The sequence below is a fragment of the Symphodus melops genome (assembly GCF_947650265.1).
Source record: "Symphodus melops genome assembly, chromosome: 8".
NCBI classification, from domain to species: domain Eukaryota; kingdom Metazoa; phylum Chordata; class Actinopteri; order Labriformes; family Labridae; genus Symphodus; species Symphodus melops.
In genome coordinates, this window is record NC_136698.1 from 4673148 (window position 1) to 4736762 (window position 63615).

The following is a 63615-nucleotide window of genomic DNA, read 5'->3' on the forward strand; positions in this document are numbered from 1 at the left end:
TGTTACTTCATTATTATTTATGTTGCACATCCTTTTATAGATTGATTTTCGTTTCTGGTGATTTGCACCACGTCTGGCTTCACATGATGTGTTCTGTTCTGTTCTGTTCTGTTCTGTTCTGTTCTGTCGTGTCTGCACATTGAGACAAAGACGGAGCGGGGCTTCAGTATTTTCTGTTGATTGTCACATTGCTCTTTATATAAGAATCAGTTGTCAGTCTTTCGTTTCATAAAGACTAATGACTCAAATATCCACGTGAAATGCTTTTGTACAAACGTATCACAGTTCAAGGCTCACTTAGTCACCAGTCATATTCTCAATAGAATATCTGTCTTTGCCTCCGTCACACTAAGCGGGTACAAGTTATCTAAAGTGTTGTTGACCAATGAAAAAAGTGCAAAGTAACAAACAAAGCAAACAAACCACATTATGGCTCCTACAGAATAAGGAACTGGAGTATACATCAGTTGCAAAAGGAACTGACATGTTATGACACCTCACAAAAAAGGTCAAATGACAACGAAAAACACTTAGAGAAACAGCCTCGACAAATGAGACAAAAAAACTGAACATGTCGTTAACTTTGTGACGTTGTGAAATAGTGAATGTGTGAGTGGATGTTGCTACCACAACTACTTCATAAGTTTAAACAAATGATAATGATTTGGAAACAAAATAGGTCTGTGAATAAAGTATTTGACTTATCTTAGTTATTTAACTGCTGTATTGTGACTTATTTACAAGTACAATGGGAAAAGACCTATCACAAGATAGAAGGCGGGACATGACGCTGGAATGAGTTTGGCTAGATCATTCACTACGACAAAGCTGTTAAATTGGTCGAAAACTTAGTAAAAACCCCTGACTGCTGGATGATTCATCAGTTTTATTATACAAAGAGAAAATATGAAACCTGCAAAATCTACTTTGATTTAAAGGGGAATCTAAAGTTGCAGTAAGCAACTTTAGATTTGTGCTGATTTTTTCTACCCCCACTCACTCTGCTTTCTTTTAACAGTCAAACAAGTCACTAGTTTACAAAGCCTGGGAGGGGACGTGGAGATTTATAGTGTTTGTTACGCATGTGGGCTTTCTTGTTTGAAACATCCACCCGAACCCACACCCCTCCCAAAAATGACTTTGTCACATGCATATCCACATCATCACACTATATTTAGCTGCACCACACCAGTAGTGCGTCTTAAAATGTTAAAAGAGAAATAAAGTGCATGTCAAGATGAGCTAAATTTGAATACATTTGAATTTTACATTTCATGGATCACATTGCGATGAAAGCATTTAGCCTTTTCTTTCTTCTTCTAAGATCCATAAAATGTTATTTTGCATGAGCACAGTTATGGTGCATCTCCAGGCTACAGGAGAAGTAATCACGGCACCAACAAATCAATCAATCTCAGCCGTTGTGTCAGAGATGCCATAAGCAATGTTTCCCTGTCAGAGAGGTCATTAGTGAGAAGTGAGAATTATCTTTGATAGAAAAATTTCTCCAAAAAGTGGAAATGTTTTTGGGCTACACGAACGGATGCATTTCTATCGTAAAAACAAAACAAAAGAAAAACTGTTCTCACACTAGCTATAGGCCGAGATTCTTTCTCGGCAACAATATTGTACGCAACACAACCTCACTTATCCGTTCTCATTCTTTGGTCTATAAATAAGACGTCTCTCTGCACATGCCATTCTGTGGAAGTGCAACGATGTGCGAGTGACTAACTGTGAATGAAGCAGTTGATCTAATTTTGGATTGTAGCCCTGGAGAGGATGAAAAGGATCGAACCTGAAGAAGAGCTGGAGGAGGAGGGAGGGAGCGGTTTGAAGCAGTTTTGAATATAATCCAGGTTCTAAAGAGTCAAAAGATAAAAAAGCACGGATTATCACAAAAAAGCCCCTGTGACAATTAGTTAATGAATTCAATAATAATAAATTCAATCAAGTGAACATAATAACAAGTTCTTACTCCAGTCTTAAATAGAACAATTTACTTAGAGTAAATAAATTACAGCTTGATTGCACAAAACAGGACTTTTGATTGTATTTTTAAGTTCTGTTTTTTATTCTCTTCGATAACATTAGGAAGTATTGGACAATAAAACACGTTTCTTGACCTAATACATGTCATGACATTTCTCTGTTGGAACATAACTGCTGGTGTTGACATTGAATAGGTCATCTAAAGTTGAACAGGTTACACTGTTTCCAAGGTAATAAATAATCTTTTGATTTTATAATTACTAATATGTGCCAATATAGCAGGGAAGAATAAGGTCCCATAAGGTGACCTTTGCATAAAAGTGATGACTGTAATAAAATGTGATCAGCAGATACAGAGGGATCATTTGGTGAGCTTTGGTGAGAGTTGCATGACTTTATGGGTTAAACCACTTCTTCCTCTTTGAAAACGCAATGAGCATCCAGCCCATCGTTGAGGTCTCACAATCCCACTGTGGCTTTTATTCTTTCCAGCTGTCAAAGCCCCCTGTCATGTGCTATGGTTCGACTCCCCGCGGGGAACCCACGGCGACGCAGAGCTCGATCCGCCGGCTCTCTGTCCCCTCCCCTCGGCGTCCCCTGACGACGCGCGCGGCCACACCTGCATTAAACGGGGGAAGTCCGTCCGGTGGAGAGGCAGAGAGGAAAGGAGGGCTGACCGAGGAGCACGGAGCACCTTCAGCTGCTCTTATCGCGTTTTACTCAATGCAGAGTGGACACCCCGATGAGGAAAAGGTGAAGGCACGAAGGAAAAGCATGCAATCATCGGTGGGACTGAGACTTTGTAACCGTGGACACAGGATGAGAATGAGGATTAATATCGAAGTAGAGCGGAGCGATTCGGAAGAGGAGAGACAGAGTATGATCAGCTGAGGGCACAGGTAAGATCAGGCTTCCAATAAAACAAACATGAATCCAGGAAGCAGCAGCCCAATTACAACTTTTTTATTTATTAAAAAAAAAAACATCCCACAGCTTTTTCACTTATTGATTTCCCGTCTCTCCTTTTTGCATTTTTAACTTAAATGTATAATTTATTCTATTTAAAAGGTTTTCCTTATTCTAAGACTATGACTGAAAACTCAAATTCAGCAGCAACACCTCGAATTCAGGCAGCAAATGTTTCATAATTGATAAACATAGGATATACTGTGAATGTTAACATTGAAACTGGTCTCTGATGTTCAATATAAAAAAAGGAACGTTTTTAAAAAAAAAAGCTATTTCATGTTATTATTGAAATAAATTTTTCTGAAAGTAAAAGCACATGTATTTTAGAAACACCTCAGCAATTCTTCAGGCATCTTAAGTTTTGGGACTTTATGGAGAACCACGCAACAATAGAACCAACAAAATACAATTTGTAAACAAATCACTCACTTTGAAACTAAATCTGTGAATAATCATTTAAGTAAGTAATAGGCATAATACTGTCAACAGTTAGTTTCTGGGACTTGTCTAAAATGTAACATTTGTATATTTTTGGACTTTCCGGAAAGAATGATTTAACTGTTTGGAAACAAGGAAGTCAAACATTGTTATTGTATCACACTCTAACCTTTGCACCAGCTGTTAGCTGATACTGAGTGTGCTCACATCAACTTTGAATCATCAGCTGTACTCGTGTGGTTGGCACATACTTAGAGGTCAGCTTTGCTGCATTATGGAAAATTCATAAACCCCACAGAGAGATGGTGTTGTCAATACTGTATTTAAGTTATTGTAATGTGAACAGATCAATACATTGTTCAGGCATGGCCCTCCGTGTCACTTTTGCTCTTATACATCTGTCGTAACTAATCTAAAGTTGAAAGACGCATCACGACAGGGAATTTAAGAAAAGGTTGAATGCTGCTCCTCTCACTGAACATAATGTATTTTAAGACAAGGGTTAACTCTTAAAAACAAGTCAGGCTGAAAACAACATGTGATAGCCCTCATCGGAAAAGAGCCTGAAGTCAGGACAGAGCGCCGGATGAAAGAACAACAAAGTGAGTCGGTGACTGTGTCCGTGGATGACCGAGCAAAGTGGAGGAGTCATATGAGAGCTCTGTGTAGGTGAGGTGTGTGTTCGTGGCTGTGTATAGGTGTGTGTGTGTGACATGGATGTCAGACAAAGAGGGGAGTAGAGAGTAGGCCAGAATCTTAAATATCCCCGAGAGGCGTTTTGTTTCACAGTCAGCAGAAACACAGAGTCAGCCATGAACCGTGTCGTCAATAGCAGCTGTATGGAATGTGTTCACCTCTGTCCCTGGGCATAAAACGTGTCCTTCAATGAGCATGATCAATAGAGTTCAACACATTCAGTATTCGTCTGGTGTTGTAGCCTGTTTCAAACTTTAAAGTGTGCTGTTCTAAATGTTTCGAGTTTGAAATCCACGCTAGCAGCTCAGTGATGGCAGATCTCTGCTAAATGCTAAATTGGGCTGGCATGGTAACGATAAGCCGCAGAATAATGTTCTCCATGCTATTTTTTAAATTTGTTTTAGCTTTTACACAGGGCTATGAAATTAAGAAAATGTTTAACTTCTAGAACCTGCAGTTCCTTGGATGGATTCAAAAGGGTGTCCATCCCCATTCAATCCAACATTTAAAGGCCCAACATTAGAGCAGACTTTAGCATATTTATGACCTTTAATTCCAATTCTAATCTACTTATGGCAGCTGCATGGGGATCACATTTTCATGTCCAACCTCTCCTCCTGTTAGTTCTGGATCCACAAAACCAACATGGCATTAAACAAAATTATAAAAACTCAAGCTTGAAGTCACAATGACTTCATTAAGATTTCTGTTTTTAAATCACAAAAAGCCTGGGAACACATTTTGCAGGTTTTAATCTCTGGAGATAATAAATGTCTGGGAAAAATGTCACGCGATGCCTGTGGCTAAAAAATACCCAGAGACTGCTGGTTTAAACGGCCTATTGGGTGTAAGCCCTCCCTTTCTTATACACTAAAGATGAGAAAATTATTTTTATTCTCTCTAACAATACAACGTGTTAAACTTTGGTGAAACCTAGAGTACAAACCAAATCTTGTAGTAAGAAGAAAACCTTGGAATATGTTATATAATATCTAACTAAATCTTATATAAGTGTGCTGCTTCTTTACGGCCAAGTGTAACTGGTAAAGTTCATATCTTTTGTAGATGTGACGTCATACTTCTTTGATGGGCGGTTCATTTGTGCTAAATTCATTCATTCAACAAACCATCAACTTTGGACCAAGGACACAATTGTTGTGTTACAAACCGAATAGTAACTAACTTTTTCCTAAAGCATCTATTACCTAAAGAATTTGACGTTGATAAGTAAAATACTTATTTTCACAGGTTAAAAGGTAAGTGACAGCCGCAGCGTATAGAGATGTCAACTCCAGCAGCTAACAAATACAGACAGCCCGACAACAAGCCAGCCATCTCATTCATTATGATCATTATCTCCAGACAGCAAGTATCAAATTAGAATGTGCTGAATATCACCTCTGAACCCACCAGAGAAAAGGGGGAGGGTGAAAAAAACAAAGGCTGAAGAAAAAAGACAGAAAGGTAGGCGCTTTCCCATCGTCAGCAGGAGTGAAGTAAAAGGGGACCAGCATATTAATTGGTGATTTGATTAGCGTTTTAATATTGCAGCTGTGCACAACGGAGGTTAACAAACTGCTGCTCAGACGTTTTATTTATGGTTCTCCTTCTGTAGCTCAACAGTCATTCTGCCATGTCCTTCAATTTGGTATTGTGTAATGTAGACTATTTGACAGAAGCAGAAATATGTCATCAGTTAAGGAGCCGAAAGAGGCCCACATCCTGTACAAAACTGAACTAAACTGAGCTGTATCTGTGTCTCCAGCAGAAGTACCAACACGTTCTTGTGTATTGCGTTCATCCTGCTTTGTTAATGGTGTTCAACTGTAGATTGTTTGCCTGCACAATTAGGGGGTTCAGACACCCGAGTCTCACTAAGGATACAGCGTAAATGACACACCTTGAAAAAAAAGTGCAGCACACTGTGCATATGTGCTTGCATGCATTACACCACAGGCACTGTGAGTCAGGCTGCATTACTTGGAGCCAGAAGGGAATCAGTGGCAAAGACAACTTTCCCCTTCCACCCTATGCACGCATCTCTCTCGCCGACACGAAAATGCCCAAGCAGACAGCCGACCGAAGAGATACCAAGTTTGGCAGATAAAGCAGCACTGGTGGTGAGACAGTGGAGAAGAGTGAGGCAGAACAAAGTGAGGGAGCCGTGGAAGGCTGAGGTGATAAGGAAGAAGATGAGAACAGATGGGGATGTGTGTGTTTGGATGTGGATAAGGTGTCAAAGGGGCAGGTCTTGGCTGCTCTTGGTGGTCGGGATGATGCTGAGCCATGAGCTGAGAAATGAGCTCATTCAGAAAAGGTGGAATTAAACCATCCAAGAGGAGCCAGAGAGTAAGAGGGGAAATTGAATCTGGAGAAAATGCAGAATTTTCCCCCTTTTTAAGTAGCATCTTAGCATGCTGGCAGCTCCCAATTAACACCAAATTGAACTGTCAAGATTATTTATTTAAAACCACAAAGGTTTTAAATAAATGTATTTAATAAATATTAAGAACTGGAATCAACAAAGTACGAAGGACATATTCTCGAGGGGACCATGGTATCTGGGAAAACAATTTGTGCCAATCCAACAGATGGATGTCAAGAATTTGACATGCTGCTGCTGCTGCTAAACATGAAGTCATGTGATCGCCAGTATTTTATGGATTCTTTCACTCAGTATTATGAATCCCCAAACAAAGTTGAAGAGCAATTAATCCAAAACTTGGAGAGGTTTACTACCAAATGGAAACAATGGACAGACGGATTGATAAATGATCTCTGAGCTTTCACACTGTAGACCAGATATGACAATAATGTTCCCCTAATAGTGCCACTTCAACAAAAGTCAGAGATCAGGGCCATGAGGATACATCATCTCTGTACCACGAATATGTAAGGAAAAATGTTGCCAGTCCACAGTGTATGTGTCAAGAAAATGTCAAAGACAAGTGGCTAACTTCTGTCCAGAAACAGAGGGATCAGTGAAGTCTAAGGATTCCTCCTCTGGGGACTATGAATATTTCATAACATTTAATCAAATACTTGAGATAATGCTCGATGAAAATTATTGAGCGACTGGCTGAAAAACCTGAAGTTAGTTATGTTCCAGATGATTCTCAGGGTGACAATGTATGTCACCCTTAATGATGACGATAACGGAAAGGTCAGGGAAACATCGGTGTCTTCAGAATTCATGGGGACCATGGAGCTCTGTAAAATAATGTTGCTCATGAAACAATTAGCTGTTGAGATATTTGATTAGATAAGTCAAACTTTGCTTTGTTTGTCTCAAAAAAAGTCATATGGATTCATTATCTGGGCTACATGTATGTCCAACATTTTCATGGCAATCATAATCATTTAAATATGAAAACTCAAATTCAAAGATCAGTCTCTCGAAATTAAGTGCCTGTGATTTGAACAAAGAGGTGAAGTTGCTGTTGAAGGGACATAAACTGTAAGTCATTGCCAGAATAGGTGAGGATTAAAAAGGTGAAGCCTCAGGCTGAGTTTACATTAAAGGATGTGCAGCTGGTGTAAAGGTCCTTCTTTCTCTTTCTGTCTTAGGTTTTCCCTTGTGATCCCTGACAGAGCGAGGACAGTGACACTGACTCAGCCTTTGTCTCCTCAATGTTTCCGGACAGAGTTAGGCGCCCTGGGTGCTGCTGCTGTCCATTGTGACTGCAGAGGAGAAAAAAAAAAAAAAAAAAGATCCAGCTTGTCTGCATAAAGACCTATTCAGCATCCTTTCTCTTTGCAAGCAATACTGTATACCCCGAGAACAGCAGTGAAGTCTCAGCACTATCTTTAGCCCCAAGCTTCATTCTCAGAGCCCTCCTCCCTATCCCACTCTCCCAGACCCAGCTTCAGCCGAAGCCCTCTGCCCCATTCGGAGTCCCAGATGACAGCTCGGAAACATCCGTTACCCTCCCACTCTACACGAGCCTTCTTTCCTCTCCCTCCAGCCCCCGCGGCGCTTGGCACTGATGCCCATCACATAGACAGATGGAGCCAACCCTGACCCCTCTCCTTGCCCGTGGGGACGCCAACAGAATCAACGCCTGACTAGAGGAGAGGGGGTGAGTGTGTGTTGGGACAGGAAGGAGAGTATTGCTTTGTCACCACAGCAACTCAACGCCCTGTCTCCTGTGGACTCTCCTTCAGGCCAACCCAAGACTCTCAGCTGAAAACGCAACACAGCAGAAAATATCGGCAGAAGGAAAAACATTTTCCTCCATACATTTGTTGCTGAGATTATTTCTGTTGTTTGTGCCGTGAGAAGACAGGACCACTGTGAAAGCTCTGAATATAGGAAACAACATTTGAGAGGAACTGGGAAGCACTAGGTGACAGCTCTAGATTTTCTGAAGGAAGGCCCACTCCCACGTTTTCTTAAAGCTTTCCCAAACACAAAAAAAAATGTCTTTCTGAGCTTCAGGCTCCCTAAAGCCTCTGGCCTTTACAGCAGGAAAGTTGCAATCCTCTGGCAAAAATATTGCTAGTTTTACTTGCAAAGGCTTTTTTTTTATTGTGCTTTCTGAGCCTCAACAACAAAAAAGAAATACTACATGACTCTGGTCTGATCTTCGTTGGATGTGCTTGCCTTTTTCAAGCTACAAGGCGTTATCTGACATCTACTTTGTATTCAAGACATTTGCAGCTTCATTCACCTGACTGTTTCCACCTGAAATTTTTACGAAAAACTGATTTGGGCTGCTACAATTCCACTGGATGTTGTTGATGTCTTCCAACCCACTGAGCTGACCTGCATTCTGATTAGCCTTTAAAGCCAGACAACCAATTTTAAAGGGACCGGGAAATCAACAATAAAATGAGACACTAATGGCCCGGTGAAATGAATTCAGCCGGCTGACATAACAGAGGGGGGAATTCCAGGGTCCCAAAGCTTCCCAGGTAATTGGAGCGCAGTATACTGTTTTTTACTCCAAAGCAGAGCTCCTGTGGTGACCTTGCTGGCTGACAACTCAGAGGGAGGTAGCTACAGAACTAGAGAGTAGGAAAGAGAGGGAATGATACAGTATGCCCAAGGTTTTCCAATTATCTTCGGGATTTTTCATCATTACTCTCAGTGCATTATCATAACAGAGGACTGTTAGCATCACATCGTATTCAGTCATCTTAGCTTCGGCTGCCGGGCTAGGCGTCCACGACACACTCATTATTCCCCTAACTTAAATGACATCCTCTGAAAGAGTGTCCATTTTAAGTAAATTGTTTTAATGATCTCTAGTGCAGCTTACTGTAGCCTCTTTGAGATACTGCAGATGGTGAAATATGCTGATATAGTGTTTGATAGGTAAGATACAGTCAGGTTGGCTGTGAGATCCCTTTGATTTGCTTGGTTCTGTATTGTCAATCTAAAACTCTCTAATTGGGCGAAACGAAGGAATGAAGCAGATCAACAATAATGCTCTTTTCCCAGTTATTCACAGTCACAGCTGTGTTGTGAATATTCGTCATTAGACTTAACAAACAGGAGTTGTTTAATGTAAAGGTCTCGAGGGTGGAAATGCAATCACTGTCAGACTTTGTATCACTTGCAACATGTTTGACTTTGCTGTGACTGCATGGTGATTTACAGCACTACAATGAGCAGAGGCATCAGCTCGGTATCCTTTGAAACTAACACAGCTTGACATATAACCTGACTTTACTCAAAACTTGGAGGGTTTTCAGTGATGTACTGTAATGGTAGTTATTAGTTAGTCACAATTCAGCTGTCAGTACTGGAGGTAACACATACAGTATATTGTTGATGTTTTGACTTCATTTTCAAATCCATCCATTATCTAAATGGCCTATTCCGTTCAGGTTCATGGGGGTCTGGAGCTAATCCCAGCTCTGATTGGGCAAGAGGCAGGATACAAGCTGAACTGGTTGACACTCAATCACAGGGTTAAAACAAAAATATTCACACTCAAACCTACGGGCAAAATAGGGTCACCAATAAACGAACCTAAGTTAATGAGCATGTCTTTGGACGGAGGGAGGAAGCCGGAGAACCCGGAGGAAACCCACTAATGGGGCACTTTCTTGCTGTGAGGCAAAAGAGTTATCCACTGCACCACCGTACAGCCCACATGGTCAGAGCCTTTATAAAGCTTACGGTAAATAGATGTGTTGCTGGGACTAAGAGGCAACCTACTGTGTTTAAAAACTGAACCAATGTGGAAGTGCAAAAATCCACAGTTCTGAGTGTCCAATTGAGGCTGGCTGCAAGAGCCTTGGCAGTCACATAGACACTCATTCTACAATGCTTATTTACACCATAAATTAACATTAATAAATTAGCCTGGGTCAAAATCTTTCTTTTTTTTTTTTTTTTTTTTTTACTGATAGCCCATGTCGTAAAAGGCCCACACGGAAAGTGCTTACATTTATTTTACATTTTAGTGAGTTTTTTATAATATGTGCCTGGGCTGCTCTGACTGAAAGTTAGGTGTTGTAACTGTTTGTTTGCAACAAGGTTGTTGAAGGTTAGTATAAGTCAGAATTTCCAATGTGGTGGCAGCCATCCATGGGTCTGCTTCAGTAACCATGAGGGATGTCACTGAGACTATGTCCATGTTTTAGACTAAGAGTACACTCATACTAGGCAAGCCTGCTTGACTCCCAAAGTGTAGTTCGTTTTTCTAGTGTGAATGCACCTTGCTCAAGCAGGGTGCACTTCCTTGAACCTGGCACAGTTAGAGGAGATGGGCTTCGACCCAAAATGGCTGCTATTGTTAATTCTGCATCTAAGAAACTAAACTCTATTCCGGTTGACCTGTGCATTGTGGAGAAAACCAAAGTGATGTGAGTTGAGTAAATAGTTTGTGCCTCTGTACCTGTTTTTCACTTCTTCTTCTTTTTTTTTTTTTTTACTTCAGAGAAGGCCAGTGGAGAGTGAAGCAGCAAGTCAATGCTTTTGTAAAGATATTTACGAGGCCAATATGACACGGCTGATATGACAGAGTCTAGAGGTCGTATAAGTGATAAAGGGGGAAAGGCAGACACAGTCCAGTGGTTCTGTGCACTGTACATGTCTACGGGGATAACAGAGTGAGATATGCTTGCATCGTTAAGGGTTTCGATTTCATCTTAAGCTCTTTGTTGCGTGCCATCGCCTCCCGCTTTATCATCTACTTATGAAACAGAAGATAATCTCTCTTACAGTTGTACTGTATGAAGGGGGAGTGATCCTTTCAAAACCTTATGATGAGAAAGAGACGAATAGTGTTTGGAGCACCACCTTTACCTTTACACCTTTGGCGTCGCCACTTCACACACACACACAAAAAACCCCACACACTCACACCCACTTCAATTACTGTGCTATTTCGGTAGTGCTACCTGTCAATGACACACTGAGCTCAAACCAGCTGGGATTAATTAGTGCCTCGACAAACACACACGCCCACACACACACGTACGAATGCACCTTCCACTCGTCTTCGTGTGAAATATACACAAGCACATCACAAGAGAATAAACACACGTGCGCTTTTCATGCCATTCATAAGCAAGGGTTCAAGTCTCTGAAACACACACTTAAAGACAGACAATCATCCATCAGTCATAGGATGTGAAGAGCCTCCAGAACGGCGTGTTGCCAATAAACACCCCTCCTACTCTGCTGTAATTACCTCACCCTTGATTTCGCACCTTGTTTATGCACCTCATATCTCTCTGTGTCATGGCGTTACGGCTCCGCATTAGCACAAGGCAATACCTGTCCACACTAATAAGAAATGTGATCTTGCATTTAGTTTATAGTTTCTTATCTAAACTGGCAGAATAAACGAGGCAGAATACATCAGCAGCAGTTTCTGAAAGTGCCACAGTTAAAAAAAAAAGTAGTCTGAATTAGAGATCATATTTTGTTTGTTCAGTTTGATGAAATGTATTCCTTTATTATTCACAGCAGTGTTTGTGTTAGCAAAATCCACAGCCGGTAAAGACAAGCTGTAACTCCTTGTCGGCTTCTGTTGAGGTTCATGAGCTCATGCCTCGCACTGCTGACTTTGATAGAAATAAAGCCGCTGACAGGTTTTTAAAAGACAAGCTGTCAACAGCCATAACCTTGAGGATGTTTGTTTGTTTGTGTGTGTGTGTGTGTGTGTGCATGCATTGTATATGTTAACATGATTGGGTTATGGGGGTGTGATGAGGTTACAAATACAGTCGAGATTGAGAATATGCTGAGGTAAGGTAAAACTGAAAGAAAGGAGGAGGGGGAATTGAAGCAAATGTCAAAGTATGGAATAAAAATTGACAGGTATAATGATCCTTTTACATATATTTATATATTTAGTTTAACTATGTGGTTTGGACAATGCATAAAATAGGGAGAAATGAAGATATATTAGATCGAAGGCACTGGAGAGTTCAAAGATCTGTTGAGTGAGCAGGTGTGGGTGTGTGAGGGCGGTTCAGATGCCGAATATTTACATTTTTGCAAAGCTGTCTCTGTGTGTGTATATAAGGGCATTGTTTATAGGAGCAGCCGCTAATGCTTGTTTTATTCAAACACCTTGGTAGTGGCAAGTCATTATCATAGAGATAATGAGAGATAAAAAAAAAAAAAGGTTGCCGGGTCAGCAGTCAGTTTTTCATACTGTCAAAACAGCAAATATGCAGGTTTAGAGAAGGTGTGCGAGTGCAACTTTGATGTGATGGATTTTTGTCGACCATACCAACTATCACTGTTTGTAGATGCTAAAAAGATGCACTCACACCAGTTACTCCACCTAAGTGATGCCAAGGTGCTCTGAAAAACTTCATAGCAGCGAGTTAGCACAAATAGCGCAGACAAAGGCTTGTACAACAAACGGACTCTACGGCCCCGTGTCCACCTTTAGCGTTTTTCCCAGGAAGGAAAGTGCTGGCTGTGCGCTCTGAAGTATTTGCATGAAGCGTTTGTGAAGAAGAAAAGTGTTGCACGTCTGTCCTGTCTCCATGGCAACAGTCTGTTAACAAAGGCCGATGTATGACACTGCTCCGTGACTTTTTAACGTGTTTGTTAATTGTTTTACAATTGAGATTGCTTTTTTTTTACCCGATCAGACGTGGAGTAAAGAGGATGTGGGTACAGGACACGATCCGTAGATTGCAAACCTACAGGGAACATCATACATTTTGAAAAGAGCGCCCGTGATGTTGATAGCGCCTTTCTGAAAAGTTGAAAGATTTTCAGCAGATTTTCAGATTCAGATTTGAAACGCTCAGAGCGGCTGCACTAAAAACGGCTGAGCGCTCGGAAGAGAAGATGCTGGAAGCTGCACTTTTTGATGAGAAGCAAATTTGAAACAATTAAAAAATGACGCTGGCATTAAAAAAATGCAAGGTGGACATGTGGCCTAAGTCATGGGGCATTTTTTAAACAGTGACTAAATTAATAGAAAGTCCAAATGCTAGTATTCATGTACTGTAAAAGCTCTCTCTGTGTAACTTGAACTCAGCTGCAGAGCTCATTCAAAGTGGCTATTTAAGTTACCATATGTTGCCCGTGTACAATGCTCAAAGACACAAATCTACAACTATTGGGAAGGTCTTCAGTATCAGTTCTTATTGCAACAAAACAAAGGGAGTTTTATGTGTAAAATGGAGTGTGTTGAGTTATCACTGTTCAAAGTTAGGGAAACTTTAGGAGGGTTTTTGGTTTCAATGAGAGCATCAGGCTTTAGGCTGCTGTTTGTGATTTCAGAGACTCCCCCTGACACTCCACCCACAAGAAATCCCAAAAAACTCCCCTCTCCAACATCGCCTTAAACCACAAACTAACTCTGTTGTCATTCCCCTGCTCTTACATTATTTGTTTGTTATTTTGGTATCAATGTTTTGTTTCATTTTTATTCTTGTTAGGTGTCTTTGAGTACTTGGGTAAAAGTCTAGTGTATTATTATGAACATCATAAAAAATGTGGAAAAAATGCCCACAACATGGAAACCTTCCTGCATTTATAAAGAGGAAATTGAGCAGGGACAGGTAGGACTAGAATAACTCCAGCTAATAGTGTAGGCTGTGTTGTTCTGGGATTAGTCATTGTTAACAGGAAGCCTGCATCTATTTCTGTGCTGTTTTTTATTCTTAGAAGCATACTATGTATGTGTATTATACAGTTACCTGAGACAAAGCACTCTAAAAGAATAACAAATTCATTTAGCACAACAGCTAGCTAGCTTGATTGCTACTGAAGCTAATCTCCCTTCTGCATGTTGTGTGTCTGATTCAGCATTCGTTCTTTGTGGCATTTTAATAAGTCTATCATTTCATACATTGGTATAAGTTTTTTTTTAATTGGTGGGGAGCACTGAGCTAAACAACTGTTTTATTTTTTCTATGAAAATATATTCACCAATACTGGCAAAGACAGCACCCACCTTTGAACAAACAATAACCCAGCAGAACGAAAGAGCAGAGTCAAACATCGCAAAAAAAACCGTCTTTAACCTCAACATATTTGTTCTCTTCCAGGTGAGTTCAACCAACCTGCAGAACGAGGCCGGAGTTCAGTGGAGGGCTGGGTTGTTTGATTTGAATGTCAACTCTTGAACTCGAGTGTAATCGTTTACACAGGACCAGGATACCTGTGGGCGGATAAAACTACAATATATTGAGCTAAATTAATTGATTACGTAAATTGACAGTTTAAATTGATATCTATATATACACGTTATGAAGTTACATTTTAACACTTGAGGACATTGTGCCTGGAAAAACTTTTTCAATTTTCTTCTGATCTTGACAACTTTGGAAACTGTTGGTGAAAGACACAAGGATTGAAGGGATTATCAGTTGGATTCTGCCTTCTGTGGTGGTGGCGTCCTTATTTAGCAGAGTGGGAGTGGCATCAGGATGCCTGAACTGGACAACTTTTCCCCCCTGAGGGATCCCAGAGGCTCTGAGCTGGGCCTAAACGGTCCTGCAGACCCACTTCGGATTCAGCACAGCATCCTGGAGGAGCAGGTGGAGCTGTGGTGGTTCAGAGATCCTGGGAAGTCTCTGCTCTGCTACTGTGTGGCCGTACTTCTAATCCTAGGCTGCGGACTGGGCGGGGTTGGCCTTCTCTCCACCACCACCAGCGTCTCAAGTGAATGGCGGCTGGGGGCAGGCACAGCCCTCTGTCTGCTCGCTCTTGGAGTCCTGCTCAAGCAACTGCTGAGTTCGGCCGTGCAAGACATGAATTGCATACGAAGCAGGCAGCGAATCGACATGCTAAAGAGTGGAGGTTTGTCGGACCTTCTTGTGGTTTTGATTACTGGGCTGTCATTGCTGATCTGTGGTGGGGTTCTACTACATCTGGCCCTGGCTAACCACATGCCGAAACCTGGCCAAGCGCTTAATGACATGTACATCTCCGGAGTGGTTTTGCTAGCAGGAGGAGGAGCTGCCGTTGCAGGTGTTGGAATATACTCTGTCGTCGTCATTCTACTTGAAAGGACAAGGCACGGGCGAAGGTTGGTGGACCGGGTTTTGAATGTCTTCACCGTTTCTGGACACATGGACCGTCAGGCTCGCAGAGAGACAACCTCCAGTCTAGCTAATCTCATATAGACTATGAAAAAAGTGTCGTTCTTCTCCTTGTAATCATGACAGAACATTTTCCTCGTCTCAATTTCACCAGGCTTTCAAAACATGACAAGAAATCTGATTAAAACAAGATTCATCACTTTAATGCTTGGGCCAATCAAACTATGTTTGCGGCAAAATGGGTTGAATTTTAATCTGCTTTGTGACGATATGAGTTATAAGAAATCAAATCACAGTCACTAAGCAAAGATAAAAACTGAACACTGAAAAAGACAGCTCTGCTCACGGCACCTCAAATCTTACCAATTCTAATTGTTTCCTCAACACATCAAAAGATACAACATTTTAATGTGTTATTTATTAGCTTCAATCAGCATTTTGTTTTCTGTTCTGTAAAATTTACTCCACTCACAAAGGACAAATGCCAACATTTTGGTGCCTGGGGTACTTTGGCAGGGACAGTGTGTGCTTGGGCGCCAAAAAAGACGCATGAAAGTAGTAAATAAACTGTTGATACAAGTCAGTAAGCAGAGAGGACTCTGTGAAATGAAAAGCACAGAAGAGATGTTTGTTCACAACTGAAATTAAATCTGTTTGTGGCTGTGTTATGGGATATTTAAAGGGGATTAAATTGAACATGTGGAGTAAATGAGCACAGCTATGTACTACTACGATTTACATTATTTTCTCCACATTTAAACTATGTGAAATGCTTAGAGAGCTAAAGCTTTTTCAATGCACAGTGTTATTTGGGTCAAACTGGATAGCAGCACATTTGACATGATTAACTAGTTTTAAAAATGTATTCTGTCACACTGCTTTGAACCAAACTTCTGATCACAACCTGCCTGATTATTGTAAGATAACATTTATAAGAGCATCAACGGGAAGGCTTACACATAATAGAAATACAGAGAGAATTATACAAAGGAAAGAAACATGTTTGAGCTATGTGAGAGACTTTTTGAACAAGAAAAAAACTACACTAATTGGATTAACTTTTATATGATCTGATTTCTTTCCTTAATTCAATAGTAATCTGTCATATTGCTTGACTGTGGGGTTCGTGACAGACCATCTCTTTAATGTAGGCCTACCTGTGGCCGCCTGCAACATAATCCAAGACAACATGATTGTTGGATATCACAGCACTTTATGATGTCAAATTACGTTGGACTTTTTTTGTGTGTCAACACAGTATTGTCTTAACTGTTTATCTTGCAGCACTTATCGATATTTTTGATATTAACTTTGAGTCATATTTCTGTAAAATGGATTGTCATGGAATCATCAATCACCAATCTTTTCAGCTTTGTATGGGTCAATGTTTTTATAATATGGTTATTCTATATTCTCATCAGTAACTGTTGGCAACATTTTCAGAGAGCTCAAGAATGGCCGCCTACTTTTTCTGTGGATGTTATGGAAGTATTTTCCCCCTTCAAACCCTCCACTGAACTTTCAGAAAATCCTTATGTCAACATTTTTAATCCTGGAACCACCGAGCAACCCAAACACCTGTGACTAAAAACATTTTGATTTGGAGCCAAAATGTTATTGGAAAATAGTAAAAAAAAAAAAAAAAAAAAAAGGTAAAAACACTGTGTAGACTATTTTTTTCCTGGGACTGATGGAACTACAAGTCCCACAATCCCTTGCGAGGCCGAAAAACCAATAGCTTAGCACACATCTTTCCAAACGTACCGTAGTCTTCTTTCTCCAATTTTATTTACTGTGGTGTTTGTAAAACATTTTCATTGTAACAGCAGGCTCCACCAATCTGAGATGTCTCTCTGGCACTCTTGGATTGTGAGCAGTGAAGCTATTTTTTTCCCTCGAGATCGCAAATAAACTATGTTTTGTTTTTTTTTTGTTAAGATTTCACTCAATCTCTAGTTTTGAGGTAAGTCTACCTTGGATGGTTATGACATTATGGCTAATATTCAAATCCACACAGAGAAATGAATGGGAATTTTACTTCCGGAACAACAGAGCTCCCTAGTGCTGATAAATCTTCCCTTCCCACCATCCTACCAGAGCGAGTAAAAGGAAAAGTGGCTGATGGACTCAGTGTTTGCTACCTAAAGATTCAAATATCTTTCTCAGAAAATAAGCAGCGACTTGATAAGAGTTACGCTAAACACTCTCGAGCTACCCGGAGGCGTTGATGAACATGCAGACAACATTGTTGTCTCAAAAGCAGATCATCAAAATTAAAAAATGAAAGTGTAAACTTCAAAGGCAAAGATTAGTAAAGGCAAAGAGTTACTTGTTTTAAACCAGAGCTGGTGAAGTGTTAATTTGAACAAGCTAGCCACTAAGCTAAAAAATGTTTTAAAAAAGCTAGCTAATAGCCTAGCAGTTTACCGACTACACTAGCAGGTTTAAAAACAAGGTTATGTGTCTTTATTAAATTCATGATATCTATAAGCTGTTAAGGCCTGCAAAAGACTGCAAAAGCAAACTGTCTGGGAAAGTTCTCTGGATGCTATGTTTGCTAACAAAGTTGCCATTGATAAGGTGATGTTATGGTGGTAATGCAGCATCACGAGATTGATTTCCCACAAGTGTCTAAAAATTGAAGCACTGCAGCAAGCAAGCTAACAAAAGAGCAAATGTGTGTTACTATCTTGCCACGAGTTTAGATGGTGAATATCTGTTGAGTTTTAAAATGTGAAATGCAGTAGGTACCGGGATTTGTTTTTGCAATAGTTTTTTAATCTAAAGGCAGGTAACATGGTAATAGATTGTCTGTAAAAGATAAAGGATAAAGTTATATTAAAGTAAAATCTTTTATTTACAATATGTTTTGATCCTTTGAGCACTTTGGTGACAGGAAAAAGGGCAGACAATTTGTGTATTCCTCTGATTTATCTAAGGATCAAGTTCAGGAATCTCAGTACACTGACATTAACCTGAAGGGTGATGCTGCAGCTGGGGGAGAAAATGTAGTCTCAGCACTTTCGAATTACTAGATGTGTTATTATCAGATAACAATCATTGTCATTTCTGGTAATGCACAGAAGGAGAAAAAGTGTTTGAATTGGAAAAAAAAAAAAAACCCTCAGTGAAATTAAATCCCTTGCATCAACATGAACAGTTATAGAATTTCAACGTGCTTGCAAAAGTTTGGACTGGATTGTCAATATGCTTTATCATCTTCCACTAAATAGGAAGAGGGGAGAAGCTGTATGCTGAGAACGCTGCATTATTATCGAGTCTCATTTGTTCCCTGTGCAAAAAAGGGTCGTTTCTGTAGGAATAAACACTATTAAGAAAAAACGGCACAGTGGCAAATGAAGGCCATTTGTTTTTTTAAAAGCCTTTGAGAGTCATTCCTCACACCGCCTGGCAGAAAAACCTCACAAAGTGTCCCGCATTGTGTCCCGTTTGTGTGTGTGTGTGTGTGTGTGTGAGCTAGTCACACCTCTTTATCTGTCTGCACATACGCATTGCCTATATTGCCTTGGGACAAAAGAGTCACACAGTTAAACATTGTTGGAGTGATGACGGACAGCAAACAGAAGGCACAATGCACAAGGCAGTGGCCTGCAGGGCCTGGCGTAGACTAGCACCACTCACTCTCTCGCACACACACATGCACACACAAAAATAAATCAAGTTATCCTTACTTGTATAAATCAGTTTTTTTGACCCGCAATATAAAGTCGCAAAGGCAGTTTGTGTATCCATGCATGACAGCAGGAGGAGGTGAGCAGAGTGAGGAGGAAGGCAGGTCTGATACTGAGCAGAAAGAGGTCTGTGTGGGAGGGCAGGATTCAGAGCGTTTTTCTTCGGCCAAGACAGAAAAGACAGAAAAGGACTTCAACCAGACAAAATGTGTTCAGCTGCATCATACTCTAAATGTACAAACATTTCTCAACAGTTTGTCCCAGCAGTGTATTTTGAGTAACTGAAGAGTGATATAATATCTCTCTCGATTAAAGTTTTATTTTGATCGATTTTCAAATGCAATTTCAAGTGCAACATCTAAGTTTGGTTTGACTGCTTTAACCGGCTGAAAGCATAGTTCCCATAAAAATGGACTGTATAGAAAACATTTTAATGTATGTATTTAACTGAGACTGGATTGTACTAGTATGAACTTGTGACTTACCTTTAGCTCTAACCGGTTTCTTTTGACTTTTAGAAACATCAGAATCACAAAAATATTGTCACACTTGATCTTAAATAGGTTGTAAAGAAACTAAAAGTTCTTTCCTCTGTGTTTAATCTGACTATAATGGGAAGTTAAAAGTCTTTCAATCAAGATTCAGGGAAAAAACTCAACATTTTGTCACACTCATGAGGTAATCACTTCAGGTCTTTAGTCAGTCACTTTAGTCTAATGTGTTCCATGAGGAGTAATCGTTCCATTCCTCTCCAAAGGCTAAAAGCTGATTAAACCAGCTGCTGGCCGAACTATCAAATTTAGCGTACCAACATCAGAACATTCACAACACAAGACACAAGACATAAACAAATTAAGCCCTTTTGATGGCGGATTTGCAAAGGAACGACACGCATACTGCCACCTGCTGTATCGGAATATATATGTACGCAAGTGTAGTCGGACACAGAGCGATTATTAATGTGAACGCAGTTCAGCGAGTGAGAGGGGAGCAATAGTACTCAGGCTCTGTACGGAACAGTCGTGCCTAACGTGAAAATGGCCACACACTGGTTTGCAGCTCTTCAACTTTCAGTTTGACTATTTTAACCTGCGTGTGATAAAAACTGTTAAATGTTGTGACTCAGGAGAGCTCAAAGCATTTCTGTTACTCACTAGCTCAGGATGTTGATAAGACATTTCCTCATTTACCATCATCATCATCATCATGCTGGTGATACTGTTTCGTGAAACCAAGATACAAAATGTTCCAACAAATATTTGTAAAAAAACAAAAACGAAGTGTTCAAAAAACAAGATACAAAAAAGTATTTATTTCGAAATATATCCCTTTGCTTCCTATTGACAAACAGTAGTTGATAAATTAAAGACAACACATTTTCACACACGTATTCACAATCCCCATGTGTGGTGTGTCTGAAAATTGTCCCCACACCAGTCATAATGGAAGGATTGTAAAAGAAGGTTTTTGCAGAGATCCAATAAAGCGACACATGACTCCTCTCTGCTGTTGGCAGTCAGCTGTGCTGAAGTGGTGCAGTGCACAACACAACCACAAACCGCTTTGAAGACCTATAGAGGCCTGGACAGGTTGACGCATCATGGAGAAAAAAAAAAAAATCAACATCTTGTCAATATTCCCAGATTCTGCAGTGAAATCCCTTCAAGTTATTTTACCTTTGTGATGCCTAAACAGCCCTTCCTCTATCCCCAGGTTTGTCCTTCACGCTCTGCCTACAGGCCAGTCAGTAGTAAAGTATAAACAGCTGATAAAAATATGACAAATATCCTGCACAGTGCTCATTCCTTCAGAGCTTCAGGCAGATTTTAAGCAAAAGGACGAGGTTCAGGCCCCACTGGAGAGCGTCGACGGCATTATGTTACAGTGCAGACGCTTCTGACAATATTGTGCCTTATTAATCATTGATGTGGTCGCTGGTGTTAGTTTCAGGGCACTGGGGATTCAATTCACAGTGCTGAGGGTGATGATACATGGCAATTCTTTTTTTTCTTTAAGGCAATAAACATAATGTAGAGTTTCCAATAAAAAAAAGCATATGCCTTTGAGAGGGGTTAAGATTAACAGCATTAGTAAAAGGGGCCGTATGAGTATTAAAAAGTGGAGAGCAGATGAAGCATTAAGACCCAACAATACAGAGAAAAAGATGCTAACAGACGAGCGGCTATTTGGTGTAGCTGAAACAGAAGAAGAAATAGTCCCACATCTGCAAAATCGTCGCCCTCCGTGACTTCAAATATCACAATTACCCCTCACCTGTCTGCGTATTGGCACCACATACAGTAAGCTGTTGGTTTACACAGTAGAGCTACATTTATAAAAAACCCTTAAACATATTGCTGCAAACTTTACTCTTTGTTTCCTTTTACGTCTTTTCTCCTGTGTTGGCTCCAAATCCACCCCGAGGGACATCATATTAACAGAGGAGAAGTGAAAACTTGCCAGGACTAGACCGCGTCACAGAGTCATCAGTTAATAATTCACTCATTAAAATGTTTAGTCGGACTCCTGAGGAAGCCTTGAGAAGCACAAAAAAAAAGAAGAAAATCACAGGTCAGGTCACAAGTGGTGCAACAGTCTTTCATGTCTGAGTTGAAAATGTCTTAGGAAAGAAAAATGTCTTATTTGTGTTTGTGTGATGATGGGAGGGGGGGGAAGTGAGGTGTCCTCCTGCACTTGTCCTCTGCTGTCCACTGCAGCCAGAGAGCCGGGGATGCAGAGGAGAGGAGAGGAAGACAGACACAGAGAGAGAAAATATCCATTCGTCTAGCAGCGTCTGTGCCCTTTAGTTTGTCCGGAGCTGGTAATCTGCCAAGAAACGAAACAGCAGAGCATTAACACAGCTTTCTTCCCCTCGTCGGCCCTTCACAGCACATCACTGCCAATATAAGCCCTCTTAAATCCCTCAACAAGATTTGCACCAATATGAGCGATAGTAGCATTCTACTGAATCCAATTACAATATTCAATACATCCCTGATACAAATACTCTATTTTCTACAGTTTATGACTCATTAGAGTCAAATAAAAATAATCTGTTTTCAAAATGTGTCTCTTATTACATCATTCTTAAGATTTCACTACATGGCCAAAGCCACCCCGTCTAGAGTCCTAGGCCTTGTCCTATTGGTCACGACTGTTACTATGGTTTCAGGTGGACTCATTAAGTTACAGGTAAAGCAAAAGTCAATGCTACAGCTTACTACTGCCTGGTCGATGTTTGTCATTGACGGGAGTAACCTCAGTTAAAAAAAACCTGAGTTGTGAAGATTATCTTGAAGATGTTCTATTAAATGAAGTGTTTTTCTTTGACTATGCTTGCGGTCGAATGAAGAAAACTTTTGAATAGTCTGTTTTTTTGGGGTTTTTTTTAAAATAAAGGCATTATCTCCTCCTCCACTCTCTGATGTACCAACAAGTGCTTAGTGATGAGTGTCGCCAAAGACTCTGCAACCTGAATCTGATCTTTAAATCTCATTGGATAAAGCAGCTCTCTGTAAAGGGGACAGATTATCACCTTTTCCCCTTTTCAAACTAAATGAAACATCCGTGCTGTGGTCTGGTTCAAATATAACATGCATCAAGCACCAGAGGAGGTTTGTGACTCTGTAGAAACCAGCTCTCACAGAACGCTCTGTTTTGGTGTGTGTGTCTCTTTAAATGCAATGACCCCCCCCCCCTCACTGAGTTTTCCCAGTACACATCGCTTCCTCGCTGGCGAGAATAAAAATGGCAGATCTGCACAAAAAGGTTGCTCTAAGCTGGAGGTGGAGGTATCGGGGGGGGGGGGGGGGGGGGGGTGTTATTTTTTTTTGTTGCCAGAATCCCACTGTGACATCACAAGGACGGCAAATTTCAAGCAGGGCATTTTTCTCTGTGTAGTTAAGACTTCCACAAACAAAAGCACTGGATGGATTCACATTTTGTGGGTCGATCGACACTCATGTTACCCAAATAGATGTTCAAAAACACTGTCAAAGTGGGTTTTAAAAAAAAAAATGTTTCCCCTTTAAAGAATATATTAAACTCTTTTAAACAAGTGCATATTGAAAGAGAAAGAAACATGTTTGATGTTTCGACGAAAGCAAACTTCGTCAAATACAATCACTGCCAAAAGCGCAGGTGCCATCAAAGACAACGATACAGGTTATCTATACTTAAACCTCTGACACAGCTGACTGCAAATGTAAGACAGAAAGTAGCCTCACTCAAGTGTTTGTAGTGCAGCTTAACCACTTCTTCTCAAAAAACTAATTCAAGGTTGATGTACACACTGTACACAAGGAGAGGGCTCGATAACTCTATTTCATTCCATCAACTCCGCTCAACCTGAGGTATGACGCTGGCAGATCCGTTTCTGACTGTCTGATATTTGTCCAGTCCGCACCTGATGCTATACAGGACAGTTTCTGAATTCTTGTTCATCGCTCATGAATAACCGAACGGTCCGTCTACAGTATCAGAGTACTGTTTAATCAGAGCGAGTGTGTCTGACTGAAATGTGAGCATCAGTGTCTCCTCTCTCTCCCCATGTTGCTGATCGTTACAATAAGAGAAAGGTGATCATGTTCTCTTCAGTCCCCTTAGCTTCATCTTCATACACTGCCCCGGCTCTCTCTCTCTCTCTCTTTTCTTGCTGATATCACAGTGAGGCGATAGTAACCTTGGCATTCCCTGAGTGCCACCCTGGGAGAGGCCCGGCACTTTGAGGCATCACTCAACCTCCGCCGCCCCCGACTCCTTCCTGACACGTCCAGGTAATGGATATGATGGATGTTTCAGAGTCAGGTTCATTCCTCGGGCGCGTTGCAGTTACAAAACTTAAAGATTTCTGGCAGCGGTCCAGTGGAGATACCTGACTTCAATCTCCTTATCATTTCCATTTGTCCCCCATTGAATCTAGTGTGCTGCGGGAGACGGATTTCATTGCACTCTCATCAATACACTGTCGCTTTTACATGCAATGATGTGTGATCAGTCTTCAAATCAAGCCTGTGTTTAAGTCACAGATGCATTTCTTCTTTTATTTCCACATAATCTAATGTTTACTCGGAGATTAGAGAGGTTGATAAAAGTACTTAGCTCACAAACACTCAAACATCCCTCTGTGCTCGTCTCTTTTGCTTTGACAGACGTGATCCAGGACGGTTCACTCCCAGAGAAGTATCTAAAATATCCTAAACAAAGGGACTCCATTCCTTTCACTTTACAGTTCTCCTGTTCACATTTGAAAAAGTAAGACACAGAGGCTAACAGGCTAGTAAAGTTTCCACCCTTGGCATCCCGCGGGGTGTCATTGGAATCCGGTGAGGATGTAAGTCATGGTGATAGAGCCAAGTAATGGATATGACGGATGTTATACAGCTGGGTTCACTCCTAGGGCACAGGCTGAATGGTGTTTGAGAAAGACTGATCCTCACGCTGCCCTCCCACAGAAAACATCACATTTAACCTCATGCTAACCTCCGCTTTGCTAACCGGCTTGGACTTGGGACGAAAAAAAGAAGCAAAAAATCCTGTGAAATGTTGGCATTGTATGTTCATCAGTAATTTATTCACATGGTTTATGATGTGCTTAGTCATAGCATACTTTAAATGAGCTTTTCTCTGAGGTAAACGCCACATTCGGAGCAAATCACACACGCACCGTCCTGATCACGGATGGTGAATTTCTATGGGTTGATACTATTATCAACAACATTTGTCATTATTGATACCACATTAACCATACTTTACTATTATTCTGTGGGAAGATAAATTAGCAAAACGTACAAATAAGGAAATAGAGTGTTTATAATTTAAACATGCTTTGAACAATCACGGCATCAGTAGTTTTAATGACGTATTATAGATAGATTAGCGCTCCTGTTACGGACTTAAAGAAGTCATATTTCTATCTCTTAGTTCTTTTTTAGACTTCTGGGTAAAAAATAATTTCTGCTCCACTTTTATCTTTTCCAAGTGTCTCGCCAAAACCTAAAAATACATGAGAGGTTACATTTGAAAACATCATGATGTTTCACTTACCTCTGACATTCAACTGAACTGAACGTGAACATATCATGATGTAATTTATGTCACCTTGTTTAGCTGGCTAATTGGCTTTTTTTCTCCTGCTGACTTCAACATGGGATTATTACTTTTATACTAACAGGGCTTGTTACAAAGTGTGAGCACACTCACCACTTCTGATTTGAAAGAGGAGGAGGAGGAGGAGGAGGAGGAAGAGAAAAAGGAGGAGGAAGAGGAGGAGGAGGAAGAGGAGGATTAGTGTCCTGCAGCAGCAGGGGCCAATCAATGCTTTCTGCTTGCAGCAGCTGCAGCTCAAGGTGTTGCATGTTGTTTTTTTTCTCACAATGCTGATGTGCTCGGTCAGGAAGGTTGTGTTCCTCCCTTACAAGAAATGATTTTGCATCATATGTAGCATTCCTCTTCCTCCTTGAACGAAGCCAAACTTAAAAACTCTTTACGCACTGGAAAGCAACAGACCAACAGAATTCTTCTTCATGTGCTTTAATACCTGTTGGCTGGCAATTCAACTAAATTCAAAAACTCTATTGGAGAAGTGACGTATGTTTGTGCAGCAGTGATTTTAATGATATGACTCGACTAGAGATATGACATTACATCACAGGAGCAACAACACTCAAGATAGCAGTGTCGATAAACTTGTCTGAATACTTTTGGGGTTTTGAAAAATGCGGAATTGGATCCATAAAAGAAACCGGGTTTCAATCCCCATACCTTGTCATGAGTAGACTGAGAAGGTGAGTGTTGGGAATACCTGAGACAAAGCCTTAGTTTTAAAAGATTCACACCAGGCTTCAGACTTTCAGCTGTCTTACAAACAAAAACAAATAAATTCTAAAAGAAGTCAAGTATTTGAAAAGTGCGACACAGAACAGTGTGTGTTTATAGATGTTCAGGTTTGTTCTCACCTCCACTTTGCGTGATGTAGCGCACCCACGGTAACGCCTGGTAGCCACTCTTCTCTATGATCTTCAGGTAGCGCACCTTCAGGACACACACGGGTCGAATAAGGCGTTTACACTCACTCTTTAGTTTAGTACGGGCAGCCTGCTTTTTGCACATTTAAATAATTTTTTCTTAAGCTAAATAAAAATGTGGAAGGATAAGTTTGGTTAGTTTAATTTAGAACCCGACTGATTAATCAGCCAGCTGATAATATCTGCCGATATTGGCATATCCAGTGACTATAGATATTGGCACATTTTTAACACAGATATGCACCAATATTTCTAAATTTAGTCTTGCAAGATTTCACCAGCAGAGGGCGCTATTTGGATTACAAGCATCGTTCCCCAGAATGCCAAATTTGACAAATCTATATCTACAGATCTTCGAAAGACATCAGTCTCAAACTTTTCTCTCTCGAATGTCGGCCCCAAAAATCCCACATTGGTCGGGCTCTAGGTTAAATGAATACATGCCTTTAATAAAGTAGATATATTTTCTCAGCAGTTTCATAGTGTGTAAAACAACAGTAAAAAGAGAAGTCAGGACTGAAGAGAAACTTTTCTAAAATACGTTCATAAAGGGTTTTACCTGAATCCCAGACACAGTGAAATATGGGATCTCAAAGTTCACAGTGATTGGTCTCTTCCCCTCCAGCTCTTCACTCTCCACACTGGGCAAACCGAAGTGAGCCCGCATCATGTACTCCTTCCCACCCTACACAAAAAAAAAAAACAGAGCAGAGAAAGAAGGGCACAAAGCTTTTACTGCAGCTGGTGAAAACATCACACTCAAAAAGGACGCTGTTCTGAAAATCCGCTCGGATAAAAAAACGTATTACAGTTTGATGAGTTCTGCCTCCAGATGTCTGACTCCAATTAACACGAGGATGTTTGTCCGAAAACAAAACAAACTTTATATTCATGACCATTTGAGGAAACTCCAGAGTCATGTTAAGGTCAATCAGATATCGATTTTATGAGCTGTAGCTTCAGGGTAAATGTCTATAAACAGAAGAAGCAGGTTAATCATTTTTCACACAGAACTTGTGTAATACGTCACATGAGCACCGAGTCTGCTAGTCCGTACTTTGGTTTAACTTCCTGCAAATCAGTTACCATTTTGTCTCCAAGGATTGAAAACTCTGGTTTTAAATCATTGTATGTGTACAACACGTTGACCAAAGCATCTTATGTTGGAAAACGGCAAAACTGAAATGACACTGCATGCAGTCAGTAAAAACAATAACATAGATATGGGATCGAACATATTTTAACGATGTAGGTATCTGTTGTTCTCTTTGTAACTAGAAATGCTCACAGACACACATACTGACATAATATCATGGTTTTAAGGCTGTTGTATTCTTTTGTTTTTCTTCTAAAGCCAGAGTTTGGAAAGTGGGCGCAGAGGGACTCCCCCGACTCTCACGTCTTGTTACTCTGAAGGTCGCAGGATGAAATTGGGAATTACCTGTATCAAGGTACCTGCTGTAATGATGACAAACTTCCAGAGCATTTCACAAACTCAAATCTTGGAAATAAAGTCGAACTATTTTTCTTCCCTCATCATACAGCTGAGTTAGTTTTGCTCTGCTTGCCTGCAGCTAATGACCAAGTGTTGGATATCTTGTATAATATTCTCATTCCCTTTAAATGAGAAGTGTGTGAAAAATGTGCATAATTATGTGTCTAAAATAGCTGAAAGCAAATGACCTACTTTAGAAAACCTTTATGAGCAGGACGGTAATGTTTATGTTGTTTTTTTTTAAAAGAAATCCACTGAGCTGAAAACTTTTTCAGCTTTTTATCAGCTTTTTTTTTCATCATAACCAACCATGCTTGTTTCCAAAACTCCAATCAAACATTTCGAGTTGAGAAGGGTGTCTTGTGAGAATACGGGTCCAAAGGTCGACAATGATGGAGAAGAATGTGAGGCGGAGTCACGCTCCAGCTGGATAACAAAATACGTCATCGGAAAGAGCAACTCTTAACCCTTCCTGACAGATGGTGTAATAATTACTGAGGGGACCTCTGAAGCTGACAGATAAAAAGGAAACCAACGCTGAATTAATTCTCTGAGAGTTTTTAGTTCTCTGGCAGCAGTCTGATGTGCAAACTGTAAAAGGAACAGCAGGAAAAGGAGAGTCGAAAACTGCATCTACTGTATGTCAAAATACAAACTGCTTTTTTGAGGTACTTGTCAATATGCTGCAGAATTTTACAATTCCTAATTTTGGCCCCCCTAATTGAAAATGTGCCTTGTGACATCACAAGACAAAGATGTCACTTATCCAAGCCCATTGGCTCGTTGTAGCAAGCGCAAGCACCCCTCGGATTGACTGTAGCATTCCCAATATGGTAAAAGGGGCGGGACATATCCAAGAACAAAGCCGAACGACTGACCAATTACGGAAAAGCAGATCAGCCGACCAATCAGATCTGACTTCGTACACATGGAGAGCCTTTTTTTTTTTGTCTTTGTGGAGGATTCTGGGTGTTAGAAATACAGGCAGATGAGAATGGAGGTTGCTTCTCGGCCTTCGCCGGTTTCTCAGTGTAAAGTCTACACTAAAGCTGCTCTGCCTTTAAAATGATCAAAGTGAGACAGGACAGTACTGTTCTGCAGAGACAACGTGTGTCCCATGTATGTTTGGTGGTAGAGAGTGATGTTTTTGCCACACTTACAGGGAAAGACTTGATGTTCCACTGCACCACGTTCTTCTCCGGGACCCACTTTGTGCTGCCTGTGCTCGTCTTGAACTTGGGCGAGTCTGCGTCACTGGGCACTGGAACAAGGATGGACACGTTGTTGGCGGTGGAGCGGCTTTTAAACTGACTTTTAGCCTGTGGACAGTGACAGAGGATGGGGTTTAAATGTCAGAGGAGAAGAGATCCAAAATTAAAACCATGATGGACTCTCGTGATGACGCAGACTGCAGCTTGTTATTTTGAGTCTATACAGCCATCACGAACAGATGGTAATCTGTAATCCACCTGAGAGGTATGTAGCATAAATATCAAATCAGCTCCAGTGAGAGACTAGATGAGCAGAAAGGACACTGTAGCCTCTGTGTGTGTGTGTGTGTGTGTGTGTGTGTGTGTGTGTGTGTGTGTGTGTGTGTTTTTATGTCATCATTACCTTCACCTTGATCTCCACACGGCTGTGAGAGAACTTCTCGATCACGCTCTCGATCCATATGAGTGGCTTCACCTGTCAGAGAGAGAGAGAGAGAGAGAGAGAGAGAGAGAGAGAGAGAGAGAGAGAGAGAGAGAGAGAGAGACAAGGTCAGAGGGGCGAAAAGCATAGAGCCAAACTAAAACACCACGACACCCTTCAACGGAGCAGACAGGGGGGAGAGAGAGAGAGAGAGAGGTTGTGTTTGCACAAGGGAGACAATAAGTGTGAAGAAGGCTGATCACGGTTCACACAGGTTTCAGACACCGAGTGTGTGTGTGTGTGTAAGGTTCACTGAGCAGCATGTGCGACATGTGTTGGACAGGCAGATATTTATTTCTGGTCTTTACAACGTGTCGGTTTATAAGGTTGTGATCATTTTCACACACAGGTGGAGCGTCAAGTTTTTGGAAAGAGTCGGTGAGAGTTGGGTTGTTTGCACAGCGTTCGTGTTCAGAAGTAACACGTCATGTGATACTGAGGAGAAGAATGAAACCGGTTGTGATGATCTGTTTACAAGTCACGCTGTGAGACACGTAGTCAGTGTGTTATCGGTGCTGCTGGCCCGTAGGTGTTTTGTGTGTGCGTGTGCGTGTGTCTCTCTCAGATAGATAGATACTTTATTGATCCTGAGGGAAATTCAAGGCATCCAGTAGCAGTATACAGACAGGCAGGACACAAGACATTAGCTACAATACACACCCGCTGTGTAAACATAACTACAGGTTAAACCTGTGCAGTTAGCATTAGACTTAAACTTATATAGTATAATGTACATAACCTGTGAAGGAGAGAAAAACACGTGTTAAAAGAGACCGCTCACCGTGGTGTTGAGGCGGTAGGACATCAGCTCGCTCTCGCCATCAGGGGGGATGAAAGAGATGGTGCGGTCGTTCTCAAAGCGTGACAGACGGACACACTGATGAAACTTCACATCCTCCAGCTCCACAGTCTTACTCTTCTCTCCTGACACACACACACACACACACACACACACACACACACACACACACACACACACACACACACACACACACACACACACACACACACACACACACACACACACACACACACACACACACACACACACACACACACACACACACACGTAGAGATACACAGAAAAGATTGAGAGCCTCTCACGCAGCCTTGGGAAAAATCAAGGTCAAGGTAATGATGACTGGCAAACAATTACTCAGTTATCAAACACACACACACTAGCGCACGTACACACACTTACACACACACTGTACATGCGGTGTGCTAAAAAATCCATCTGGCCGCTTGTTGCCCCTCACCTAATCGTTATTTTGCTGCCACACACACACCATGCAATCTTCTCTCCCACTGACACTTATTCAACTATATCCACACCTGACACACACACACACACACACACACACACACACACACACGCGTAAATAAATCTTGAGGTTTCAGCCAGAAAAAAAAAAAAAAACCTGTCTGACAAAGACACATCTGTTACTGAAATCACGAGGTCCTGTATTAATTACTCGGCTGGGGAAAAAAAAACAACAGCACTTGGTTTGTTGTCAAACACTCTGGTGTCAGAGGATTTCACAAACTGATCAGACTCTTTGTTCTGGTCTTATTTCTTATGAAGTACACCTTCAACGACATCTTTGTACTTTCTTACTACATGATTAGTAAGTAGACAGCTAAGGTGCACACACAGGTTTGATGTTAAAGGAGGTGAGTAAAACCTGTCGGACACAGATCATCTCATGAGACATTATTAATCCATAGTTCATAAAAAAGCAACTATGCAGCTAACGCAGGCAGAATAAAACGGCCTAATTCACACTCTTGACATCGGCCATTATTATTATTATTAAAGGTGTATATCCCATGATCTGTTTAACTGAGGTGGCCAGCATCGTAAGGAGTTGATTTAGGCAAAAAACAACAACATTTTTTTCAAAAAATGACTGAGGCAATTATTTTAACATGATGTGTTACTAGATTAAATTACCAGCTCTACCTTTAAGGAATTAAGAATCCTCCATAAAATCCTTCAAACAGAACAGTTTTATGAAGCAATCCTCTTCATAAAGTCAAAACTTTAATAGGTTACATACAGCATCGTCTTCTACTGGAACAGAAGGACAACAACTCCTGAGATCTAACTCAATAATATCTTCTGATTTTATTTTGACTGAACAACGATCAGTGACAAAAATATATCTTAAACACTGTCAACGCAGCGCTCAACAACATAACTAACCTACTAATTATCCCCTCCAACCCTGCGGCTCTCTGGACAAAAACAAGAGACTGTCGCATGAATCCTTCTGTTGTACAGAAATTGGACTTTTACAGTCAATTGTGTGTGGAGGCATAGTGCAGCAGCACTCTTGTTAAGTTGCCATCTACAGTCTAAGAGCTGGAGCCGCTCTGGTGGTGTGAGCCGTGTTCTCCTCCTGCGTGCTGGATGGAGGATACTCAGAGGTGTTAAACTGCTGTAACGACTCTGGGCCTGTGGGTCTCCGACTAAATCCCCCGCTCAACCTGCAGCTGCATCGCCCACTCTGAATGCAACCCTGGACCTGTGCTCAGACCTGTCAGGATGGATGCGTGTATTTGTGTGTGTGTGTGTGAGTGTGTGTGAGTGCGTGTATGCCACTTCCTCGGTCATTGTTCTCTCTCTTGAGTGTGTGTACGTGTACAGATTTATGCATGTTTTCTTGCAACCTGCTCGTTGTGCTATTGACTTTGCTTTTGTGTGTGTGCTTGCTCGTGTGCATGTTTGCTTGTGTGCGTGTGTGACATTTCCTCGTTTGGTGTGGGACTGACTGAAATCCTACTGAAAAACAATCCTTCTGTACAAGCAAAGCAGGGAAGCCCTAAACAACTTTTTTTGGTCTCTCTGAGCCACTCATTCTCAAGTATTGTTCCGTGTGTGTGTGTGTGTGTGTGTGTGTGTCTGCAACACAGATACACACACGAACACACTCACCCTTCCACACACGATGTTGCATGTGGTAGCGGAAGAAGGAGAAGATGACAAAGAAAGGTCATATGAGACTTTGTCATTGCTCAGAGGTCTGAAAAGGAGACGGATGTGTGTGTGTGTGTGTGTGTGTGTGTGTGTGTGTGTAGTCAGAAGGCGATTGAAGATGCAGCAGCGTCGATGTGGTTCACCTTTAAAGGCTGCTCTCACCTGTTTCTGTGCTTTAATACAGAGCAGCAGGATCTAATCTGTGTTCAGTCTGCTGCACAGTATGAAGAGGCAACACAAAGAAAAGCTTTTATAATCACATTTCATAAATGTGAAGATGTCACCTCGGGCACTTTTTCTTATATGTTACAGATTTATAGAAAATACAAATTAAGTACTTTCCCTTTAAATGTTGAGAACCTCTAAAAACAACTTAATGACTAGAAGAATCTAAACATTCACAACATTCAAACTAGAAAGAAACAAAGAAGCACCTGGGATTCAAGTTTAAGGACACGTAGAGACTCTGAAGATATCTGAATATTTTTGATCTGTCTGAACGATGCTTTAAAATGATTTTAAAAACTGGCAAGATAAAGCACCAGATTTGAGTTTGAATACACACCTGTTTGATCCTACTTGTATTCAATGAAGTGTCCATTCTTGACTTCTGCCAGCAGAGGGCAGTGTTAAATGATTTATTGGCTCGGCGCATGTTTGCTGCATCCTGCTGTGATAAGACGAGCACATCAGGCGAACGTGTTAAACCTCAAATGAGTGCAAAACGAAATGTAAAAAAAAAAAAGTGTAACTGCTGAGGATGAACATGCAAAACCTATTTTAATATGTGTATAAACATTCAGTGTGTGTGCGTGTGTTTGTGTTGCTGTTTGTGTCCGTGTGTTTGATCGTCGTTTCTGATCATTTTCAGGGAGGATATGTTATTTTCCCAGACTGCATCACACAGCAGGGGGGCTGTGGGCTGCATATACAGGATATCCACAGAGCCTCACCTTTCATCTGCAGGGCTGTAGCCTGGGGGGAGGATTAACTCAGAGGCAGAGAGGCGAGACAGTGATGGGGTCTTTTCCCTTCAAGTGAGGAGAAGTAAGGAGGGAGAGATATGGAGGCGAAAAAAAAAGACAGGGGAGTGGGAGGAGGGGGGAAAGGAATAGACAAGGCAGTGGGAGACATTAATAGAAAAATTGAGAAAGTAGGAGGAGAGGGAGAGGAAGGATGAAAGCAAAGCTGAGGGTGGGATTTGTGGAAGGGAGACCGAGAGTGGAGGTGAAGGTGGAAGTGTGAATCTGAGTTCAACCAGAAGAATATTTAGAACATATTTTTGGCATTTACACATTATCCTATTCGATTCTTACAGATGTGTTTTTCTAAAATTATCCAAAATATTTCCATTCAAAATAATAAGCAAGCAATAACAGACAGGTCGAAGCTCTGTCAACAGCTTCCAAGCGCTCTTTAAAAAGTCATATCTGGCAGCTCCAGATGAGGAAAGTCTTACAAATACTCCTCTCACATGTCACTTCTGCCCCACTGAGCGGAGAGACAGACAATGAGCTGAACTTATGACCCCTGCCTGATGCTGTACAGGCACGCCGCTTCACTTCAACGACCATATTTTACATTTTAAAGAAGGCTGCAGAACCAGGAAGGGAATCCAAAACAGTAAGTGCATAGAAGGATTGTAGAAGTATTGACAGTAAATAGAGATCAGGATGTGATGGAAAAAGAAAAACACGCCTCCTAACACGGTGAAGGAGAACTAACGCAGTCTAACATTTATGGTACTTTCACGTAAACACAAAAAACTCAGGATCATCAGGATGAGCTGCATGTGAATACACTTCACATTCTAACTAAAAGAGAAAAAGATAAATCATCCTTATTCCTTTACTTTAAAGCAACCGTGAATGTCAACATAGGATCAATATATTCCAAAGGAAGTATTTTAAGATGTTGTTACTCCACACATTGATTCATAAAGCTGACGTCTCCACCTCCTCGCCAGCGTCCGTCCTCATGAACACATAACTCACTGAGACCGTGTGACTGGGACTTACTGCCTGTGATCTCAAACAGCACTTTGTCATTGAGGCCCAGTCTGAGTTCAGGCATCCCCGACAGGACCACCTTGAGCTTGATGCTGCCGACTATCTCGCTCCGCAGGACGCTGCCGTTTGCATTCACCTGCAGACAGACGGAGACATGACACACACGCACTGCGGTCATAATCACAGGATGAAAGTCAAACTTCAAATGAATTCATGTTTCTTGTTCTCACAGTAAGGACAATGAAAAATAACTTTTCAGTGTTGATCAGGAGTCCATCCAGACGTGTACAATTACTTAGCGCCTTAAAGAATGTTCTGTATTGTGTTCACACCAAAGTATCTCATGATCTGTGAAAGCAGCCTTACAATCAAATCTGTGTGGAAGTAAAGAAGCTTGCAAATGAAAATGGGCACTGAATGGAGCATGGATCGAGTTCCTGTCAGACTCAAAGTGATAAAGACTGCTCCATAAACTGTCAATAGAAAACAACTGTGTCTCATAAAGCACCGAGCAGGTACAAAAAGACAAGACTGAGCCACTCTCAGCATGCAGTGAGAAAAATGTGAGTAAAGAGTCGATGACTGAGAGCATGCAGACAAAAAAAAAAAAGAGGAAATAACAACTGTAGCTCTTACTCAGCTTTTTATCAGCATAGATTTGATCTTCAACAGTTTCACTGTGACTCGTAAAGATGTCCATGATGTGTTTTTTTCAAGGGCAAAAAACCCCAGAGAAAGATTGATTCTCTTTCTTTTAGTTGAAAACAAACAGCATGTTCGCGTCTTCTTATCTGCTCCTCTTTCTAAAGTTGCAGGAGATCTGGAGATCTGTCTGCGTTCATCATTTCAAGCAAACGCAAACCTTTCAAAGGGATTTACCAAACATCCTCCTCATCCTCACTTTTAGCTGTGGTTGTGATGTTTACACTGAGCGTGGTATCAACCTCCATCCCCCGTCTCTCTCTGACTCTTCGTTGCTACTTTGAACTTCCTGCTAAATACAATCTTGTAAGCTGACAAAGCAAAGGGTTTTCTCACCAGCAGGTTGACTGACTCAATGACGTCCATGAAGACTTCGTTCTTCCTGTACCTGATGCCCTCCGATCTCCAGGACACGGCATTGGTGACAGTAGCAGGAGGTCGAGGAGCCCCGACTTCTAATTTATGACCCTGCTGGGTTATGTATCTGAACAAGAGAAAGAGAGAGAGGAATTAAAAAACGTCTGTGATTTCAGCTTGTTGAGAGGAAGAGCTGGACACAACAATCATTTATCAGGGTGGTTATGAGATTCACATTTTGGAGAAATGTCTCAACAACCAGCTGGAGTGTCTCTCCGAGTGATATGAAGAAATCCAAAGAGAAAATGTCAACAAACACTTTTGTTTATTTTTTTGCAACATGGACTCTCTTGAGGAATGTTGTTGTTTTTTATGTTTTGAAATTAATCACTCCTCATGACTTCACAAAAATGAGCTTTTCAAGTGAGCCTCCATGACAGCAGCCTGCTGTTCATACTGGATGAAGATTATTCATGGATGTAATTGGAAATGGAAATTTACATAAACCCATTGTGAGTGCAGCCACAGATAACATTGTGACTGACGGGTGGTTGTTCATATGATAACACAGCATTAAGGATTACAGGCCTAAGTAAAACTGCATCAAGTGTCCTGAAGAGTCATTAGGAGAAAGCAGGAGATGATTGAACAGCTTCAAAAGATTTCAACATTCACAGGTTAGTTCATTGTGGAAAATCCCTCCATTGATCCCCGATCCATTATGATCCCTGATCCATTATGATCCCTGATCCATTTCTTGAACCCTCGTCCATCTATTAATCAGTGATCCATCCACTGGCCCCTCCTTCTCGGCAAACCTGTATGCTTGTTACTTCACTTGAGAGCTGGAGAGCCATTGTGTTACACTGATGCACACGCCCCGTCCTGGGAGACATGAAGACTTGTCAGGAGAATAGAGGAGAGCCCAGATAAACATCATGTGACCAAGCCTGTGTTTAAGCAAACACCTGCCCACCACTCTTCACTCTTACTGAAAGGCTGTCGTCTAATTATGCTAACAACTCCCCTGGAACACCTCCCAAAATGGTGAATCCAGTTTTGGAGGACAATAATGTACAACTTGAGAATAAATTAAACATAAACATGTGTTTCAGTTTGACTTTAGTTTGCTTTATATGGCTCATAAAGTGGTTGGAAATGTACAGCACGGAAACAAACAACATATCAAATGTGCTGAAAGCACATGATTTCTTCATTAAACTGTCCTTTTAAAGCCAGGAGTCACGATGATTTGCACAGGAACTTGGAGGCTTTTCATCTAAACAAATAAAGCTTTAGACGCTCTGTCAAACAAATCTGAATGGAGGCTGTTGACCTGCACTTGGACCGACTCCGGCCATGTGGCTAATATTCACTAAAGGAGAGGATACAGATGTTTCGCAGCCCTGCGCTTAAAATCTGTTTCTCTTCAACGACCAAAAAACAAAATGATTGCCATTTATTGTCTATACTGCTAACATACAAATAAAGGGCTCAGATTTGCAGGATTCAAAAATCAATCTGTTCTCTTCTCTCTGTGCACATGCTCCGGACTTTTCTTCTCTCCTGTTTTCACTCCCTGTCACTCCCTATTTCCCCTGGATTCAACGACTTATTGACCCAATGTTCCTCATGAGTCCTCCGGCTGCTCTGAATAAGAGAAAGAGAAGTGCAAAGCCAGCAGGAGAAAATAAATAAAATATACAATAAGAGGAAACCCATTTTCAAAACTGGCAGTTGAATATTTTGCAGAGGAGCTGACACGGTGTTGTTACAGACAAGGTGCGTGGCCCGAGCTCAGTTATATCATTTTGGCAGAAACATTTCACAACAGATGTTATTTGGATGTCTGAGGTGTGTGTGTGTGTGTGTGTGTGTGTGTGTGTGTGTGTGTGTGTGTGTGTGTGCATGGTCTTCAGTACACTTCAGTTTACTAAATAAAGACAGGGACAGCATGTGTGTTCCATATGCAGTTTCTAATTTGAGAGATGGACTGTATGTTCAGTATTCATGCAAGAGTTGAACAGTGAGAGCTTTAACAACAGCCTGCCTTCTAGTGTTGTAGTCAAGATGACAGGACATGCACGAGGCCGAGAAGAAAACAAGATGCTCCAAAACATAAACAAGACCGAGTGGTCCAAGAAAAGCACAAGACTGAAAAAATGACCATTTGTTTACTCACTTAGACTGTAACACAGGGAAGGTTGTGGCCATAGCAGGGGGAAAAAAATCTATCTAAAAATATAAATCCATCAAGATCATCAGAAAGAGTTGTTTTGTTATTAAACGTCAAAATGACAATGTTGTAAAAAAATACAAAGGACATATTGGTCTACACCATCCGTAGTTTACTCTTTGAGATCAGCGTGCTTCATTTCAGGTTAATAGAGACTATGAAGAGTTGGCGTGTGAACAAAAGCTGGACATGAATCATATGAAGGCTTTTTAAGACAGGTGAGGACCTGTAAGACGACACTTCTGCTCATTTCTGTTACAAAACAAGTTCAAACCACCGAGAGGCTACATACAGCTTTTAATACACAGTGAATGAACACAGAAAAACAGCTTCTTATTTCAAATTGAACGTACTCAATTAGAAATTGATTGACAGGTGGGGGGGGGGGGGGGGGGGGGGGGGGGTGTTAAATGCATGTTGACAGAGTGCAAAAAGCTGAAAGATAAAAAGCAGCAACAAGTGGGTTTGAGGTCGACTTTGGTTGCTTCGCCGTTTGTTCTGTTTTGCCCTGATTCTCCTCAGAAATGCTAATGAACGCCTGTGGAAGCTGGAGGTTGGCAGCAAACTGACAGATTAGCATAACAATGGCAATCATAACAAACACACCCGCACACACACCCGCACACACACCCACACAAAGTAGTTTACACTAAGATGCATGCATGAGCATATTCACATGCCTCCATGCAGTCGAGCCTCAGTGTGAGTGTTTTGCAGCACAGACTTACAAGGTTTACCATAACGTACAGATAACTCCACCTGCTACTTTATGTCTGTATGAGAAAACATGGATTTGGATTGGACGAGGTCATGATAAGGTCAGAGAACTAGAACAGCATACTGACAGAGACCCTCAGTGTGGGTATGTGTGTGTGAGGAGAGCAGCAGAGAGGAGACAGATGAGAGGAGAGGAGACAGAGGAGAGGAGACAGAAGAGAGGAGAGGAGACAGAAGAGAGGAGAGGAGACAGAAGAGAGGAGAGGAGACAGAAGAGAGGAGAGGAGACAGAAGAGAGGAGACAGAAGAGAGGAGAGGAGACAGAGGAGAGGAGACAGAAGAGAGGAGATGAGACAGAAGAGAGGAGAGGAGACAGAAGAGAGGAGAGGAGACAAGACAGAGGAGAGGAGAGGAGACAGAAGAGAGGAGAGGAGACAGAAGAGAGGAGACAGAAGAGAGGAGAGGAGAGGAGAGGAGACAGAAGAGAGGAGAGGAGACAGAGATGAGAGGAGAGGAGACAGAAGAGAGGAGAGGAGACAGAAGAGAGGAGACAGAAGAGAGGAGAGGAGACAGAGGAGAGGAGACAGAAGAGAGGAGATGAGACAGAAGAGAGGAGAGGAGACAGAAGAGAGGAGAGGAGACAGAAGAGAGGAGAGGAGACAGAGGAGATGAGACAGAAGAGAGGAGAGGAGACAGAAGAGAGGAGAGGAGACAGAAGAGAGGAGACAGAGGGAAGGGTTTCTGTCTGAGACTCTCAAGTGTGTCCAGCTGATGGTGTCATTGTGTATGAGTGCCAATGGGAGCCTGGTAATTATCAGCTCTATTCAGACACCATGCACACACACTTTACAGTACCCATGACACACACACACACACACACACACACACACACACACGCAAGCACACACACACACACAACTCGTACAACCGAGACAAAAAGCCAATGACATTTCAGACACTAAAGTGTAAACAATGTTCAATGCAAATATTTTATTTCAGTTATAAGTTCACCCACACGACGTGTTTAGCCCAAAGTCATGTGACCGCGGTGCTTTAAAGTCAAGGCCTCTCTGAAAAAACAAACACTTCTCTGAGCAGCTCACAACGAGTGTGCGCGATGTGACAGTAAACATGTAGAGCATCAGAATAAAGCTCCAGCGTTCATCTACGCTGCACATGAACCTGCTGAACGCACAAGCACACTTCAAACAGAGTCTGGTGGATTCTTGCCTCCATCCCTGCTGCATCCTCTCTTCTGTCTCCATCCCTGCTGCCTACTTACAGACTTCAATACAAAGCTGTTATCTCGCTAGAAAACAGGTTCCAATACAGCTCCATTAAATCAGACTGACGTGAACAAACAGCCTTTCTAAAGGTTTACACTTCAACCTTAAACCTTCATAATCATGATAAGAGCCTGTGTCCACTCAGGCCCTTTTGTTTGGTTTTGTTTTGTTTTGTTTTGTTTTGCCCTGCAGCGCTCATTTTATTGAATACAAAAACCAAAGCAGTTCAGAGTTTTCAGTCTCAGTGTCCTGAGCACAAAAACACCGCCAGCTTCACAGCTTCACGGCACTCAGTTAAAAAAAAAAACAGTTCAACTTCTGGAGAAACCTCTCGACGTCACTTTCTTCTCTTGTATTATTCCTCACAGAAAACACACACACACACACACACACTTACTCTTGAAGGATTTTGCTGTCAGTTGTCTGAGGGAAGCCGAAGTCCATCACTTCGTCCATCAGCTCGTACACTGTCACAAAGTTGTCCCGGATGCTCTCCTCCTCCAGCTCCTTGAAGTACTCCTTGAATACCTGCAGACACAGTTCACACTTTATGACAGCTCATTATTCTCCGACGAACAACTGGGTGCTTTGTCTTAGTTTGTTTAGCAGAGAGAAGGTCCAAATATATGCTGTCTTTTAATAGAATAGTTGTTTTTTCTCCAAGTCACAGCTGATATAAAACTATCGCCACGGGTTTGCTTTGTTTACAAATAGAGACACAGCATCGCACAGATTCATGCAGGGAAGAAACGGACAATTAATAAGGAGCTGTAGGTTCCCCCCGACGTTAGGACTCTTCCTCACTTCTCATTCTTTTCCTTCCATTTGTCTCCACGTTACATCTGATATCAGGAGGCCTTTAAGAGCCCAGCCATCACATCCCCTTTACCCTCAAGAACATCTCTGCCCAACACAACTTACAAAGAGCAAGTACTGGCATCACGGGAATGAGGGCGGCGCCATTCTTCCTACCACAAGTCGGCATACTGTAAACGCTTTTAACCAAGGTAAAAAACAGGATGTTGCCTTTCACCAACAAAATCCCAACAAATATGAAGAACGCTCTGTATTTGACCTTTGCTGAGTGACCATAGTGTGATTTCACTCCTTAAAACTGTTGAATCAAGCGGTGTTTAGTGGCGCCGATGGCCTCGCGGTTAGGTCGTGACCCATGTACGGAGGGTCTACTCCTTCAAGCAGGCAGCCAGGATTCAAGTCCAAGCGTTGTCCCCCCTCCCTCTCTCCCCTGACTTCCTGCTCTATCTACTGTCCCATCGAAAGACAAATAAATATTCAAAACAAGTATTCCAGCAGTGTAGGAAAGTCGGGACTTAAATCCCAGGAGACCGACTCACCTGTACTATTTTATAAAGAAAGGAGTAGACCAGAGCAGCGTTGGCATTCTTCTTGGTCATGGCCACCACTGAGATAAAAGGAGAGTTAAGAAACAGCCGTTCATCAGCGACACAGCATCTGAGAGGAAAAACATGCCCATTTTAACGATGCAGAAACGCTTAAATGAGACGGAGAAGATCTCCTCTATTCTGCGGGTGGTTCTGAGATGAATGCAATGACATCAAAAGTTAGCAGGGTGCATCGCACTCGCAAGCAATTGAGAACATGGCCACGGGGAGGTAAAGCCGCTCAGTTGTCTAATGCAGCGCTCTGGGAATAGCACTTTCTCACAACTGTAATATCATGCTGAATTAATAATGTGTGAGGAAGTCTGACTGCCCGATTTCACATTAAGAACAGAGAATAACACATCCCAGTGAACGCGTGCTCAATGTTTCATGTGGCTGTGGAACGTCACCAAGCTGAGACGCTCAGGGTTCAGATCTACTTTAAATCGATTCTACGCTGTAACAAACTCCCCACCAGGCCACATCTGTGATCTGTCACTCAGTATAGTAGCTTTAAGGTGACGTTAAACAGAAAGCACAGACGTGAAGTAAGAAGGATACGGTAAAGGTTGCTGTGTTTGATCCACAGAAAGTGTGCCGATCCGTGCGTGACCAGAGGCGTCATCTCGGCCTCCTCCTCTCTCTTCATCAGGATCGGCATGAAGTGGTCGATCTCATTCATGTCCATGTCCCCCATGTAGTTACGGCAGATCAGCACCTGGAATTATAATGAAAAGAAAAACAATGTCAGAGAGAGAGAGAGAGAGAGAGAGAGAGAGAGAGAGAGAGAAAAAAAAAAGAGAGAGATATTTATGGAGTCATTCCTGAGGCGTTAAATATTGAAAGAACTCGGCTGAGATACCAAAATCAGAGCGTTCAAGCTCGAAGATGGCTCAGGAACCGCCGGCTGTCTGTGAACCTAAACTCATGGAAGGGGACGACAACGTTTTCAAGGTTCGTCCTGCGAGGGGAAATGTGCAAACGCTGTTTCCAACCTAAATATCCCATGATGCATCTTCAGATTAAAAAAAGGAGCTTAACAACGTGAGAGATTCTTTGGTTTGAAATAAAAGCAAACTCAGGTACTGATAACGTTTAAGAGATGCAACTTTCTATTTATTCTATTTCTATTGTGTTCTGAAGTGTTTTTATTTTGTGCCTCAGACAAAAAACAAACAGGTTGTTATAAATGGAGCTCATCACTTTGGTTCAGACTGGAGTTGTGAAGCTGCAGTCGCCTCACTACTGTAACGAGTGCGTGCAAACAAACTCCTGAAAACCATGCTCACAAGAACAGCACGTGACAGAACAGCAAAGTGAAGAGCCAGAAGAAAATGTTCCTGTTGTGTTGAGGCTGTTAAACAGGAAGGAGGAGGGAGACGGATGTCAACCACTGTCGAGTCTGGCCATTTGGATGTCAACATTTTTGGAGCAAGAAGTGTTGAAATTATGGCGACCGATTGTGGACATCTGTGTCCTGTGAGACTCATCACGTCAGGACAGTCATGATGAATCGGGCTTTAAACGAGCCATAAAATCATTCAACGATATTTACTGTGGTTACCGAGGTTACCGCGCTCACACCCCCCCCCCCTTAAAAAAAGAATAGAAAGCAGGTATGAGGAACTTCTGTTGCTGCAAGCAAAGATAAGGACTCATAACATTTCTAACCACACACACACACACACACACACACACACACACACACACTTGAAACAAGATGAGTCAGCGTTCTTACTGAAGTCCGGACACAGAGAGAAGTAAAGAGATCAAAGCGGCTGCGCTTGAGGGACCCAGACGACACAGTCTATGGACCACACACACACACACACTCAGTCCCAAAGCCCCCCCCCCTTTATTTTAATAGAGGACTGTGTTGTGCAGGGGTCACCCGGGGGCAGATTGAACAAAGGCAGGAGGAAATAAGAAATAAAAACCAAAGGAAAAGCCAGGAAAGTAAAGTCTTGTGAACATGCCGCTGCTCAGCTTCAGTGAGAGGAGAATAATAGCATGGAGCGGGAGGTCAAAGGTCGCCGAAGAGAGAGGATGAGGTAAACAAAGCTTTGTATTAAAGAGAACTGTAATAACCGACAGTGAAGGGCAGGCAGCAAACTGAACGTAGAAGCAAAAACACGTGCAGCACTGTTCTCACAAGGACAGACTTTAAACTGCCATACAGCTTTAGTAAAAACCTAACATCTTCTGAAACCATGGCTACACAAACACAAGCCTTGGCCACCAAATTTTTTTTATTTTAACTTGCTTTTAATAACCAAAACAACTCCAGCACACAGTCTAAATAAAGTACAAACAGACTGGACATGTTTGGCTCCTTCTCTCCGTTTGGAAGAGACACAGGGGGAACGGTGACACCTTTATTCAAAATGTCCGTCTGTTTTGCCCACAGAGGTCAGCTGACAGGATAACGTACGCTGGAGGTGTTTCTCTTCGGTCATCGACACAGACGAGAGGTTTACGGTAAATCATGTTTGACGCAGAGACATGTATCACTATTTTCAAACTAAATGACTGATTCATATAAAAGGCAATAAAACATTTTAATAGTGACTTTAAAGAGGATGTAATGAACACGGTAAATGGTGAAGAATCTAAACACTGTGGGCATATTTATCTCATTTATTTATAATATACAGTATATATTTTTTTAATTGAATATTGACGCCACATAATGTTATAAATCAACCACACACACACACACACACACACACACAGTGATGATCTTTCAGAGAGAAGGGGCTGCAGGGAGTCAACAATCCTTCACTTGTACACGACATAAAGACAGAGCGAAGAATGCAAAAAGACGCGTCACAGTCGGTCCATCAATTGCAGCCATTTAACATTGTGTGTGCGCTCACAGTGCTTCTTTTTAAAGCAGCCAGACGGTTGTTGTTGCTCAACAAACTTTAAGTCAACGTGAACACGCAGACAGCAAAATGCCAACACTTCACAGGCACAGTGAACATGTTAGGATGCTGTGTTAGTTCAGTATGCTTTTAACACATGTGACATATTAGGCTTGTAAGACTCTGATAGACTGTCTCATACTTGGTCATAAGCCACAGATCTGGAGAAATGTAACATCTGAACTGAAGATGTAATCATCAGGGTTCAACCTCTGGGGATCATGAACATCTGTACCAAATGTTATGACCAATCATTGGACAGATGTTAAGATATTTGAGGGATGACCAGCAGGGGGAGCTTCCACTGGTGGTAAAAAATGAAGTCTAATTTGTATGAAACCAGATGGGAAAATGACTGTTAAGTAGATTTATGGTCTGTGAATCAGTCTACTTCTTTACGGGCTGAATTTCCGCCTGATTGCGTGTCGTCCGTGGTGCAGTGAGCACTGAGGAACGACCTTCGAAAACGGTCCAATCAGCTGCTCCCAACTGTTCCCATGGTTTCCTGGCATGTGTGATATTTTGGTTGTATGACTGCACACACTCCGACAGTGAGAGCAGAGCCACGACCTACGAGACTTTTTTTTTTTTCTGTCCTGATTGTGTCTGCACAAAAAAAAAGTGACAGCTATCACCATGGCAACATGAGGCATGCCTGTTCAACAGTTCTCCCCATGCTACGATGAAAGACAGAGTTTGCAAGGAATATGTGCCGACCTCCAGCTGAGAGGGGACACAGTGTCTGTTCTGATGAAACTGATAGTCAGCTTGTGTTTAAATGTGTGTGAGCGTCTCTCCGCCTGTGTGTATTTCAGTTTTCCGTCATCAACTGCAAAAGCTCCGCCCCCATTTCATTTTTGTCGCACGCTGTACGCCGGCCTTTACTCAGATGATAAAACAGGTTTGTTTTATGATTAACGAGAATCTTGTTACAATATTAGGCGCTGTTAGATAACTAAAGAATAACACATATAAAAACTAAGAGCTGCAACTCCACTGAAAACTCTTTCAATTTCGTAAATTTCACTTCTTCCGAGCTGATGAGAGGCGACAAACCCCGAACCTCAGCTCGAAGGTGTGCCGTTATTAAACGTTCTGTAATGATGCCATGCTGATTTCAATACTGTGACATTTCAGTGTAAGCAGGTCCCAGCAGCCAGCAGAGAACAGTCCAGTGCCCAGGAGCTGTCATTTATCGGGGGTGGATAAAGGGCAGGAGAAGAAACTAGCTCCTTCAGTGGCTGTGTGTGTTCAACTGTGTCTACAGATGAGAGTGACCCGCCTACACACCAGTAATTGTTTTTGGCTGAAATCTCATGTTTCTTATGTTTCCACGCATTATAATAAAAGAGCTTCCACTGCCGATGAGGAGGACAGAGGACCTGGCCCGGTCAGGACTGACAGCGGGGGGGGGGGGGGGGGGGGGGGGGGTTGGGAGTTTGGGGGGGAGGGGTGAAGGTGAGAAGCTCCTGACTTGCCTCGGGGCAGAGACAGATAGATCAGGGAAGAGAGACAGAGGGGAGCTTTAATCTGAACAATCACACATCCCGGCTGTGAGCGAGTGACGGGGATCGGGGTCGGGCGTGTAAAGCTTCTTCAGCACTTTCTTCTCTCGCTCTCCAATAAATTAACCCTTCGAGGTTTGGATGGAAACGCTAATGAAGAAAGAAATCAGTTCCCTTTTACTCGTGCGATCAAAGTGCGCAGTGAAACATTCAAACACAATTTGGACTCTCTGTGTTACAAACGTACGGCCATTAAACGAGTCATTAATGATGATTCTATATTAAACTGCAGATTATTAGCCTAACACATAACTGGAAATATACCTGGACAAATTTGACCTATCAAGTGCCTTCAATGACTTTTGTTGTATGATCAAATGTCCCATCATCCTAACTTGTGTCATTAAAAACCAAAAACAATTGTTCTAACTTCACTTGGTGTTTTTTCATAAATATAAAGGTTGACGTGTTTTTGTGGTCACAATATATTTTAAAGAAACGTGCAACAACATTCACTGGCTCTAATTTCTGGGGAATTTGTTCTTTTAAATATTTTTTTTCCACAGTGTGTTTTGTTCAACCTCAGAATTTAAACTATTATCAGGTACGCTGGCAGACATGATTAAATATCTGAAAGAAGTCAAATCTGAACATTTAAAAGCAAACCGCAGTGAATTCACACCAACGTAACCAGTTATCAAAAAAGTCGGTGATATATTTAATTGTCCACTTCTGTTGCAGATCTTCGAGTGCACGCCTTCATGATGGATTTTAGTCTTCATATTAAGACCCAATGTTTGCAATCACTCAGTCAGCTAACTAGTTTATATTTAGGGGGGAAGTGTCTTCATCTTTAAAATAGGGCACATCACACACACACAATGAAGGGCTGCCTAGCTGCACGAGGACAAGCCCTCTGTGTCAGTGCACATCAGAGGAACCAGTTAGACAAGTTGAGCCTCTCTTCCTGACTCCTCTGTGACTTCAATGAAGGTGACAGGACACATGCATGCGTCCTTAACCTGCTGAAACACACACACAGCTTCTACATCCTAACATATAAAACCTTCATGTGTTGTTACTAAGATAACGCGCTGGTTTATTGCAGCAGGTGCTTCTTTGGAGAAAAAAAAACACAGATGTCAACAAGTCGCCACAAACTTACCTTTCCCTTCAGGTCGAGGATAAATATTGCCGACGCCGACATGTTGACGGAGAAAAATCCTCAAGAACAAGAAGAAGCCTCGATAATATCTGGGTCTAACTACTGGAAGATATGGGTCACTCAAAGGGAATGATATTGGCTCCCGTCATCCTCCTTCCTTGTCTCCCTCCGTGCTTCTTCTCTCTCTCTCCGTTTCTCGCTGCAACTCGTCGCCGCTTTTCCGGAGCGTCAAGCTGAAAGATGTAAGGGGTTTCCATTTCCGGTTGTATTCGGGTATTTATTTTTAATTTTATTGCATTTATTTTAATCAATAAGAAGTACCACATTGCGTTAACTTTGTAGCCTACACGCATAAGCACATGAGTTATATTTAAGTCTATCATTGAATTGACTTTTAATACACTGAGAGCTGGGCCTACTTTCAATATCATGACAGGAAAGGTTATCTATAGGCATATTTCATAGAAAAAGTTCATTTATCTATAGCCTACATCTTCTTAGATTAATGCCACTTCTCACAAAATTCTATGACAGTAACATATAAGAAAGGTGAGGTTGCCATAAGTAGGGATGCAATGATTCACTCAGCTCAGGATACATTCTCTCAGAAATGTAATTTACAAAATGAGACAGGAAGACAAATTATACAAAGATTTCTTTAGGGGCTGCAAACTCTCTTATTAGTGTGGTTTGGCCTTTTGATGTTTTCATTCAATTTCAAGATCTTGATCTGCTAACGCTTACCATATTATTGTGATTCATTTTTTCAGATTACTGATGTCAACATTTACACCCTTGAATCAATTTTCCACGATTTTACTATTCATCTTTAGATCCCTGTCCATAACCGTTCTTTGTGTAAAAATAAAAAAATAAAAAAAAAACAGCCTGAAATTGAGTTTTGGAATTACAGTATGGCTCAATCTGCAGTTTAAATTTTAATATCAATCCCTTTATTTAAACTGTATTTTCTACATTTGTACAGCAAATCCATTAAGTGTTACTTCATTCATCTTGCCTTATTTTGAAGCTATATACCTACTTTCTTGCTGTTCTACGATCTCGTAATAAAATGCTATGCTCTTATTTTGAAGGCTTAATCGCTCTCACCCGATGTTTACTCTGGCTCGCCTATGTGAACTTGACGCTTTGGTTTCCGGGTTAAGCAGCCTCGCCTGACAGCTTCTCACGGACCTGTCAGACTGCTCTCATCAGCTGGATGGTCTCAATGGATCTACAAACGCTTCAGGCCTTTTTTACGAGGCCCAGTGTCAGGCTTCATTTCTTCTCTTGGTACCAGAGTTGTAAAGTTGAAAGAGACAGAAGAGTGTGATGATACCAGCTCGTGGAGAGAGCCCACTGTAGGGTCCCCCCTGAAGTTACAACCCCTGTTTGAATTTAAATATAAATTTGACCCATGTAGAAAGTGAAGGTGGCACTGATTATTTTGTATTCAGATGAAGTTTTTTAATTTTAAAGGTTTCACAGTAGAGGTGCTCAACTCATGCACAGCCTCAGTACAGAGGGGTTTCTAAAAATAGCAGTAAAATAGAAAGTTATTACAGGTAGGCTAAGGCTTTTACAATGAACGAGCCAGCCTACATTTTTCATGATGCTGTAGTCATGCCTTTTTTGAGGACAGTTTGTACTTAATGTACTGTCCTTTAAAACACTAGAATTACATTGTACAAGTGCAACAATACCTTAAGACAGAAAGTAAAATGTGTGGGTATTATTGCTGTTGATCTGTCTGTTGCAGAGCATCAATGTGTTGCTTACGACTTGCCATATTTAAAAAAAAGAATCTTTTTTTATTCTTAGAAATATATATATTTTTCTTTTTAAATGCTGATTCAGGTAAAATAAAATCAACCAATTTTCACCAAGAACAAATGATAACATTACTATTACTGTTGTTATACAAAACTTTAGTTTCCATGTATAATATGGTGATATTTATTAATAGTATAATCTGCAACTCTCTATTAATTATAATGGATTCTCAGGCTGGACATTGACAACTGCTGTCATTAATGCATCTTGCAATCAGTCCTTTATTGCTTCATGGTGAAGCTGCTCGTGAGCACTGGTTTTACATTTTTAAGTTTTCCGAAACTTACCAATGCTTAACAAGTACCCAGTTTTAGATCAATGATAGAAATAATAAAAAAAGAAAGGTAGTAGAGCTGGTTGTTGTCCTCCTAAGCGATGGAAAACTCAATCTCATCCATCTCCTCCTCTGTGTCGTCTGTGTCCTCCATGATCTCTGCCGCTCTCTCAGCCCTTGCCCTCTCGCTGGCCGGGATGTAGTTGTCCTCGATGAAGCCGTCGTCATCCTCCTCGCTTACAGGAGGCAGGCAGTGAGGATTTATTCCACGTCCATTCTGCATGGCAAACTCCACCTCCTGGCCTGGAAGCAGTGATAGAAACACAACAATGAATCAAAGATATGTTCCATGTGTGTTCAGTGAAAAAAGATTACACAACAGAAGCAGCTGTCACATTGTCGTTAACCATGATGCACTGCATGATTAATGACCAATGCACAAGGAAAATTAAGAATAATATGTTTTATGCATAAAAAAAATACAAACCTGATGTGTCAAACTGGCTCGCAGTGTCTGTGTCCCTCAGCCGTGTGTGCCTGTAGCTGGCCAGGTATCGCCTCACCAACTGACATTTAGCCAGGAGGGCGATGATGATGGACACCGAGATGGCTGTGGCCAGGACGGCCACCAAGAACTCCCAGTTGTGAGACTTATATCTGCTCCTCTGGGTTATTAAAGTGCCTGCAAGAGTTGCATCTCATCAGTTAAAAGTGTTGAGCATCATCCTATAGTTTTAAATTGGTGTAAAAATTGGGAAACTGTACCTAAATATGGAATCACATCCCAGTCGGACCCCAAACATTAACTTTAATCATCTATTTAATCCTCTCACTCATTTTACACTTGTCATATTTGCCATAAATGACCTAGAATCTGGATTAGATTAATACTGAGCATCTTTTAAGGATTAATTACTTTATATTTGACATTGGGGATAAAGAAAAATATTCCTTACCATTCTGTGTTGTTATTGGTGTGGCAGGAGATGATGTAATATTTCTTAATAGTTCCATCTGGCTTTGCTCTTGTTTGTACAGTCTCGTAAACAGAGTCTCTTTTGTGGTTAAATCTGCCTCTGGCTGGATGAGAACTGTCTCTTACTTTCAGGCACCATTAACTCCACCATGGATCAATGTCACATGTATGTCAGTCAAAAAGCGGATTTACAGAATGATTTTTGAACTTGCAGATGAAGCTGGAAAGAAGCCTTTAATTCCTTCACCAGTGGAGTTTTGATAAGGTGCAAAGATGGTTGTTATTGTATGATCTCAAACTGGATCTGAGGGAAATGCTGCAGGGCTGACATCTCCCCAGATGAGGGGGTTAGTTGTCAGGAAGATTTCTGATGACCAGGAAGGAGTCAAACCACCAGAGCTCCACTAGGTGGCAAGGTTGTGTGACAAGGGAGTCATAGGTTCAGACACAAGTGAAAGGCGGTGGCAGCAATATCCTCTTCTGTGAGATTGTAAATGTGAGACCTCTTGCTGCAGTCAAATGAGGCTTTAAAGAGACAGTAGAAAGAAACAAACAAGAGTTAAACAGTATGAATTATTCCATTTCACACACAAGCCCACAAACTGGAGTGAAATATCAATACACTACAATGTCTCTATGACCTACATCTCACATTAAAGGTTTGAAATATATTTGACTCTTTGTGCTTGAAAATTCATATTTCATAAGGGAGCCACATAAAAAGGAACAATCAAATGACCTAAATATTTCACTTAGTATGTATGAAGAGTGAGAGTGTCAACATAAAAAAAGGAGAAGCGGCATGGATCCCCCTAAATCCTGAAGTCTTAATTGAGAGCAGGCTGTCAGGAGCTCAGGAGGATATCATTCACAACAGGAAAAGTGTGTCGCAAACAGGAAAGTCACAAGTTAAAGATTAAATTCAGTTAAAGGCAATACATGAGACTCAAACTCAAAGGAAGTAGAATTAAGTCTATCCGACGAGACTTGTTTCGGAAGAAACACAATTTCAAAGCCTTTCAGTTAAATCAAATTTTGGATTCTTCATAGAAGACTAATATAGATTTCGATTTGTAAACTGTCACAGTGACCGTCAACATTAGCCGACGGCGAAAACATGAAGAACACTAGTCTATTTTTTGGGCAAAGATTGAGATAAAATGGCTGTTTGTAACTTGAGCTAGTGCTAAGCTTAGCTTCGTTTAAGAAAAGAGTGTAAATACCAAGGAAAATAGCATGTCTCTGTGAAAAATAATCTTCTTTGAAAGCAAAAGTAAAGCTCATGATATTTGTTATTTAATTCAAACTCATCTGTCGTGGGAGAGGTATTCATGAGAGGATCATTAGTAGCTTGGGCGAGTCTTAACTTAACTAGCATGTTTCTGTTGAAAGATAATCTTCCTTCACAGCAAAAGTAGAACAACACTTTATTTCTATGTTGGTTAGTCAAAACTGATCACTATTATGACAGAAGTTTTAAAGAGAGGGTCGTTTGTATTGAGTTAGTTTTAGCTTAGCTTAGTGAAACCACTTGAAACAGGGAGGAACTAGCCAAAACCTGGTTGTTGGCATAGCAACTGCTAGAGTACTTTTAGGTGGATTTTATAACCTTTGAAAAGAGACATGCCAGCTGTTTCCCTCTGTATTTGTTCTAATCTAACTTCCTTATTCACTGTACAGCGGCTTTATGTACAGGCACAAGGGTTGTGTTGATTTTCTTAACTTGGTTGCCCATTTTTCCATATTAGCCTATTTATGATCTACCATGCCCTGCAATGGGCAGCTAGTCACTAAGACATCAGTGATTCTGAACGCAAACACAAACCTGTCTTCCAGAAAAACTTGTATTTGAAAGACAGAGGACCTTTGATGGAAGCCGTTTGCAAATTTGCCAGATATTTGCATGCATGTGTGCTCCTTTCTGTTTAAGGGTAGAGCTTGTCAGGATGCAGTCAGAAAGAAAAGAGGCTGTAGTGTAACACGTCAGTCAACTATATTTTCTTTAGTATTGAAGGATAGCCTACATTTTTGTCCTTATTCTCTGTTTAGTGATTAATATCTCTGTGTTTATGTCAGGTCTTTTAATTTTATTTTATTAATGTTAGCATGCTCGTAGCTGTTTTTTCTTCTTTTCTTACTATTGACACTGTTTATATTTCCCATTTCCTGTTTTTGAGCTGCTGTAACACCCACATTTCGTCCATTGGGGGATCAATAAAGTATATCCTAATCCTTAATGATTCCAGATTTTGGTATTTTAAATAAGTGATTATTTCAAAATACACCTCATTTATATGAATGAAACAAAAAAACAGAGATTCCACGTGATGAAAACATAGTTGACTGTGTTTAAACTGTACAGTTGTTTTTGACCCTCACATTAATCCGCAGCATGTGGATGGTGCAGCTTGTTGTTTAGAGTCGGATTTCTGTATCTCTCTCTCTCTCTCTCTCTCTCTCTCTCTCCCTCGTTCTCTGTCTTTCTTTCTCTCTCTCTCTCTCTCTCTCTCTCTCTCTCTCTCTCTCTCTCTCTCTCCTTCTTTTGGCTCTGAGGAGATTTTTCACAGCAAGAGGGATCCAGCTGCTTAGCGCCAACCATTAGCCTTCTTCCTTTTCGTCTTCTACAGCTATTCTCTTCAGCAGTGTTGGCTGTAAACACACTGACAGGGCTGCCTTTATCTCTTCCTGTTCTGTCCTCACACAGGCGAAACACAACAAAATATACACACCAAGCAGCACAGGACCGGCAGCTATAAGAGAGCAGCCTGGGAGCCAGAAATCCCTCTGTGTGTGTCAGATGTGCTCGTGTTTGGGAGCACTACTTTGAACCGCTACTGTGCATTTGTGTAAGTTTTGTGTGTGACAATGCGTGCGAAGAAAGCTTTATTTGCCTCGTTGTCTGCTGCATAATCTTGAGTTTGAATATTATTTCATAACTGAGAGTCAGTTTTTTTTCAGTCTTTCTTTGTTTCCGTGCTCCAAATTGTAAGTTGAGTGTCAGTTTACAGACACTAATGATGGCCAGAAGGTGGAAAATGTTCTTTCTGTCATCAAACTGAATTAAACATACTGTAAATTATGCTCTGCCTTTGGAGCATGATGACTTTCCTTTGAACAATTAACTGTTAGCAAGTTCATAGTGTGAAATGTAGTTATGAAGGTTAAGGTTTCAACTCACACAGTTATTAAAGAAACGCACCCACATAGGTCATCTGTCTACACAGCTGGGTATACTTCGTATTGTGTCTGATGTTAGGAATTCTTGTGAATGAAGCAAACTACAAGAAGAGAGAATATATGTTTAGGGAAACTACCTCAATACAAAGTATGTTGATCCAGTGGTCTGTACAAGGTTTATAAATAATTCAGAGAAGGTCAGGGATGACTGATGTGTCATCACAAAACACAACACTCTGGAAGAAGATATGCTCGCACATGGTTTTTATGCCACGCAATCACCAATCAACATTTTGACCAGAGGTCTTCTTCAGGGGATCATTTTTGAGCAAGTCGTCTTTGAATTTTTCACAATATGAACTTCAAGCCCCTGCGAAGAGTCATGAGCTGCTTCTGAATAAGACTCCAGTTGTTGATAAGTGTTTCTCTCTTTGAGCTACAGTATAAAAGAAAAGGAGACCATCAGTAATGCGACAGACTATTTCTATTATTTTTTGTGTATTTAATCACTGCCATGGGGTAGGCATATGAAACAAGATTATTTGCAGCATGCTTTGCATCATGTGTTTGAAGCCAAATCAGATGTTCTCTCGGAAAATATGACCTGCATTTGTACAGGCCAAAACCAGCAAAGATACCAAAGTCATCACTTTGTCCACTGGAGTCACCAAAATTGGACACAAACCAAAAGTTCGACAAAGGAGCTTTAATTTACATAAGTAATGTATTTATAACTAAATCCAAATAGGATAAATGATCATTTCCATCCCAAACATGATAGGATCCAAAACTAATAAAATCTTTTAGTTACGTTTTTGTGTTTGAACCTCACCCACAAAATACACATAATTTTGATTTACAACTAATTTCTGAGTGTATTACACTTGTATATTGAGTTTAGTTTGAGTTTAGTTAGTTTGAGTTTAGAGGGTGTAATACGTTAAATCCACTGCATTCACCATTATTTTGACATAATATGTGTGCTTGGGATCCTTTTAAGTTTCAGGTGGCTTTGAGTTTTTGATTGTGACTCTATATCTCCAAACATCTCATAATGTCAGCGTGAAATAGTCAATTATTTCACCAAAAAAAAAGCCAGATCCAGAATAAGTCCACTATTTGCAACATAAGCTTCCATTTATTCCGTCTGTGTTATTCCAAAACCAAAACCTACAATTTCCTAGCAACACAGTGGAGGATACCCAGTCCCTGTCATGAGAATTACCAAGACTAACTCCCAATAAGAGCTAAAATATCATTTACTTTATCCAAGCTTAGCCATTCTTTAAACTACCACGCTGTAAAGTATAGATGTGTCATTTTCACACCTGGACGTGTCTGATCTCACAATGTATTCGCCACTAAACTTCTTTAATATCATTTGATTTTATTAGAAACAAAAAACAAACGTTATGGACTTACATCAAAGGGAAATTTTGAACACCGCAAACACTCACAAATTTCATTGGCTTCTTAAAATAAACCGAGTTGGTCTAAGCAAACATCTGTCTCTGTGGCTCCAATAATCACAGAGAGATATTCGCAGAAAATCAAAGCGCCGTCCTTCAGATGACCTAAGCCCCAATAATCCACAGAGCAGCAAGCCTCTTATCCTGCTGCCAAGATGAGTATTTATGTCTTGACATGAAAATGTGTGGAGGAGTCGGGCTGGGCCATTGTTAGTCGAGGATAATGGCATCATGTCTGATAGGGGAGTTGAAAAACAGCTGGCAGAGACGGTGTGTTTTGTTTCACTTATACACGGCAGATCATGCTCATTTTAATTAAAACGCTTCTTCCTTTATTCTTTTTTTTACGAAGGTGAGGTCTGACAACTGATAGCTTTGGAGAAGTGCTATAAAATGTCAGGTTTGGTTTTTGCCTTCAGCCCTGAAATAAGGACCCTGTCAGCACAGCCAACCACTTTCACAACAAAACCAGCTTAATGACCTCAAACAGCGACATGTAAAGATGAGCTTGAGCACTTTTTGTAGATAATAAACAAATGCAATCCAAAGAAAAGGTGCTGTTAATGGAGCAGGAGTGTTTTGGGTGAAAACAGCAACAGCCCACAGCCCACATGCAACAGGTGCAGGAGTCTGTTTGGCTACCAAGTCTTTCAAATGAAACTACTGCATTTATCGAGAAAGAAAGACTTCATTTGTTGCTATCGCACAAAATAACTTTCTACCTTAAAGTCTGACAAAAGTCTTTTTCTGGCAATACCTGGTTTTGCACAAAACCAGATGAACCCATAATGATATCTAAGCATTTTTAGTGTTGAGGCATTTGTGAGGGCATTTTTCTAATTTAGTATTAAAAGGAAATAATGGCATTATCAAGTCCAGACAGTCTAATGAACTTTGCATAATTCAAATCAGACCATAGATGAGACCATCAAAGCTTCTACTCTGAGAGAATCAGCTGATAATTCCCAAGTCTTACCTGGTCACCTGTGTGTGTGGCTTCCTTTGGCTTCAGTGAGTTCACCTGCCGTATTTGTCCGCTCTCACATTTCACATCAGCGACGTTTTCTTTTGCATTGTGTGTGTAAAATGGAGAAACGTTGTGCAAAGGTTGAAAGAGGTGTGCTCTACGGCTGCTTCTCAGAAGGACAAGTTAATGATTAACTTTGTAACCAAGGTGTGCTCCCTCCCCTCCCACCTCCCCTCTGTCCAATGACACAGCAGACCTGGACAGAGTCGAGGCTGTCAATCAGCACTAACAAACCAGGAAGAGTAACAACAACAACATAACCACCAGCGTGTGTTTAAGCCACCAGGGGAACCTGTTTTTTGTGCAAATAAAAGTTTAGATTGTGTAGATGCATATCCAGTGAGTATTCAAATAATCCTGTTTGATATCTGCTTTGTGCGTCTTTTTGCAGTGTGTGAAAGGCACCACACCTCACTCTGTTTATCCACCATGTAAACCCTTTTTCTCAGCCCTTTTCACATGTGGGAGGAAATCGGACAAGATACAGTTTGAGAGGACGAGGAGGTTTGTTTATTCAAGACGTACAGCCTGAGGGGAGAGAACAGACCTCTGAAAGGAAAAGCGAGATGACCCTGAAAACAATAGCGCCGCTTCCTGTCCACTCAGCAGCGCTCCGTCCATCTTTAACATCTTCCTCCCGTACTCCTCCTGCTCCTTCCCTCACTCTCTTGTTCAGGATGCTTCAGCTGCATGTCTTGGGGCAGATGGCAGGGACAAGGATTGTCTGTGACATTAAAATGATAACTCAGCATCAGCTGAGAGAAGCACTGGGGTTTCCTACCATAAGTATCAGGGGCTGTTTGTTGGCTCTTGGACTGCTGTAGTAATGCTTTGTTATATCCATTCAGCATCAACAATGACAAAGAGGATGCTTTACCGGTCATTTAAACAGATCCAAGGTATTCTGAAATCAAACTTAGAAAGGAAGCTGTCTCAATGTTGTCCTGCTGAGTCCGAGGTGGAAAGTTGTATAAGTGCTCTGACTACTCATTTATGGCGTTAGGACAGTTAAAAAGTTTGTTTTAAAAGTAAAAAAGACATTTTTGATTGTCGCTTTTTCTTACATGTTTTCCAGTTTGTTTTCCTCAATGTTTTCCAGTCCATTCCCAGGACTAAAATGTAAACATGGTCAAAACCATTTGTGGCGTTGGACTTTTGGAGAAGACCTGGGACTTTCCCTCCTTTTCGCAGCGGTGGGTGTTTACTGTTTGTCTTCACAGTGCATTGGTGGGGGTCTAAGATCAATGCCCCCTGTGCCTTGGGAAGAAAGGAAACACTCGCTCATTCTGTTAAGAAGAGGGAAATAACAACACGTGTCGCACTGTACAAAACAATGGACAGTCTGGAGGATGAGTTATGTGACAAATAAGCCTGCAAGTGGGCCTTAAGCATCCAGAGGAGACTGTCCTCAACAAACTGGACCCATCAGCACTCTTTATTTCATGCCTCTTACATATTCCTGCTGTAACCTCTGTGATCATCATCCACCTGGGTGAGAATTTTACAAGGTGCTGCTCGCACATTGCTCGCATTTTTGTGAGCTTGTGAGTCCATATGTGGCGTCCATCTGGAAATGTGATAATGTGAGTGAGACTCCCTTCACATATGCTTTAAATCTGTAAACCTGTTAACTGAACAGCTGCGGTTTTATTTAAATTGAGCATTATTCTCTAAGTGGCCTTTAATTGTTATGACTCATACATAAAATGTGGTATGTCAGGGCTCTGCTTTCTTTACTGATTGCTTAAAGAAAGTACTTAAAGCAACCGAGTAGAGCCCCGACTACTGCATAGAAAACTAAGCCTTTTTTTCCTCCTGGATATATCCCTTACTCGTCTGCTTGTGTAACCCAGTTTTAACATCGGGGTTATTCAAGTTTCATCTAATTTAATCTAATATAAGAGTTTCCTGACTGTGTCGTGTTACACTCTCACTTGCAGTGGGAATAGTATCAGTCTGTATTTGTTGAGCTTGAACTTGTGCCACCTTTTGCAGGTGCATACTGTGTATAGAGAAGAAATGGAAACTATGAATGTAAGTCAGCTTGTCTCACTCATTGAAGTTTGGAAATGGTTATGTTCAAGCTTTTCGACTCTTCACAGTTAGAACACTACGCATCCAGAAAACCTACATATTTTAAAAGGATTCAGGTCAATGTTTGACTTGACTTTCTGAGGAAAATCATTTATCCAAATGGCTTGTTAATCAGTAGACCATATGAGCTAACTTTTTGTTTTGGATGTCATGGTTGTATGAGTGCATGCTAACAGTTTGCTGACTTGCTTTAGAAAATGCTCCCATGGACACACATACATGTACAAACCCTCTGTGTTGACTCACTGTTACACCTTTTTTTTCTGGTAGTTCTGCTAACTTTGGGAGAGTCATGTAAAAGTCAACACCTTTTTAATGTGATCCAACAGTGGATTTTTCAAATCCCTCCGTGAGTTCTGCTGGAATATTTATGCACAAAGTGAGCGTGCACAGAGAGGAATTTGCGTTTGAAACGTTTCATATGTTGGTAATATGACAAGACTTACTCCTGCTACCTTTTAAGGTTTGGCCCTGCAGTAGAGATCTGTATCTGTATCTCTCTTTGCAGGGTGCCAGTCTGTGTGTACAGTAGGGAATAATTTAAGTGCAAGATTCAGCTTAAAACCTGTGCTCACATTTTGCTGCTGGCTGCTTGTACGAGGTCGGCAGTATGCTGTTGGAAAGAAGCCAGAAAAAAAGCAACTTTTATACTCAAACACTGAGGGGAGCAAAACAGTAACAAGGTCGATAATGAGGAACCTGTGCAGGTCTAAAACATGTTTTTTGTTTTCACTCTTGTGAAACATCTCCTCACAAAGTGGCATTCAATAGGTTATAAATGTATAAGTTTGTAATATTTTAAATTACCAAACAGCTCTGTTCTGTTTTTTACTTGTGAAATTCTTTATTTTTGCTATACAGTTCAACCCCTAGGTAGGATATCTACCTGATGATACTAGGATAACTTTTCTTTTGGTAAACAGCGTTTCATTTCAACTGGTGGGACACAAAAGTGGGCTAAAGTACCGTTTGCATTGGCTTGCCAATGTGAGCTTGGGAATTTTTTTTCTGTCAAAAAATCTGTAAAGTGACGTTTAAAGACGTTTCTTTCATTTTCAGAAATTTGGGTTGTAATTTTTCATTTAGGAGCTGGTGGTGGATTAAAACCTGCATGACAGTAGATAGTTGGGGTTTGTCGACAGGATTAGGACATTAGTGTTAGAAAATTAAGGTTGATGTTTATTCAGAGTGATATGTGACCTTTAAAATCTGTAAGGTCATTAATAGTTTGAAAAAGGAAAGTGACCAAATAAGTTCCATTGGTGTTGTATCCCCTGTTTAGTTTGTTTATACAGTTTGATTGTCCATATCTTTATTCATCTTCATTCTCCTTGTGTCAGGTGGAAACACTAACATCCAGTTGTACACAGAAAACAGCAAAAAAATATCATTTTATTTCATGGCCATCAACCAGTTCATTTGGTCATATCTGCCATTAACACACGAGTCGTTTGTCCTCTATACTTAAATATCAGGTTTACTGACTGAATCCATGTAAATGCAGAACAAGAAGTCTGTGTTTTCCATCTGAAAGACTTTTGGAAGCCTAATGGTTTGACATTTTGATCAGTGCATAAAACTACAGAAACCAGAAAGGCCACATTTGCGGATAATTTGCCAAAACACATGCCTTCAAAAACCAGACCCACATGAGTTTTCAGACCCAAATTGATTTTTTTTTTATGACTGATATGTCTGACATTTGTCAGAAGGATGCTATACAGAGCAGCTCTGTTGCATGTCAGAAAAATGTTTAAACCAACTTCCAGTAGGTGCCACATTGCATGCTTTGGCACCAGCAGCTGCCCAGCTCTCTCTCTCTCTCTTTTGCTGGTTATTTCCTCCTTCACATTAACTGATGGGAACGAAATGCTTCATGCACTCCAAAACTCTGTAAATGTGTCTGCATGTTTGAGATGGTGTGTGTGTGTGTGTGAAGCAAAAAGCGATCAGACAGGAGCATAGACCCTTCACTTCCACCCCCGCCACCACCTCCACAGGCCTTTTCCTGCCTGCAGGGTGATTCCTGCCCCTGCGCTCCCTCCACTTCCTTCTCACACATATCAGCCTCCAGCAGCAGTCCCTCTTCCTGAAGCGGGCTCAAGTTCTCTGGATACTTTGCACAAGCAACAACAACTCATCCATCTCTCTCTAGCTCTCTAAACTCTCTCTTCAAACATTACCTAACTCATTCTATCATTATAATAAATCATCTCAAATCATTTCCCTATAGGTAACACCTTGTTGAATCTTGCTTCTGGGAACTCTGGGACTATAATCTCAAGGCACATCTGTACAAAATCTCTGCTCTTGCATTTTTATGCCTTTCAGCACAGAGCTCCCAGGGTGCTATTCAACTTCCTTAAAAAAACGCCTTCAATATTCCAGAGACATGTTGGCTCGATTCATTACCACTCCCTTTGCACAATTTCCTTGATACCAATGTTCTGATGGGAGAGATATTCTATTTCTGAAATTAGTAATGACTGCACTCAATTGCATGGTAATAGCAATGGGAACAAAGCAAGTTTATACATACCACATATCAGCATCAAGTGAATTCAAAGTACTTCACACAAGACATTATAATGTTATGACAAATGGAAAAGAATCACTTAAATAAAAAAGCAGTTAAATAATGTAATAAAATGAAGCAATTAAAACTGGCAAAGCCGTGAACGGTATGTCCCATTTTTGTGCCAATATTTCTTTGACAGTTTGGCCTCTATAAAAAGAATTAAACCATGTTTTCATTTCAATAACACAAGAGCCTTTCGGGATAGTTATAGCCACTTACAGTATATAAAAAGGTGATGTATTTTGGTTTTTGGTTTAAGATAGAAAACCAGTGCAGAAGTTTCTTTAATTCAATATTATCTCTAATGACGAGCAGTGGGAGTCTCTTTTGCCTTAGCGGTGGCCCACTTTGTTTTTTTGGAGCAGAAGTGACCATATTTGGACAAGAGAGTAAATTCACCGAACAAACTTTATGACTTAGATGGTATACAGTACCTATAGCAACCTTTCATATGGTCTTTACTGTTTTTTGTAATGTTAACGGACAAAGAGTCAGGTCCTCTACCTGCTTTTTGTAAAGTCTCTTGAGATTACTCTTGTTATGAATTGATGCTATACAAATAAAGATTGAATGATTGATTGATAGATTTTGGTTTAAAAGTTAAGCAAATAAATCTATGCTTAAACCATCCTTCATTGTAATGACCAGCAGGATGATTGTTCATCAGTTGTCAAAATATGTTGTTTGCAACTAGTTGAGAAAATGTGCCAGTGGATTTATTATCTCATTAGACATCATTGTAATCAGTTTACATTTATGTTCTCAGGTGTTAGTTTCAAGTCTTTGCAGGGGCTGTCTTGGATACCAAACTTGAGGATAGACAACTACAAACTAATCGGGGGTGCCGGTGGTTGGTTTGCACGCACCCAATGAACAGAGTCTGTATACTCTCCAAGAGGGCGGCCTTTATCCACTTTCCTGTCTCTAAATCAAAGAACTAAAAAGCCAAAACATGAACCTTCATAACAAAGAAAATAAAAAACAAACTCATTGCTGCTGATGTAAAAATTAGTTTTAACCCTTTCCTGTTTATTAAAATGTTTGTAATATGTTATCTAACATGATCTTGCACCTAAGGGGATTTTTTTCAGAGGTGGCTGACATTTGATGATCAGAACTTCCTCTGTCTGATCCAGAAGCTTTCCATCACATCAGTAATGAGGTGTGTGTGTGTGTGTGTGTGTGTGTGTGTGTGTGTGTATGTGTGTGTGTGTGAGAGTGTGTGTGTGTGTGTGTGTGAGTGTGTGTGCGTGTGTGTATGTGTGTGTGTGTGTGTGTGTGTGTGTGTGTGTGTGTGTGTGTGTGTGTGTGTGTGTGTGTGTGCGTGTGTGTGTGTGTGTGTGTGTGCAGTACATCTACCTGTGCGGGGTCAGTAGAGGCCATAACATCAACATCCCTGACTACATAGAGGGCTTGTTTGGTGTCTGATTGGAGGGTCACTGCTCTGCATCTGGTGATGGACCCAGATCACCCCGTCCTCATTTCCAGCACCACAGCCTTCCCCAGGAGGCAGATTGGAAAGCTGAGTTCTGTGGGGGGTCACTGCGCCTCAATTCAGGGGCATGTTTTGATTTAGATTTTTTTTTTTCCAGTGTCAGACGGAAGAGGAAGAGGAAGAGAAGGTTTTGGAACATGTTGCTTCATGTGTGATGGGATACACGTGCTGATGCTGTGGCTGCACATTTCTAAAGTCTCTGTAGAGTTTGAGGAGTTTTTCTTAGCCTGTTATAAAACAGAACAAAATTAATACTGACATCCCTACTTGACCTACATCAAGCAATCGAAACCATCAGCTACAACACTGATTGCTTTTAGTTATTCTATTTGTCTGTCACTTTGTCTGAGGGGGAGCTGCCAGTGCCAACAACTGTCTTTTTTCAGATTCCCTACACCAAAGATGTATTGTGTGCTGCATGTTAGACATTCAACATGAAGAAAGAAGGGACTTTTTAAAAAAAAAAAGAACAACACAAACACATGTACAGAACTAGAAAGCAAAGCAATACGGCTTACACTTTGTCCACAGGGATCCCAAGAAGTAACATCTACAGGAGGTTTGTTTAAAATAAAAATAAAAAAAGCTCTACTTGAGTATTTCTAGTGATTGAAAATGGTGCATTGCTGTTTTAAAGGGTATGAAAAAGAGTTAAAATAAGGGCAATTTAATGTAATGTAAGCTGAAATAAGAGCTTCAGGCAACTGATATGCAATATACACATATTCATGGGGTAATAATGTTTAATAAAGAAGATATATATGAAAGTAAAACTTTCACAGGGCTATTTTTTAAAGAAGTTTTGAAGTAAAGTCTTTTCACAGTGTACAGGTAGTAATAGAACTTTTACTTTTAATGAACTTATATGAGTCTCACATCAACCCCCTAGGATCCAACAAAAGAGATATATTTCTTGCAAAGATTAAACCTTTACTCTTGATAAATGTCTCTTCTGACATCATGTTTCTTTTAGTATCCCACAGATGTAGGGTTAATATATAATTATCCCGTGTTATAATGGTTGAAGTTAATATGGGCAGATCTAATTTTGACAACCCCCCCATGTGTTCAAATATCAATACATACTCATTTCAGTTTAATTAACCTCAAACAGCATTTATTTTTTCTTACTGAGGTCATAGTTCAATCCTTCCAGGATTCAATTTTCCATCAGCAAGCTGTGAAGTAAACACATAAATGTCACAAAATGATCTACTGGTCTTTTGAGCAGCAGCAGTATTTTTGTCTGGACAGGTGGGTAGACTTCGGTCATTTTCTCAGGCTCATTACTCACAGCTTTAACCAGTCGAGGCGTGTGGTCTTTCTGTTAAGGCAGTTGGGAAATTGTCATAGGAGCCATTAATACTAAAGATGATTTAAAACAGCCAAATAGCTGCTCAAAAGTTACTTTTTTGAGACGGTATGAAATCAATGTAGCTAAAAGAAAGTCAGGTAACAGACTTTACCCTTTCACTGTTGTTAATTACAGGCAGTTATGTCCTTAGTCAGAAGGCCCAGTGGATCTGGAGCATGCTGATTTTGTATATTGTTCCCTGTCAGATCATGTCTTATGATTCAGTGTGACCAATCTGATCGTGGCAAGTTTCCCTCAAGGTTATTTAAATGGCAGTTCTTTTCTGTGAGAATGTCTACAGTGGAAAGTGACAGGAAGTATGGGAGAGGAAAGGAAAGAAAGCAACATATGGCAACATCCCATTAAACACACTCCACACTTTGTGTCCTTTGGCCACTTGTGTCCGAAATCATTCTTCAAGAGCTACATCTTTCTGTTTACCTGAAATATGAAGTAAAATATATGTATGAGTGAAATGTATATGGTTGGCATCAAAGATTGTATCATCATGTGTGGTCAGGTTCGACACAACAGCAGGGACATTAAAGGAAGAAAGTTTGGCAGATGAGAGACAAAGTCCACA

The 63615-nt window shown here is 41.0% G+C and overlaps 3 protein-coding genes across 4 annotated transcripts; 1 reads left to right on the plus strand and 2 right to left on the minus strand.

Annotated features, from left to right (window-relative positions):
- Positions 1-2635: 2635 nt before the first annotated feature.
- Positions 2636-17492, plus strand: tmem125a (transmembrane protein 125a). Of its 2 annotated transcripts, XM_079350906.1 has the most exons (3): positions 2636-2891; positions 7663-9009; positions 14572-17492. In XM_079350906.1, exon 3 carries the CDS (start codon positions 14953-14955, stop codon positions 15649-15651), a length of 699 nt encoding a protein of 232 aa, XP_079207032.1. In that variant the 5' UTR covers positions 2636-2891; positions 7663-9009; positions 14572-14952; the 3' UTR covers positions 15652-17492. The 2 variants fall into 2 exon arrangements, with proteins under 2 accessions (XP_079207032.1, XP_079207033.1); XM_079350907.1 differs by lacking the exon at positions 7663-9009.
- A 3059-nt stretch (positions 17493-20551) lies between these two features.
- Positions 20552-46986, minus strand: ap1m3 (adaptor related protein complex 1 subunit mu 3). Its single transcript, XM_079351339.1, has 12 exons — positions 46756-46986; positions 41723-41879; positions 41114-41181; positions 40156-40286; positions 35499-35646; positions 34470-34596; positions 30253-30395; positions 29394-29465; positions 28940-29098; positions 26844-26969; positions 26216-26291; positions 20552-22085 (listed from the first exon to the last, which is right to left on the minus strand). Exons 1-12 carry the CDS (start codon positions 46795-46797, stop codon positions 22063-22065), a joined length of 1272 nt encoding a protein of 423 aa, XP_079207465.1. The 5' UTR covers positions 46798-46986; the 3' UTR covers positions 20552-22062.
- A 1680-nt stretch (positions 46987-48666) lies between these two features.
- cUnh1orf210 (chromosome Un C1orf210 homolog) lies at positions 48667-55591 on the minus strand. Its single transcript, XM_079351039.1, has 4 exons — positions 55461-55591; positions 49819-50363; positions 49350-49544; positions 48667-49165 (listed from the first exon to the last, which is right to left on the minus strand). Exons 2-4 carry the CDS (start codon positions 49874-49876, stop codon positions 48957-48959), a joined length of 462 nt encoding a protein of 153 aa, XP_079207165.1. The 5' UTR covers positions 49877-50363; positions 55461-55591; the 3' UTR covers positions 48667-48956.
- Between the last annotated feature and the right edge of the window lie 8024 nt (positions 55592-63615).

What these genes read in the sequence shown, in the direction of transcription:
- tmem125a (XM_079350906.1), top strand. Translation starts at nt 14,953, where the DNA reads ATGCCTGAACTGGACAACTTTTCCCCCCTGAGGGATCCCAGAGGCTCT.
- ap1m3 (XM_079351339.1), bottom strand. Translation starts at nt 46,797, where the DNA reads ATGTCGGCGTCGGCAATATTTATCCTCGACCTGAAGGGAAAG. An exon ending in TCCTCGACCTGAAGGGAAAG is followed by an intron (nt 41,880 to 46,755) that starts GTAAGTTTGTGG and finishes TTATAATTCCAG; the next exon opens with GTGCTGATCTGCCGTAACTA. An exon ending in GGAACATCAAGTCTTTCCCT is followed by an intron (nt 26,970 to 28,939) that starts GTAAGTGTGGCA and finishes TTTTTTGTGTAG; the next exon opens with GGTGGGAAGGAGTACATGAT.
- cUnh1orf210 (XM_079351039.1), bottom strand. Translation starts at nt 49,876, where the DNA reads ATGGAACTATTAAGAAATATTACATCATCTCCTGCCACACCAATAACA. An exon ending in ACCAATAACAACACAGAATG is followed by an intron (nt 49,545 to 49,818) that starts GTAAGGAATATT and finishes CAACTCTTGCAG; the next exon opens with GCACTTTAATAACCCAGAGG. An exon ending in GAGCCAGTTTGACACATCAG is followed by an intron (nt 49,166 to 49,349) that starts GTTTGTATTTTT and finishes CACTGCTTCCAG; the next exon opens with GCCAGGAGGTGGAGTTTGCC.